A 72,089-nucleotide genomic window follows, 5' to 3' on the forward strand; every position below is an offset into this window, starting at 1 on the left:
AAGAGAATTGGGTTTGGATTCCAGCTTACCACTGGCTGTGTGGACTTGAATGTGTCCCCTAACTTTACTGAGTCTGTTTCTTTATAAAATGGGGATGATAACCCTAGCTGGTTTGGCTCAGTGGATAGAGCATTGGCCTGTGGACTAAAGGGTCCCAGGCTCCATTCTGGCCAAGGGCACATGCCCAGGTTGCGGGCTCGATTCCCCCTCAGTAGGGGACGTGCAGGAGGCAACCAATCAATGGTTCTCTCTCATCATTATGCCTCTATCTCTCTCCCTTCCTCTCTGAAATCAATAAAAAAATAAAATGGGGATGATAATGTTTAATTCACATAATTGTCATCAAGGTCAAATGAAGTAATGGATATAAAAAATACTTGGAGCCCTGGTCGGTATGGCTCAGTTGGTTGAACTTTGTCCAGTGCACCAAAAGGTCACCGGTTTGATTCCTAGTCAGGGCATATGCCAGGTTGCAGGTTTGATCCTTGGTTAGGGCATGTGCAGTAGGCAATGCATTGATGCTTCTCTCACCCTCTCTCTCTAAAATCAATAAAGTCATATTTTAGAAAATAATAAATAAAAAAATTTTAAAAAGAGTAATACTTGATATGTTATAGAAAATCAATAAACGTTAGTTTACTTTGAAAGCTTGGAATATCCTTAAAGATAACAGGCGGGGGTTGGTTATCTATGTGTATATACTAAATAAGAAATTTATGTTATCATACTACATAATGAGAATTATAGTTAACACTGAGTGCTTACTATGTTACAAGAATTATTGTAAGCATGTTACATGGATTAGCACATTTCTTTCTCACACTTACCTACAAGATAAGTATTGTTAATATCCCATCTAATTCATAACAAAAATGGGGTGTAAAGAGACTGCCCATGGTCAAATAATAAGTGGTACAGTTGGGATCATAACCAAGATAGTTTGACATCAGAGCCCATGTACCAAATCACTCAATTATAATTTAAAATTATCCTGTTAGAAGTCATCATCTTAGGTCTTTCCTAGAGAAATATCACTATAGAAAGTGACAATAACAACAAAAACAGAGCATAAAGTATAAGTATAACCAAGTTTGAAAAGAGTGAACAAGGTTTAAAAAAATCACACCAATATTAATGTTAATTAGAGGTTGCTTTACATTATCTAAAGTTAATATCCAACATTTCAATATTAAGGATCATTTATTATTTTAATATCTTCTGTCTCAAAAAACTATTCACTTAAAGGAAAATGACTGCTTATTATTGATTAGAGACAAAGAAAGGCATCTAAACAGAATGTTTAAAATTTTGAGGACTGTTTTTTTCAAACTGTAGACAGCACAGCAGTAAAATTTTTTTGAGGGATTGATTGATCACAACAAATATAATCAACATGACATAGTTGAACAGTGCCCAGAAAGTAATGATTTTGGTTATCTAGAAAACATAAATAAAATCCCAATGACAAAGAGGTAAATATATGATTAAGAACAACTTGTGTTATGCCAAATGATTTAGTCTTTTACCATAAGTAAAATCTATAAAGACTAATAATATACCAGCTTGATTATATTATGTAGAGAAAAAGTCATGACTATTTACAGATGCTAAATGATAACCAATTATTCCAGGCTTATAAATAATAGTTCCCATGATATTGTGCTGAGCTATAACTAGTTGTGTATTAAACTAGATAATGTGATCAAGTAGAATAGTATTTTAATACCCTATCCTATTTCATATATCTTTCTATTACTCTCTTCTTTAAACACAAAGATGGCAGTAAGGTAAGAAATGTAATTTTTTGTGGAATAATAGAGAAAAGAGTATAAAATTTCTGCTGTGTATATTTCAGATTGGCAAAACCAAAACAACTGCATATACACATAGATAAAAATCGAATCACAAATCTTTAAAAAATTATTTTGTTTTATTTTATTGGTTTTAGAGAGAGGAAGGGAAGGGGTGGAAGTGGAAGAAGGTATAGGGTGGATTTATTTTATTGGTTTGAGAGAGAGGAAGGGTGAGAGAGGGAGAGAGAAACATCAATCAGTTGCCTCCCAGGACTGAATCCTATGAATCAAACCCACCACCTTTTGTTGTATGGGACAATACCCAACCAACTCAGCAACACCAGCCAGGGCCCTAATCACAAAACTTTGACATGGTAGAATCTAACGGTGATATTAGGCAGACACATGAATATGCCATAAAACACATGTAACAAATTGAATACAAAAAAGAGAGAAATTAAGTTATAAAGACTAGGAGCATATGTAACTATTGTAAAAGTACGAGGACGGTTGACAAAAGTGGGAAGTTTTTTTTTTTTTTTTTTTTTTTATCAAGAGGAAAGTTAATAAAATGGAGGATATCATTAAAAAAACAGTTAAGAAAATCACTGGTTTTCAGCCCTATATAGGTACTGAAATCTCCTTAATTCTTTGCTCTGTTACCTAGCAGCATGGTGAAGATGGTACATCTATGGTATCTCCTCCAAGAAGATAACCAGATACTACTTTTAACTAACAGAAAATACCACTTAGATCAATTATAATTACTTGGGATAGTTTTAAGTAACTATAATAGTGAGTAGTTATTAGTTACAGATAGTCTCGGTAAGTTGAAGTCCATTTATTGGTTAATTTTTTAGAATTCCATCTACTTCACACCTACTAGAGCTAAGCAGACTAGGTAAAAGCTTTCAGCAATCACATCTGACAATCCAGGTAAATCAAAACATGAACAGGCAATGGTTTTTGAGTTCTTATACAGCCTCAATTATGAGTTAGTCAACTCAAGCAACCATTATGTACTCAATAATAGGTATGACACAGCTCTGGACATCAGTAACACTGCAGCCAGGCAGGCACAGGCCGCCTGCTTATACTGATTTTTGGTGTTAACATTCCTAAGACGCATGGAGAACATTAATAATATGTCTTTCTCATTAGAACATTATAGTGGTGCGCTACGAGATTTCCCCTTTTCAGACTGTGTAGAAGAACACTGTCTTGAAGGAAATATAGGATGCCAGCTTGGGGATAAATTCCTAATTGCCAGTGATTGTTGTGAATATAACCATATTTTCCTGGAGATTAAAGCCTCTACTGAGGGTAGCTACAGTTATAAAGAAAAAAAATTGTCTTTTAAAATTTATTTTATTTTTTTCTGTCACCATTTATCCACCCTATACCCTCTTCCACTTCCACCCCTCTCCTTGCCCAAGAAAAAAAATTGCCTTGAAACATTAAAATTGCACTGGCTTAAAATGATCAGGAAACAAAGTAAACAAAAGAAAACTTTAAAGCATTGTTTAAAAAAAGAAACACACAGCAGGAAGTAGCTGATCCTTAGGAAGGCACGAGGTTGCTAATTATGAAGCATTTACAGAGTCTGATGCATGTTCAAAGCCGGTTTACAGTCATTACCACTGCACACCCTTGTGAGGTAAGTGCATTATCAGCTGTGGTTCATAAATGAAAAAGCCGAGGCTCCGAGTGACTAAGTCACTCGCCGGAGGAGAATGAGTCAACGCGCAGTCACAGTTGACCCGGCCTAACGACTCCCCGCGACCAGTCCAGGGCTGAGTCAGCGGGGCCCGGCGTGGCTTCCCTGGCTGGCACCTGGACTTAGGCTATTTCCGTTCACATTGTAAACCAGAATAGTGGAACCGAGCGGGCAGGACTTCCAAATTATTTTTACTTCCGCGCCAGGACTTAGCCCTGAGGTCTTAATCTCAGGATCTGGGACAGGAAAAGCTGTCGGGTGCACTCCCCCGCCCCCCAGCCTGTGGCAAGTGGGTCCTGTGGGCGGTTCCGCCAGCCCCTCTCGCAGTGATGGCGAGTGACCACCCGCGTTAGCGGAGCCCGGGGACCTGGGAGGGTCGATTGCTGAAACAACGACGACGCCCGATCGCCGCCGCCGCCTCTTTCTGAAACTAAGAGAAAATGGTGGGAAGTCAAAAGAAAACTAAATAAGCACACAGGCAACTTGTACTAGGACCTCAGCTAAACCAATGAAGCTTCCTTGTGCGTGCTGAGCCTGCAGTTCCCAGCCTTCCGGGGAAGATGGGCGGACAGGGCAACAAAGGGCTCAGCAGGCATGCCTGGCAGTGAGTGCGACGGCAGCGACCCGGGCGCCAGGCCAGAGGACTGAAACCACCCACCGGCACGCGGCTGCGCGCCGCGCGGAGAACCGCGCACCTTACCCATCGACCACGTGACCAGCCCTTTTTGTTAAAAAAAAAAAAATCTCTTTGCCCTTAAAAAAAAAAGACAGCGCGAAAGAGAGCGAGAGACTACATTTCCCAGAAGCCTCTCGCTCCCCACGCTGCCGCAGTCTTGCGCAGGCGCCGCCAAGGCCAAACGGACACGTCCGTCACGTGGATATTAATCAGCCAACCCGGTTTGAATCTCATTTTTTTCCTCTCGCCCCCCCCTTCAGGAGCGGTTGTGCGATCAGATCGATCTAAGATGGCGACTGTGGAACCGGTGAGTGTTGCCTTTGGCCCCCACCCCCACCGGGCCCCGCGCTCCGTCTCCCTTCCGACTGCGGGACTCCGCGGGACGGCGTTCCCGGCGCGCACACCATCCCTTGCCGCCCCCTCCCCCTCTTCGTGGGCCCGACCTCCCCTCGGGCAACTGGGGGCGCCCCGGAGGCTGGCCGCGGCGGCGTGGAGCGCACACGTTCTGGCGGGGGCCGAGGGCTGGGGGGCAGGGTGGGGGAGGGGCGGCGTGGCGCCTCCTGCGGAGCCTCGAGGGGGCCCCCACGGGTGGAGGGTGGTCCGGACCCTGCGATAAGTGTGTGGGGATCGTCTTCGGGATAGAAGGGCGCGGGGCTGGCTCCGAGCGGCCGCCGGGAGCCGCGGAGAGGGTGGGCGGCGTGCCGGCCTGGAATGAGATGGAGGAGGGAGCCCGGGCTGCTTTTCCCTCCTCCCTCCCTCCCTCCAGCTCAGGGCGCGGGCGCGGGGCGCGCGCGGGGCGTCGCTAGACCGGTGGGCCGAGAGCCGGTGGGCGCGCGTTGCGGGAGGGCGGGTTGGGCGGGAGTGGAGCCGCGGCACGCGCGGGGAAGCTCCGACCTCGCCGAAGGGGAGTCGAGCGGGGCGAGCGCATGTTACTCCAGCGCGCCCGAGAGTTGGCGGGTTTGGCGGCAGGGGAGGCGAGAAAGGTTTGGGGTGGGGAGGAGAACCCCGTGTCTCGCGGGAAAGCTCTCCGAGTGGGGTGAAGGGTGGTGGTGGGGAGGAGGGGGATCACTTTGTTCTCGCCCCTTCACGCTGGAGCCTGGGCTGTCATGGAGGAGGGAAGGGGGAGGAGCGAGGCCCGCCGCTCGCCGCCGCGGGTCTGGTTGCCGGCCGGACCTCCTGCCTCTCACACACGCCTGTCTCCCATTCATTCATCCTTTCCGCGCAGGGCGCACGCCGCGGAGAATGCGAATGAGTCTGGATCCCGTTCTTAAGAGTGTTGACGGCCCCAAACATTTTTTTTTTAACACTTTACTGGAAATAGGAACTTAACTTTGAAAATTAATTTTCCATTTGTTTTTTTCTTTATCCGTTTTCCTCTCCAGATAGGCACCGTTTTAAACTTAGTTGAAGCAAGCAGATCCCAGAACAGAAAGTTTGGTGTTACCCCCCCAAAGGAGCGGGTATCTTGGTCATAGTTTGGGTTTGCCAGCACTGGCTCCCTGAAACTTCTAGGCCTGCCTGTGTGGCTGTTTTAGGAATGTCACGTCTAAGTGACATTGTTTTAGAGGTATAATGGAGTTTATTAGCAACCAGAAGTCCTTTGACACTCTGGAACCAGTTCTAGACCAGGGTTGCCAGGTATTTTTGTATATCTAATGCTCGTTTGTGATTTTGGTAATGGTCTACCAATTTGTTTAAGCTATTTTCAAAAACTAGCCATGGAAAAGCGATAAATATATATATTTTGAGGCTTCCCCCCCATTACATTGATGTAAAGTATTCTTACCTTGTTGCCAGCATTTAAGGGAATTTGTCTGCTTGATTACTTGTTCTTTTATTGGTATCAGTTTTCATTTATGTTCCTAGAAATTAGATTGACTGCAAAACTGTCTCTTAGGTTTCTGATACAATTAGCTGACTATGGGATATTAATGTTACATAGGTAAAGACTTAGGAGAAATCTGTAAAATTTTAGCTTAAATTCCTTTTAATGGGTTCTGATATTCACTTTTGACCATATCTGCTTGTCCTACACACTTTACCAGTGTCATTAAAAAACAATTACAGCTGGTAATGGTGGCAAGGCTAAAACTTCTAAACAGTAATGTATTCCGTGAAATTCCAGTAACATTTAGGTTCTTTAGATTTTGCAAAATGATGCAGTTTTGTTTCAACAGCACAGAACTACAGTGTTGAAGGACTATTTTGAGTCAGTAAATATTTATAGACCCTGATTTTAGAACATTGTACCAACGAAGTTATACAAGATGTGAATCTATACCTTGTTTAATGTAAATGCTTAGTGAGCTTAATTCTCAATCAGTGATACAGTATAGTGATTGTTGTAGTGCTGTCCCAGGATGATTTGGATTCTACATTTAAATTTGGGGAGCAGTGAACCTAAAAACCTAAAGTGTATGAATGTGGAAAGCCAGATTGAAACTATAGTAGTACTGAAAATCTGCATTTTTGGTGAAAATGCAGATTTTCAGTACTTTTAACGCATCCTTGTCCATAAATTATAATTTTTTGGACAACTTTAAATAGTGGTTTTTGTTTTTTTTAAAGCAGCTGATTAGTATTGGTTGCAATTGAGGTATCCCTGCTGAAGCCTACAAAGTGTGTGTGTTCATTGCTATTTCAGCTAGCTTCTAACTTTTCTTACTACTTTTTTGCTGGGCACTTAAAGAACTTTTTTCCCCCCCCCTGCTTGTCCCACCTTTCATAGGGAACTTTTTATCTATGTTCATGAAATATCACCCATTTCTATTTGATATTGTGTGTTTTTTCTCAAGTGTGTGTGTATAAGTTCAGTTATAAATTTGTTGAGAAACTTGATAGGGTAAATTAAAGGAAGCATTTTCCCTCTTTACAGCGAATATGGCAATATTTTGAACATTGGGGTAAACAATACTCTTCTGTCCTTTTGGCATTTGAAATGTGGCTGGATCAAATTAGACTTATTATTAATTGGTGAAGATGGCAAGGCCGTTTCCCCAGGCCATCTTGTCTCCAGCAGGACATGTTTCTTTAGCTTTATCTTCATTCTGTATTCTTTATTATTGAGCTTTTTTTTTTAACTTGTTCTTTTTTTTCTTTTAAATTTATCTTTATTGTTGAAAATATTATAGATGCCCCCTTTGTTGTTTTTTCTTTTTCCCATTGACCCCCTCCACCCTGTACTTGTAGTTCTTTTTAAGGTAAGAGAATAAATTTTGTTTTTTAGTTAAACTGAAGGTATATAATTTTACTTGTTTTTACACTGTCTCTTCAGTATGTAAAGTTGTACATTAGTTTAAAAAGTGGAATCAACTTGGATGGTCAGCTGATCTGTTTCTTTTTTTATCCTTTAGAAACATGCTTTGTATTGCAGAGTTTATTTATTAAAAGTAAATAAGGTTTAAGTACATATTGACAAATATGTCATATAATTCAGTGCTTTTTTATTAACCAAAGACTGATTGACAAGCAGATCTTCCAAATTAATATGCATGTTCTTGCTTTAATGAAAGAACTCAGTATATAAAAATTCATTCATAAAGCAACTAAATGAATCTAGTATTTATATTCCAAATTTCACTTCATTTTATACTTTGAATTACTAGTATGTATAATTGTTTGACATGGAGAAATTCAATTTAAGAGATACATAGTTCACACACTAAAGATGTAAAATCAATTATGTAAACTTACCCAATTTGGAAAGAAATTTTTAAGCAAAACATTTTAATAAAATATTCTGTTTAATTTACATATGGTTAAAAATATAGAAATGCCAACAGTCTTGGACATAACAAGGAACCTGTGAAATAGTTGTTCTAGCAATGGTAATTTCTACTTTTCCTTCCTTGCTACTACTGGAAAATTTCTGGTTCTTCTGGTACCTGTGACTTGTTCTGTCTTTGTCATAGAGACTCTTTTGAGCAGTGGAAATAAATATGGGTTATAGTCTAATTTAAATATCTATATGACCTTGAAGACTGAACATTCTAAATCTAGCTAAAAAATGTAAATAAGATACTTACAGTGATTTTGTTATTTTTTTCTTTTATTTTGTTTAAAGTATTACATATAGTAGTATATATATGTAATATATATACATATAGTAGTATAGTATATATATATATATCCCCTTTTACTTACAGTGATTTTAATGTTTTAATGCAGTGTTCTGAGATGGCAGTTTGTCATTTATGAAGAACTAAATGACGTTTATAGTACTCCATGAATACGTTGCATGCCGGTGTATCCATGTATACATAGTGTATGCACCTTTTCCTCTTTTTGCTAGGAAATTCACATAGCTGCCTTTTGATTTTCAGTCCTTGGCCATCGGCAAGAAATGCAAAGCTTATTTATGATCCACAATCCTCAGATACTCTTCCCACTCCTATCTCTACCATAAAAATCATTAGTGTTTCTTCAAAAGTTCCTAATTGTGTCAGAAAAAAAGAATCACATTTGTCTCTTACGTGCTGAATATGTCACTTCCAGGACCCGAGAATGTAATCAGAAAAGTAAGATTTTTTTGCCCAGTTGGAACTTAAAATTATTATTTTTTTATTGATTTCAGAGAGGAAGGGAAAAGGGAGAGAGAGAGAGAATCTTTAATGATGAGAGAGAATCATTGATCAGCTGCCTTCTGCACGCCACCCACTGGGGATCGAGCCCACAACCCGCCAGTTGGAACTTTTGATACATTATTCCACAGAAACAGTGGGAAGCTGTACTTTAGTCACACTTTGTTCAGTAAGTTTCTGTGGAATTATGACAAATCAAACCAGCATTGGATTTCCAGCAAATGACTTAATAAAAATGGCCTTTTACTAAACACAGTCTGTTACATCTATTTTTAATATAGGCAGATCTTTATTTCTTAGTAATAGCTAAAATAAAGCACTTGCAGTATATACTGTCAGGCACCACACTAAATGCTTTATATATATATGTATATTAATCCTTACAAGCAGCCCTGTGAGGTAGGTAATATTCTTATTTCACAGATGAGGAAATCAAGGCACAAAGAGATTAAGTAACTTTGTGTGACTAACTTGTTCAAGATCACACAGCTAGTAAGTAAGTGGTGGGGTGGAGTTCAAACTAAAGCAGCCAAGTTCCAGATATGTGTTCTTAACCATGACATTCTTTCCAATAGGCATGCAATGTGCTTTCCTTATGCAGCTTGGGAAGATTAATTTGATAAACACTTCACTAGATATTTTGCTACAGCTATAAGAGAAAATGTGTGGATATTTGTTTTTAGGCTACCACAATGTTTGGTAACTGAAATACAGAATTATGTGAAAATAAATAGCAACTTGGTATCTCCATCTGAGGACTAAACGAGTAGATACTGGTCATATTTTAGTAATTGGTCCAGAACTTGATGAGTAGATTTCTCAAAGTAATTGTCAGTTCCTGTCTCCATTTTCTCATTTAATTTCTGGACCTTGTCAATTCAAATGATTTGCCAGTTAAAATATTTTGCTAGTGAAAACAGTAGTACATTTAAAAAATTTTGAGATTATGAAATTTATTCTCCACTACCTTTGTTATTTCAGTAATTTTGGTGAGAGATTTGGCAAAGAGTTAAATAGTTGTTTTGAAAAAGTTTTCAGCTATAATATGTTTCTAGTCTTAAAAGCAAAATTGTTTGGGGAAGGTAGTAATGAGACCAAAAGATTTATCTGAAACTAATGGCTTTACAGTAATTTTAAAGCTAAAATATACTATAAGCATGTTTTTTGTTGTATATTTTAAACTTGTTACTCTAAAATGCTATACAGAAATTAATTATAATCTTTATAAGTATTAACTAAGGCAAGAGAATTTGATATTTTAATTGGAAACTTAACACATAGTTTTTTTCCTAATACTCTTAACATCTTAGGATAAATACTTTTTATAGGGTTCTGGCCTCAAGCTTTATTACTATTTTTTTCAAAAAAGAAACAAATTCAACCCAAACTAAAAAGTGCAATTCTTTATCTTCAGTAAAACTCCTCCTACCTTAAGAATAAAGTCAGTGTGTAGGTCATCATCATACACAAATAAATTAAATATAAAATCAAAACTAAAAGGATGTACCAGATGATTTATGGGTAGTGTGGTGTAGTGGGGTGAGAAGTGATATATATGTATATATATATATTTTTTTTCAATTGAATTTATAAACTTAATTTAAAAAAATAATGCTTAGGATTGTGAAATATCTTGGATTTTGGTTTATAGTATGTAAGTTTTAATTATTTATTTTTTAATCACTGATATGTGCGCATGGCCTAAAATTTAAATAGACCTTTTTAGCAATTGGTTACACCTATGGTCCTGTTTTCAGAATAATGTTTTAAAATATTTCAAATAAAATAGTTAGAATTATAAAAGAATTCAATTATATTTATGTGTACAGTAAGAATTGAGTTAACATGAAACATTAAGGATGCTACATGGCACAGGCTAGCCACATATGGCTATTGAGTACTTGAAATGTGACTAGTCCAACTCAGGAAATTAATCGTAAACTCTAATTTAAATATAATTTTAAGTACTTGAAATTTAATTTCATATGTAGCTAGTGGCTACCAAATTGGATAACATAACTCTAGAATCTACACATATTCTGGTGTATATAAACATATGCATCCATAGTGTATTTGCCTTAATTTTGTACAACGAATATGACCAATTTGGTTGGATAAGTTATTGTTTAATTCTATCCTAGGAAAACTTCTATTTCTATTTTAAAGTTTCAAAGATAATTGTTTGGTCTTGTATGGAATTAAAATTGTCCTATGGCTTTTTTTTTTTTTTTTTTTTGCTATTTAAAAACTGTGTGAATAGGCAGTACTTTACATTGTTCAAAACTCAAATTTTGTGCAAAAGAGTATATTGCAAAGTCTCCTTAACTGATCCCATCCAGGTGAATTACCGAGTCTAGAGGTAACTAACATTGTCATTTTTTATCTTTCTGTAGAGGTTTGTATATATACAAGCAAATATGTATATTCTTTTTTTTAAATCCTAACCCAAGGATATATTTATTGATTTTAGAGAGAGGGAGGGAGGGAGGAAGAAAAAGCAAGAGAGAGACATCAATGTGAAAGAGAAACATCAATTGGTTGCCTTCCTTACTAGTATATGTCCGACCAGGGATTGAACCCGCAACCTAGGTTATGTACCCTGACTGGGAATTGAACCCTCAGTCTTTTGCTGTATGGGATGACGTTCCAACCAATTGAACCACCCGGCCAGGGCTGCATATTCTTTAAAGAAAAAATGGTAGCCAACTGTTATGTACACTGTTCTGGCATATTATGATTTTCACCTAATATGTCTTTTAGAGCATTGCATATCAACACATAAAGCTTTCTTTTCTGATGATAGGTATTACATGGTTTGGTCTTTTTTTTCCATTTCAGCATCTTGCGATTATTATTTAAATGTTGTTCCTAGACACATATGTGGCATAGCATATGTCCTCATTATTACATAGTACCACATACTTGATGCCCAGCGAGAATCTTCACGTGTACATGATTTGGTCTTGATCATAGTTATTTCTACTAGTATATTGGTCAATGTTTAGATTATTTCTAATCATTTCCCATTTCAGTGCTCTGATCAATAACCTTTTTCTCTATATATCTTTCCATACTTGAGGTAGTATATCTGTAAGGTAAATGTTTTTGCAACAATGTTAAAAATTAAAAACTCAAATGGTCAAGTAAAAACACTTCTTGTCTTAGCCAATTTGGCTCAGTGGAAAGAATGTCAGCCTGCGGACTGAAGGGTCCCGGGTTCAATTGCAGTCAAGGTTTGATCCCTGGCCCTGGTCAGGACATGTGTGAAGGCAACCAGTCGATGTGTCTCTCTCACATCAATGTTTCTCTCTCTCTCTCTTCCATTTTCTCTAAAAATCAATGGAAAAATATCCTCAGGTGAGGATTAACAAAACACAAAACAAAAAAAACAAACTCCCTTCTATGACTATAGTTGGCTATCAGACTACTTTTTTTTAAAGCTCCTCCCCTTTCCAATTGTGAAATGTTTATATGTAGAAAGAATATAAAATACATGTGCATAAGTGTTAGAGTAATATACTGAAGAACCATGTATCCATGATCACATTCATATTTCCCCCCATCCTGACTTACGTTAATCCTTCCCTTGAATTTTTAAATGGTATAATTACAGTTTAATCCAGTGTTATATGTTCCTTTTAGCAATGTGTTTTAGTTTGAAAAACTAAAAACTTAGGTATGTAAGAAAAGGTTAATACTGCTATTGTTAGATGAAGTTCCCAAGAGAAGATAAGCTGAACACCTTTTCTGGGTTATTGTTTGGCTTTCACTTCCTGGAATTTCTACTAGAGCCCCTCTTGGGGAAACCAGTGGGCAAGATCATGAACGTGTTCTGAGAAACAAGACTCTACAGTTAGTTATCTGATGGGGCTGTGGTGTGGGCCAGCTAAGTAAACTTCATTTAGGAGAGTTGTCTGTGGGAGTGAGCTGCTCTATATATTTTAAGAGTTAGGTTAAAGCTGAACTCTTCAGATGTGAAATTCTTAGCTGTTCCAGGGAACAGGGCATGGAGGAAAGAAAGTTTCATGAACACTGGTTAAGTATAGATAAAAGTTCTGGCCAGGAAATAGGTGTGTGTGTTTTTTTTTTTAAGGGTAGAATAATAGGCATCTTTGTAGAATAATAGGCATCTTTGTCATAGCAGCCTTATCAAATAAAGGTAGCTTGAATCACATTGCTCTAATCTGTACCACTGTTCTCTATATCTGGTGCATGCCTGTCTGTCTTGAATCTCCTTTTATTTTTTTCCTGATTCTCTCATCTGACTTCTTTGTTGCATCTCTTCGTTTTCTATGTTCCTTTTCTTCCTTTTATTTGGTTTCTTGTTCAGTTGGGTGGGTCACATCTCCAGTAGTTTTTGAAAATAGTTACCAATGAGAGATAAAGATTTTTGAGACCTTACATGTTAATGCTATCTATCTATCTATCTATCTATCTATCTATCTATCTATCTATCTATCTGTAGTTTGGTTGGGTGTAGCATTCTTTTTAAAAATATATATATTTTTATTGACTTAAGAGAGGAAGGGAGGAGAGAGAGATAGAAACATCTGTGATGAGAAAGAAACATTGATCGGCTGCCTCCTGCATGTCCCCCACTGGGGATTCATACGGCAACCTGGGCATGTACCCTTGACCAGAATCAAACCCGTGATCCTTCAGTCCATAGGCCGATGCTCTACCCACTGAACCAAACCAGCTAGGGCTGGGTGTAGAATTCTTTTCTTCAGAATTTGAAGTCATTGCTTCATGGCCAATTTCTGTTGTGGCTGTTGATTTCTGATGGCTGTTTTTGTTTTTAATGCAACCAGTTCTCTTCCTCCCCAGAAATTTGTAGGCTCTTTCCTTGTTCCTATTTCACAATGACATGTTTTAGTATCAGTATTTTAAATGTTTTTATTGATTTTAGAGAGAGAGAGGAAGGAAGAGGGAGAGAGAAACATTAATCGGCTGCCTCCTATATCTGGGACCAGAACCAACCCACAACCTGGGCATGGGACCTGACTGGGAATCTAACTGGCCACCTTTCAGTGCATGGGATGACGCCCAACCGAGTCACACTCACCAGCGCTAGTATGAATATTTTTATTGGTTGTGCTGAGTACTTATTAGACTTTTTCAATATGACATATTTGCAACTCATATTCATCACTTCTGACATTTATTACCACTTTTGACATTATTATTTTCCTCTCTTTTTTTCTCTTGGAAACAGTTATTCATATAGTATATCTACTGGATTGGTTCCCTGACATTTATTTATTTATTTATTTATTTATTTATATTGATTAAGGTATTACAAATGTGTGGTTATCCCCCCATTGGCACCCCCCCTCCCCCACCCCCAGTTACCTGACTTTAAAAAAAATTAAATCTTGCTCTCAAATTCCTTCTCTTTTTGCTTTATTTTTTGGGAAATTTCATTTATTTTCCAACCTTTTCTGCCTGATACTTTAAATTTTCAGATGTACACTCTTTCTCTCTCTCTCTCTCTCTCTCTCTCTCTCTCTCTCTCTCTCTCGCTGGTCTTCTGAATTTTCACTTGTATGGTTTCTTAGAATTGTTATGGTTTCTTATTTTTGTATGCATACAAAATCTTAACATTCCTTTGAAGGATACAGGTACATACTTTATTTTTTAGATTTTTTTAGATACATACTTTAAAAGGCATTTTCTTTTTTGCTGTTGCCTCCAAGTTGCTTATTTTCTTTTTATTTTTCAACCCATATGGCAACAATCCTAGTGACTTGGAGTATAGGGGGAGGGGAATCTAGTTATTTCGCAAAAAACTCTCATAGAATTCTCTTTAATTATGCCCTTCACTACCCCTTTCTAAAGGTGCTGTCAGCTGCTCGACTTGAAGGATCTAACTGCGCACATTGATCAGTTACCACTTACCCTCCATTTACATTCCAGCTCTTTCTTTTACCCTGCTCTCCCCACAGTTGTGGTCTTAAATATATCTTTACTATAGTTTCAGTGGAATTTTGAGAGGGAACAAAGTTAGAGTCACTCATTTATTCAAACATTTGAGTGCCTGTCATATGCCAGTCACTCTTAAGTGCTTAACCCAGCTCTCTGTGGACCTTACAGTTACTGCATTACTGAATAGAAAAGAAATAAAAAACAGTTACCATGACATTTTAGAAGTAATTTCTTTTAAAAAAAATACATTTTATTGATTTTTTTACAGAGAGGAAGAGAGAGGGATAGAGAGTTAGAAACATCGATGAGAGAGAAACATCGATCAGCTGCCTCTTGCACACCCCCTACTGGGGATGTGCCCACAACCAAGGTACATGCCCTTGACCGGAATCGAACCTGGGGCCCTTGAGTCCGCAGGCCGACGCTCTATCCACTGAGCCAAACCGGTTTCGGCTAGAAGTAATTTCTTGTTGCATTCTGATTATAGAATACAGTGTTATACTTTTTCTATAACTAGGCAAAAAGTACCAGGAATAGTAAATCTAGCAAGCAATTTGCCTCATTCATGTAGCCAAGTGCCAGTGCCTTCAAGTGGACAGGAATTAAATATCTACCAATTTGCAGTATCCTATTCCTGTATAATAAAAGGGTAATATACAGATTGACCCTAATGGTGGAATGACCGGTTGCTATGACACCACTGACCACGGCGGGCAGGCACTCAGTGGTGGTCAGTGTGCTTCCACAGGGGGAGTACGGTTCAGCCAGAAGCTGCCTCATGGCTGGCCAGCCCAGCTGTGTTGGTGGGAGCTTCTCCTGCCTCCGCGGCAGCACTAAGGATGTTCGACTAACAGCTGGAAGGTGGACATCCCCCAAAGGGGTCCTGGACTGCCAGAGGGCACAGGCTGCACTGAGAGACTCCCCCCCCAGTGCACAAATTTTCATGCACCAGGCCTCTAGTTCATAAATAAAAGCTATACAACTCTACTGAGGAATACAGTGGAGAACTTTAATAAAGGAAGAATCACAATTTACTTTTGAAAAAGATTTATTATTGGGAAGATGTTAATTTTTCTTGAATACCTAAATTCAGTAAAACTGAATCAAGAAGCCAAAATCTTTGCAGGTATGTAGGGAACTACACTTTATGCTGGATTCCACAAACTGACCTTTGGGCTATTTTTGTGTAGCCTGCTAGCTAAGAATAAATGATAGAAAGATCACCAGCCTAAAATATTTACTCTCTGGCCCTTTATAGAAAAGTTTGCAAGCCCTTGCTTTATAAAATGATTCTGAGGTTTATTCAAAAGAATAAATAAATGAGAATTGGTGGAAAATTTCTGAAAAGGAAAAGGGGCAGTGGGGAACTTGCTGTACAACAAAAAAAAAAGCATTACTGAACAAAGGTGACTTTTAAACATGTTATATTGATGCATGTGGGAACTGACAGATCACTGGAACAGAGTGAGCAGTCCAGAAGTATACTCGGGTATATATTTGGGATTCAGTATAATTTTGTTACACCAAATTTGAAACATTTAGATAGACATGAGGAAAATAAATAACAGTAATTTCAATAATGAGGTATCCTATGGTAATACTTTGGTGTACCTGTTTGTAGATTCTTTTTTTCTTACTATGTCCTTCGTGCCTTTTTCTTTCCCTTTTAAACAGACTTTATTTTTTTAGAGCAGGTTTAGGTTCACTACAAAATTAAGAGGAAAGTGCATAGGGTGTTTTACGGTATACCTCCTGACCCCTCCGCCCCCCATGCACAGTCTCTCCATTATAAATATCCCACACTGGTAACTCTATTCTTCATTTTTTGAGGAGCTTCCATACTATTTTCCATAGTGGCTCTACTGGTTTACGTTTCCACCAGCAGTGAATGTAGGTCCTCTTCTTTCACGTCAGTCTGTTTGGCTTTTGAGTTCTTTCCAGTTGAACTTTTCTCGTTTGTACTTGTGTCCATCCTTCTTCGAACACTGACGAAATCTTTCTTGAAAACAGTTGATAGCAACTTAGCATGCTTTCTAATGGAGCTGCCAGTTTCTTTAACCTCATCAATGTTCTTTTGATGCTTATGAATAGTTAAAGAATTGTACAACACTATCCCTCATTGCAATTGTTTGAAGATGCCACTTTTTTTGTCTTTGATGTCTGCCTTGACTCTGCACATCATTCCCCATTCCTGCTTCTTATTAAGCTGTTTTCTTTTTTCTAGTCTCTTCTGCTTTAACTTTTCTTTTTCCTTTTCTAGCTCTTTGTTTTTGACCCAGAACAGTGGGTTTACTTTTAGGAGTTTTTGTTGTTGTTTGTTTTTTGTTAATCCTCACCCCAGGATATTTTTTTTCTATTGATTTTTTAGGGAGAATGGGAGGGAGAGAGAGGAGGGGAGAAAGAGACAGAGAGAGACACATCATTTGGTTTCCTCCTGCATGTACCCCGACCAGGGCCAGGGATTGAACCTGCAGCCTAGGTACATGCCCTTGGCCAGGAATTGAATGCATAACCCTTTGGTGCATGGACTGATGCTCCAACCACTGAGCAACACTGGCTAGGGCAGGAGTTTTGGTTAATGATTTTATTTTATTTTTTCTTTTAAAAATATATATTTCATTGATTTTTTTACAGAGAGGAAGGGAGAGGGATAGAGAGTTAGAAACATCAATGAGAGAGAAACATCGATCAGCCACCTCCTGCACACTCCCTACTAGGGATGTGCCCGCAACCAAGATACATGCCCTTGACCGGAATCAAACCTGGGACCCTTCAGTCTGCAGGCCGATGCTCTATCCACTGAGCCAAACTGGTCAGGGCTGATTTTAGCTATGCTATCTGCCCAGTCCACATTAGTTTCAACACTAGCTTCTACAGTATTTTCATTGTTGTAGTGTTCAACTTACCTTCATTGTCAGCTTCTTTTTCTTAATTTTCAGAAGAAAAGTGGCTCTTTTCCAATCCACACCTTTGTATAGAATCTCCAATGTCAGTAGCATCTCTCTCCTCATCTTCCAGCTCCAATGCTACAGCTCTGGCTACCATTTTATCTTATTTTTTTAGTGACTTTTTCAGCCCCCACCCTCCCCACTCATGTGAGCTCACAATGGCCAGGGTCATATTTCCACACTGAAAGCATTCCTTCCATAGTTACTTTTACATATGAGTCTTCCGGTAGCCTTTGGTTTAGCAGATTGACATTTTGTTGTTAGACTTGTTATTGTTCTAGAGCATCACATATTTATTTCTTAGATCTCTATTATCACACACTCTCTGAATTTGTAATTTTGTCCTAAGCTATATAGCTGTGCAGAGTAACTTGGTTTTTGAGATATTAGTGCTACCTTGACAATTAGTTTATTTTAAATATAATAAGATGCCTACAAGTTTTTATAGTAGTTAAAAGTTAAGGATATGTACATTCAAGTTTGATTTGTTTTGTTAATCCTCGCCCAACGATATTTTTCCATTGATTTTTCTTTTTTCTTTTTAGAGAGTGGAAGGGAAGGGAGAGATGGAGAGAGAGAGAGACACATTGATTGGTTGCCTTCCAAATGCACCCCGACCTGCACCGGGGATTGAGCCTACAACTGAGGTATGTGCCCTTGACCGGAATTGAACCCTTGATCCTTCAGTCCGAGGGCTGCTGCTCTAACTAACCACTGAGCCAGACTGGCCAGGGCTCAAGTTTAAAATGTTTGTTTTTTTTTCAAATCAGAAACTCAAGTGTGGATTGTAGGGATTTTTTTATATGCTAGTGAAATGTGGTTAAGTATAGCTTGCTGTCTATCTAGAAATGTCAATTTTTAGCTATAGTGCAACAAATTTAAGCAACTATGTTCACACAAGTCTAGTGTTAGTTATTACTACTTAGTTGGTTAGTGTTACCTAGTAGATTAAACATCTACATATTAGATTTTTATTTTTAATTATATATTTTAAAAAATATTGTTAAAAGTATTACATATGTCCCTCCTTTTTGCCCATTGACCTCCTCTCCAGCCCCCCTCCAGCCTGCCTTGGCCTCTCCTCCCCCCAGGCCTTTACCACCCTATTGTCTGTGTCCATGGGTTATGCATAGTATATGCATACATGGTCTTTGGTTGATTACCTCCCACCCACTCTCCCCTGCCTCTCCCCTGAGATTCCACATTGTGTTCCATGTTTCCATGTCTCTGGATCCACTCCATTAATCAGTTTATTTTGTTACTTAGATTCCACATATGAGTGACATCATGTGATACTTATCTTTTTCTGACTGACTTACTTCACTTATTAGCATGATACTCTCCAGGTCCCTGCATGCTGTCTCAAAGAGTAAGAGATTCTTCTTTTTTTTACTACCACAGCTTTTTTTTTTTTTTTTTTTAAACCAAGGCAAGCCCTGCTAGCTTATTTTCTAAGAAAGGCACTTCTTTCTCTTGGAAGAACAATTCTTGAAATTAGGAGACAATCCACAAAGGAGTTTGGTGAATGCTCATAATGCCACCAAGGCCATTGAGTCATCTGCCTCTCCTCTTCTATTAAAGCTGTAGACATAGTCCTTGTTAGTGCCTTTTTGTTTTATGAACCTGTCACATTGTGGTTCAGACCAGCAATGCAAAGGGTGAAAGCAATTTATTGAACTACTAGAGGCCCAGTGCACAAAATTCGTGCATGGGGGTGTGTGTGTCCCTTAGCCCAGCCTGCACCCTCTCCAATCTGGGATCCCTCTCACAATCCATGACTGCTGGCTCCCAACTGCTCGCCTGCCTGCCTTCCTGATTGCCCCTAACCGCTTCTGCCTGCCAGCCTGATCACCCCCTAACCACTCCCCTGCCAGCCTGTTTGCCCCTAACTGCCCTCCCCTGCAGGCCTGGTCGCCCCCAACTTTCCTCCTCTACTGGATTCCCCCCAACTGCCTTCCCTTGCAGGCCTGGTCCCTCCCAACTGCCCTCCCTTGCTGGCCATCTTGTGGCGGCCATCTTGTGTCCACATGGGGGCAGGATCTTTGACCACATGGGGTCAGCCATCTTGTGTGTTGGAGTTATGGTCAATTTGCATATTACTCTTTTATTAGATAGGATAGAGGCCTGGTGCACGGGTGGGGGCTGGCTGGTTTGCCCTGAAGGGTGTCCCGGATCAGGGTGGGGGTTCCCTTGGGGAGTGGGGTGGCCTGGGTGAGGGGCCTGTGGTGGTTTGCAGGCCGGCCACGCCCCCTGGCGACCCAAGAGGAGACCCTGGTATCTGGGATTTATTTATCTTCTATAATTGAAACTTTGCAGCCTTGAGCAGAGGCTAGGGCAGGCGGAAAGCTTGGCTTCCTTCATCGCTGGGGAAACCCAAGCCTCTTGCTCACTCCGTGGCTGCAGCCATTTTTGTTGGGATTTATTTATCTTTTATAATTGAAACTTTATAGCCTTGAGTGGAGTCCACAGCTGGCCAGGGTGTGCGGGAAGCTTGGCTTCCTCCATTGCCAGGGAAACCCAAGCCTCCTGCTCGCTCCGTGGCCACAGCCATCTTGGTTGGGTTAATTTGCATACTTGCTCCTGATTGGCTGGTGGGCGTGGCTTGTGGGTGTAGCAGAGGTATGGTCAATTTGCATATTACTCTTTTATTAGATAGGATACGAGCAAGTGATTCCTCAGGGATTGACCCTGATCTTTTCAAGGACAACATTTCCATAACTAAATTGGGACTTTGTGGGTTTTTTGCCCCCCCCCCCCCAAGAAAAACGATCTTAAATATAATAATGTTATATGCAATAAGCACCAATTATTCAAGAAAAAATCTTACATATAGTAATATTACATGCAGTAAACATTTATTTTAAGAATAAAAGGATTTTAAGTATAATATTACCAAAACTGTACTAACATAGTATGATATCACAAAAGTTGTAGGAAATATTAAAAATCTGCAAATAACAGATTACTTCTATTATATTCTAGTATATTTTTCCCCCTCTGGCTCTATTTTTGTTCATCAGTTAATGTTGTTCGTTATATTCCACAAATGAGTGAGACCATATGATGTTTATCTTTCTCTGACTGGGTTATTTCACTTAGCATGATGCTTTTAAAGTCTATTTTGTCAGATATGAGTATTGCTACTCCAGCTTTTTTTTTCCCATTTGCATGGAAAAATTTTTTCCATTCCTTCACTTTCATCCTGTGTGTGTCTTTTGTTTTGAGGTGGGTTTCTTGTAGACAGTATATAATTGGGTCGTGTTTTTGTATCCGTTCAGCTACCCTACACCTTTGATTGGAGCATTTAATCCATTTACATTTAGGGTTATTATTGAGAGGTACTTAAAGCCATTTAATTCTGTATGGCTAGGTTTCTCTCTGTTTCTTCTCAGCATCCCCATTAGCATTTCTTGTAATGCTGGCTTGGTGGTGATGAACTCCTTTAGCCTTTTTTTGTCTGGGAAGCTCTTTATTTGACTGTCAATTTTGAATGATAGCCTTGCTGGATATAGTAATCAAGGTCTCAGATCCTTGCTTTCCATTACCTTGAGCACTTCATGCCATTCCCTCTGGCCTGTAGAGTTTCTGATGAGAAATCAGGTGTCAGCCTTATGGGAACTCCTTTGTAGGTAACAGTTTTCTCTTGCTGCCTTTAAGATTCTTTCTTTGTTTTTAATTTTTGGCATTTTAATTATGATAAGTCTTGGCATGGGTCTGTTTGGGTTTTTCTTGTTTGGAGTTCTCTGTGCCTCCTGATCTTGTGTGACTTTCCTTTACCAGGTTAGGGAAGTTTTCTACCATTATTTCTTCAAACACCTTCTCTATTCCTTTCTCCCTTTCTACCTCTTCTTGCACACCTGCTATTGTAATATTGTTATGTGTCACATAGTCACACAGCACCCTTTAGCTGTCCTCCTGTTTTTTAATTGTTTTCCTTTTGGTTCTCTAATTGAGTGATAATTTCAACTCTGTCTTCTAATTCACTGATTCAGTCTTCAGCTTCTCCTAATCTGCTGTGTATTCCTTCCAATGTGTCCTTTATATGTGCTATGTCATTCTTTATCTCAGACTGTTCTTTTTTTATGGTTACTATAACTTTTTTCATACTGTTGAGCATTTTTACCATCATTATTCTGAACTCTGTATCAGATAAATTTCTTATCTCTGCTTCATTTATCTCTTCTTCTGGAGAATTCTCTAGTTCTTTCATTTGAGGGTTGTTTTCTTTGTCTTCTCATTTTGGCCACCTGTTTGGGTTTGTGACTATGTATTAGGTAGATCCCCTATACCTCTCAATCTCTACTGAAGGACAGTGTCAAATGCTGTTTCTGACTAATTAGATGAGGCAAAGCCTTCAGAGACTGCCTCTAATCAGATTCCAACTTGAATTGCCCCCAGGCAATCATCCTCAGGTGTGGTGAGAGCTTTTCCAACAGGATGGGCCATTGCTTCTGCCTGGAGGCTAATCGTTATTCTCATTCTCCTAATGGTCCTCAGAAACTCCACACTGTGGGGCAAAGTGTTTTCCAATACGGAGGTCAGCTGTCTTCCCTCGAGGCAAAACTGCCTGGATAGCAAGTGTTAGTCTCTATGCAGTCTCCACTTTCTGTCCTTGGTTATCAGGGTTCTCCTCAGCTAGTCTTCAGTTGATTATTCAGGATGTTGTTCTGTATTTTAATTGTAATTCCAGTTTGATCATGGGAGTGTGTCTGTGTAGCATCCACATACTCTACCACCAATTTTCCAATAATTTTAGACACAACCCAATTTGTAAAAATCGTCAAATCTCCTCCCCTCGATACCTCAGCTTTTAGCATTTTTTGTTCAGATAATATTTTACATTAGTTGGAAAGAATATTAAAGAGTACTGTCTTTAGAATCAAAATTGATACATAGGGTCTCACAATCCTAAGCAAGTAAAAAATTTCCTCATATGAGCAGCAGTTTAAATTTAAAAGGCTTGGCCCTGGCCAGTGTGGCTCAGTTTGTTGAGCCTTGTCCCTTGCACCAAAGAGTCTCTAGTTCATTTCCTGGTCAGGGCACATACCTAGGTTGCAGGTTCCATCTCCTGTTGAGTCATGTGCTGGAGGCAACTGAGCGATCTTTCTCTCACATTGATGTTTCTCTCTCCCTCTACCTCTCCCTTCCTCTCTCTAAAATCAATTTTTTTAAAAAACAAAAGGTTTGTATTTAGCTAAATCTCCATGTGCTGTTTTTCTTCTTCAACTTTTTAATTTATGGCACAACGGTTACTATTTTAATCCTTTGTTACAGACTAGGAAGAAGACCTGCAAAGTCCACAGGCACACGTTCCTGATGAGTGATGTTAGATTAGCTGGTATTTCTTTACTGTAGACATATTTGAAAATTAAGAACCAAAACAATTGATGAATTGGGGTAATATTCAGTGTTTACAGCAATTTTTCATTCCTTAGAAGGCAGGTGGTGAGACTCTGTCTACTTGTTCTTGTGTAGTACTTAATTATACTAATTTAATATTGGAGGTGCTGGTTGTGGGGAGAAATCCGTCCTTTGGTAAAAAAAGAAACCTGGAGACTGAATGCTTGGAAATTGGAAGAGTAAATTATTATGAAGTTTGTTTACATATCTTGTATTAAATAATTTTTTTCTCTGTCTATAACAGAGGCTTTTATTTTACACTTACATGTATTTCTCAGACATTGGTTCACAGACATTTAGTACGCTGTCTTGCATAATAATATAAATTCACTGTAATTAATGTTTGGCACTTACTTTTTTTCTACCAGTGGAATTTGTGCATGTGTTTGGGCGGGAGGGTGAGGTATATCATTTGTGCTTTTTTAGATTATTGGCAGTGACATGTACTTGCCCTATAGTGAAGGTGTTGAGCTTCAGGTTGTGGTGCAAAGCATAATATGTGCTGTATGTTGGTAACTGTATAATTTGCTATGCATCTCTTGGTACTTTTGCGAGTGAAGGAGGGTTCTAGTAGTAGTAGTAGTAGTAGTCACAATAATAATAATAATAATAATAATAATGATAATGCTGAAGCAACAAACAGGTAAACAGGGGAGCATATGGTGATTCTTGCCTTGAACACTGACAGTCCTGGATTTAAATGTAGCTCACAGCTAGGACATGTTAACTTCCTAGGCCTTAGATTTAAAGAGGGGAGAGAATAGAATTGTGAAGACTGAATATTCCATATAATAAAAGCCTAATATGCTAAGTGTCCGGTTGTCCATTCAACCAATTAAAGCATAATAATGCTAATAATATGCTAAGGCCATTCAACCGCTTGCTATGACGTGCACTGACTACCAGGGGGCAGACAGTTGACCGGTTGACCAGTCGCTATGACGTGCACTGACCACCAGGGGGCACACACTCTGATCGTTAGGTTAGCTTGCTGCTGGTGTCTGGCCAGTTGGGACTGAGCAAGATGGGCTGGACACGCCCTGGAGCCCTCACATGGTCCCTCCCTGGCTGGCCAACCTCTCAGGTCCCTCCCCAGCCCCGATTGTGCACTGGTGGGGTCCCTTGGCCTGGCCTGCACCCTCTCGCAATCCGGGACCCCCTTGGGGGAGGTCAGAGAGGCAGTTTCAGCCCAATCCCGCAGGCCAGGTCGAGGGATCCCACTGGTACATGAATTCGTGCACTGGGCCTCTAGTGTTAAGATAATATATAATACTAGAGGCCTGGTGCACGAAATTCGTGCACGGAGCAGGTATCCCCTCAGCCCAGCCTGCACTCTCTCACAATCCTGGCTCCTAATTGCTCACCTACCTGCCTGCCTGCCAGCCTGGTCACCCCACACAGCCTGCTGTTTAATCGTTTGGTCATCCCTCACTAACCCCCCTGCTGGCCTGGTTGCCCCATGCAGCCTGCTTTTTTCAGTTGTTTGGTTGTCCCTCACTAACCCCCCTGCCGGCCTATATGCAAATTGACCCTCACGCCCTCAGAAGATGGCTGAGGGTCAAAAAAAGTAAGTGCCAATGATTGTAGGCAGCCATCTTCTGAGGGCGTGAGGGTCAATTTGCATATTACCTCTATTATATAGGATGTTAAAATGTATATACTAGTAAAAATATGTAGCACCTTCATTGATAGTTTGCTGCTTAGTAAATGTTGCCTATCAAGTAAAAACTCATAGTATGGGTGAAGTGTGAGAATTGGTGTTACCACTTTAAAAATCATAAAGGCATCATCCTTTTCGATTCTTTCTTTTGTTTACCCTTCTGCTCGTTATTTTATATCTTTAATGTATAGTGCCTTCAGTTTACTGAAATGTTGGGTTTGTAACTGCAGCTGTCATTTTGCAACATGGACATTTCTATTAATACCCCAGTGGTCTTTCCAACCAACCAAAAGAATAGTGATGCAAGGAAGGAGGAATATAAGAAAGTGCTACTGGAAATGGGTACCATTAGTATTGTTATACATTATTTGGTGCTGTGATGTTGAACTTGCTCAAAATTGTACAACTGTGAATGACAGAGCTGGGATTCCAACTTGGGTACTAAAGAGTATGTGATCTAATCCAGTGCTTCTTACAGTCTGAGTATGTGATCTAAACCAGTGTTTCTTATACTCTGGTAGTAAACTAGTTTATTTTTAAACTATTTCCAATCTAATGTTTCTGTAAAATAGGATAGAGATGAAAAGATGCATGTATAGTATAAAGCTGAATTTGGTATTATTGGTTTCTATAGACATAAAGGTACTGTCGAATGACTAGAAAAGTTTCTAGATGTTTACTTCCTACTTCTATACTTAACTTGGCTATCTTATATAATAAAGAGGTAATATGCAAATTGACCCTCACGCCCTCACACAAGATGGCGCCCCCATGTGGTCAAAAATGGCTGGCACAAGATGGCTGGCAGGGGATGGTAGTTGTGGGCGATCAGGCCATCAGGGGAGGGCAGTTAGGGGTGACTGGGCCTGCAGGGAGGGCAGTTGGGGGTGACCGGGCCAGCAGGGGAGGGCAGTTGTTAGGGGTGACTGGGTCAGCAGGGTAGGGCAGTTAGGGGCCACTGGGTCGGCAGGGGAGAGCAGTTAGGGGCGACCAGGCCGGCAGGGGAGGGCAGTTGCGGGTGACCGGGCAGGCAGGGGAGGGCATTTGGGGGCAATCGGGCTGTCAGGGGAGCAGTTAGGCGTCGATCAGGCTGGCAGGGAAGTGGTTAGGGGGTGATCAGGCTGGCAGGCAGGTGAGCAGTTGGGAGCCAGCAGTCCTGGATTGTGAGGGGGATGTCCCAGATTGGAGAGGGTGCAGGCTGGGCTGAGGGTCACCCACCCCAACCCCCAGTGCATGAATTTAGTGCATCGGGCCTCTAGTCTATATATATCTATAAAAAAGCCTAAATGACCGTTACAACTGAACAAGCAGTTGACCAGTCGTTATGATGCGCACTGACCACTAGGGGGCAGACTCTCAATGCAGGAGCTGCCTCCTGGTGGCCAGTGCGCTCCCACAGCCAACCTCCCGTGACCCCTCCCCCTAGCCGAGCTCCCCCCATTGGCCCCAATTGGTGGGGGATGGCCAGCAAGGGGGAGGGACTGCAGGAGGTTGGCCTGCTGGCCCTCCTGATGGCCCTGATTGGGGGGGCCGGCTGACCAACCTCCCCGGGTCCCTCCTCCTGGCCATCTGACCCCCAGATAGGCTTCGATCACCGGCCAGGCTGAGGGACCTCACCTGTGCACGGCCTCTAGTAGAATATAACCACCAGAAGACTGTGGACCACACTTTGAGCTACTGCTTCAAACCTTTATTATTGTCAGGAGAACAGCTTATTTTTGCATACTTCAAATTAAGGCTTATGTGATGTTCTAACCTCTGGAAAAAGTCCTGAAAGTTCTTAGTAAACATATTTGTTTAGTGAAGTAATAGAGGACACAAATTTGGTGTCCTGAGGGGAAGTTTCATTATTTCTGGAAGAGGTAAGTGTTTGGGTTGAGGGTGGCAGAGAAATTGAATGTTCATAACCATAGAAAAACAGCACACCATAGTTTTGGAATTTAAGCCGTGTGAATTTCAACATGGTGAGAAGAATCTAAACTTTAGTCTGATGTTTAAAAAAACAACAAGAAAACCTATAGAAATTATTCTAGATTTGGGAGCTGTTTAGCTTTTATGCTATTAGGATTGTTCCACAAGGTTAATATGCCTGGTACATGTGTTGATTTTTTGCAGAATGTAAAAAGCTACCTGAGATTCTTTGCAACTGATTTTTAAACTTGTCCTACCCTTGCTCAACATTTTTCTTCCTCTTTAGCTATCTTCTGTTGCTATGACAGCTACTGAACTCCAAGACCACTGAATTATAATACTGTACAATTTTTATTTGAATCCCATAAACTCAGCCAATCCAAAACCAGGTTTAACATTTTGCATTCAAACTGGTGGTCTTTTTCTTTGTCATCTGTATTTAACCACTTTGACTTGTCAATTATTGGCTTCTGTTGCTCACAAGATGGAAGGTACACTTTTAGCCTGACCTTTGAGGCCTTTTACAATCTCACTCTAGCCTGCCATTCTAGCATTGTCTGATTTCAAGAACCCTTTCTTTCAGTCTTACTGATGCTTTACCATCTGGATAAACACACTGCACCATCTCATGACTTTACCCTTCTGAAATGTGTTATACAATGGTGTTTCAAGTGCAGATTCTCTTTTGAGTCAAAAATGTATTTGGCCCAGCCGGTGTGGTTCAGTGGTTGAGTGTTGACCTATGAACCAGGAGGTCATGGTTCAATTCCTGTTCAGGGTACATGCCCAGGTTGTGGGCTAGAGGGAGGTGTGCAAGAGGCAGTAAGTCAATGATTCACCCTCATCATTGATGTTTCTTTTTCTCTCCCTTCCTCTCTGAAACCAATAAGAATATTAAAAAACAAAATAATGGGTTGTTAAAATAACTAGATCTAGTCATTACAAAATATGACCTAAAAGAAATTTTGTGCTGAGAAATTATGCCCTTTTATATGGTTTTTAATATTAATATTTTCATAAGCAATTTCTGTCATGATTTCTAAATCTTATTAGATTTGGTGTGTGCCATGTGAAGGAGTATTTTCAGAGAGTACTTTAGTATTTTGCATCCTATCTTGGAAACAATCGGCTATTAGAACGTTTTTGCTTTAGTAAGAGGGTTTGAGAAATTTGTATAAGTCTAAATGTTTGAACATGAGACTATTAAAGTGTAGATAGTAATGTAAAATGCTTATTAACGAGGAACATCAATACTAACATTTTTAGGTTTCAGATGATGAAAAGATAATTGTCAATAGTTAATAAACATTTTTAGAGTGTTTTAGAGTATTCAATTTAAAATGTAGCATTCTCCTATATAATAAAAGCCTAATATGCAAATTGTACCCTCCACTGGGAGTTTGAGTACTCACTATGACGTGCAGAATATGGCAGGCGGGGCGACATGGCACTGGCAGAGGGAGGCAGTGGAGGTGCTGCCGGCCCCAATGGGCCCCGACAAGAGCAGGACCGTGGTGGGATGGTGGAGCAGGTGAGTGGGTGGTGCCAGGCCAAGGCGGGTGTGAGTAGGGCCCGATTGCCCTGCCGATGTGACCATCCTCCATTACAGAGAAAGGGCAAATAGCAATATTAAAATATTTCTTACTATTTTCCTTACAATGTTCATGAATCTGTGCACTGGGCCACTAGTGTTTATATATTAAAAGTGAAAATTGAAAGATTTTAATTTGGTATACTTAATTGATGCATACATTCACATATTAAAGATGAGTACCTATTTTTATTTTAGCAATAGGAAAAATTCAAAATTACATATTCTTATTTAAAAAAAACCCACTTTTAAAATTCTAGAAACTCATATTTTCCTCCCAAGTTTATTATTTGCTTTTAGTTCCTATGTGTCCATTGACTTTTGATATTATCTTAGTCTTCTTCCATCATTCTCCTAATGGTGAAAAGTTGAATAACAGAAGAGTGACATTTTGGGCCCCATTAAACTTGGATTTATTCATGCTGTAATTAATTCATTGTTTTTATGTGCCTCTGATGTAAAAAAAAAGATTTAAGTGAATGTTGTGACATTATGGCTTCTAATGAGGATTTTGAATTTATGATTAAATTTTTCCTTATCATTTGTCTTTTTTTTTTTTAAATATATTTTATTGATTTTTCACAGAGAGGAAGGGAGATGGATAGAGAGCTAGAAACATCGATGAGAGAGAGACATCGACCAGCTGCCTCCTGCACACCCCCCACCGGGGGATGTGCCCGCAACCAATGTACATGCCCTTGACCGGAATCGAACCTGGGACCTTCCAGTCCGCAGACCGACGCTCTATCCACTGAGCCAAACCGGTTTCGGCATCATTTGTCTTTTAATAAGAGACAATTCTTAACTTTAGCTTTTACTCCCACACCTAATGTTGCAAATCTGTAAATGTCCAACAGTTTGGCAGGTCCATCATTATTTTAACCTCCACAAAACATTGTTAATAGTCTTTTACATTTTCCACAAAACACTGTTAATAGTCTTTTACATTTTTACCCTTTCCAGTGTTTTCATTCTTTTGTACTTACATGCTCCCATCTGGAATTTTTTCCCTTAGCATGATCCTAACCCCAAACCTTTGGTGGTTCTCTTTCTTTGGACCTCCTTGTTGTGTGGGGTGTGTCAGGATCTGTTGGTGTGAATCTGTATTTCTTTGTTTTTGAAGGAATACACTAGTGAGTTCATGCACATTAAAAGGGCATTAATTAGAGGAAATATTTTAATATTGCTATTTGCCCTTTCTCTATAATAGAAGTGTCAGAGATGAAAGAAAATTAGTAAAATGTATATGAAAATCTTCCTCCTGTCAGAGTCTGGGGCGCACCATGAGACCCAGACCCGGCTGCCCCCCCCACCCCCCCCCCATTGGGCAAGATCCAGACCTGGCTGGTCCCACCCTTGTCAAGCCCCACCGGGTGGGGGGGCGCAGACTCAGGTCCGCCGGGGCGGGGGCTGCAGCTTGAGGTCCCCCAGCCTGGGCCCGGGCCAGGGGCACGCCTTGAGGTACCCTGTCAAGCCCCGCCAGTTGGGGGACGTGGCCTGAGATCCCCTGTCAAGCCCAGTTGGGCGGGGGACGTGGCCCGAGGTCCCCCGTCAAGCCCTGCCGGGCTGGGGGCGCAGCCAAATGTCCTCCAACCTGGCGCTGGGGCAGGGGGCGCAGCCTGAGGTCCCCCATCAAGCCCCACTGGGAGCAGGGTGCAGCCTCAGGTCCCCTGTCAAGCCCCGCCGGGCAGGAGGTGGGGCACAGCCTCAGGTCCTTGCTGATTGCTTGTTAAGGCTCGTTACCGGAACTCGGCCTCCACTGTGGGTGCAGCCATCTTGTGTTACGGAAACCCCCACCTCTGCTGTGGGCACCACCATCTTTGTGGCAGAGTGGCAGTCAATTTGCATATTCCATCTATTCTATAGCGTATATTTTTAAAAATACATTTTTATTGATGATTTCAGAGAGGAAGGGAGAGGGAGAGAGAGATAGAAATATCAATGATGACAGAGACTCATTGATTGGCTCCCTCCTGCACGTACCCTACTGGGGATCTAGCCTGCAACCCAGGCATGTACCCTTGACTGGAATAGAACCTGGGACCCTTCAATCTGCAGACTGACGCTCTATCCACTGAGATAAACCAGCTAGAGCTGAAGGATTTTTTTTTCTTTTTTAATTATTATTATTTCTTAAATTTCTTTATTGATTAAGGTGTTACATATGTGTCTTTATTCCCCCATTACCCTCCCTCCCCCAATCCCTCCCACTCATGCCCTCATCCCCCTCTTGTCTGTGTCCATTGGTTAGGTTTATATGCATGCAAACAAGTCCTTTGGTTGATCTGAAGGATATTTTTTACTAGGCAACAAATTCTAGGTTGACAGTTTTTTTCTTAAAGCACTAAGATATCATTCAGTTACTTTAGGATTTCATAGTTTCTATTTGAGAAGTTAGCTGCTATTCTTAATTGTTCCTGTGAAAGTAATGTGTATGTGTTCTTTTTTTTCTCCCTCCTGACTACTTTTAATATTAGCTTTTCATCTTTAGTTTTCAATGGTTTTGAGTTTGGTGTGCCCAGGTGAAGTTTTGTTTGTATTTATACAACTTCGAGTTCCCTTAGCTTTTTGAATCTGTGACGACTTTCTGATGCGATTTGGTAAATTCTGTATTGTTTCTGTCCTATTCTCTTGCCCCTTGTCCTTGAACATACTAACCATCCTCTAGCTGTTTCTTTCATCTTTTCTTTTTTTAAATAATGTTCTTACTGATTTGAGAGAGAGAGGAAGGGAGAGAGGTAGAGAGGGAGAGAAACATTGATGTGAGAGAGAAACATTGATTGGCTGCCTCCAGCACACATCCCAACTAGACATGCAAAACATTTTTTTAAAGTTTGTGTGGTTCAGTGGTTGAGCATCAACCCATGCACCAGAGGTCGAAGGTTTGATTCCCTCCCAGACAGCACATGCCCAGGTCATGGGCTCGATCCTCTGTAGGAGGCTAGCATGAGGCAGCTGATTGATGTTTCTTCTCCCATCCATGTTTCTATCTCTCCCTCTCCTTTCTCTCTAAACTCACTAAAAATGTATTTTAACAAAACAATAAAGTAATTAATGATCAAGACATTAAATTGTCAATAGAAAGACAGGCATAATTCAGATAATGGAGTTGGCAGACAAAGACTTAATAACTATGATTACTATGATAAAATAGATGTGGGAAAGGGGTTAAAAGAAGTGTTTTAAAAGGGACTTGAAATCTATTAAAAACAAAATTTAAATGGAGCTTGTCTGGGTGGCTCAATTGGAGCAATGTCCTGCACACCAAAAAGGTTGCAGGTTCAATTCCTTATCCGGGCACATACTTAAGTTGCAAGTTCAATCCCCAGTTGGGGGTGCGTAGGGGAGACAACCTCACATTGATGTTTCTCTCCCTCTCTAAAATCAAATAAACATATTGTTAGGTGGGGATTTTAAAAAGTCTACTCTTCATCAAAAAAATAGACATGGAACTGCTAACTATAATGTCTGAAATTAAGAGCTCATTGAATAAGTAACAACAGACTGAACTCAGCAGAATGTAGAATTGGTGAAGTCAAAGATAAGCCAAAAGAAAAGATTCAAACAAACACCTAGAGAGGGAGGGGGAAAGAATAGATGATAAGAAACAGATGGGCCCGACTGGTGTGGCTCAGTTAGTTGAGCAATGTCCCCTGTACTGAAGGGTCACGGGTTTGATTTCTGGTCTGGACACATACCCAGGTTGTCGGTTTGGTCCCTGGTCAGTGCGTGTATGGGAGGCAACCAATCGTTTTTCTCTCTCTCTCCCTCTCTCTCTCCCCCTTTCTCTCTCTAGAATCAATGAAGGAACATATCCTCAGGTGAGGATTAAAAAAAGAATTTACTCGGTTAAGTTAATCAAGTTCTTGGGTGTAGCACTGTGATCATTGGCATTACAATTGTGAGCAAAATGAAGACGTAGTCCCAGCTATGAAGTGTCTTTAGGCTAGTTCCTGGGCAGGTCATTTTGTTAAGAAAAATGTATTTTGTAAAATATGTACTTATTGCCTATCTGCACAGATCTTTTAGATGACGCATCTCTGATTTACATAATCTTTTGCCACTGAACCTATATTGTTTTGCTACTTCAGTTTAAATCTGATACCGAACGCTTGTTGTACTGTGCCCCCTTACTCCCCTTTTGTATCAGCTTCCAGTGACTTTCCTTGGCTCTGTGTTTTGTTGACACAAATTTATAATAGGATGAAGTGTTACATAGAGCAATGTGGAGAACACCTGTTATCTCCAGGCTCCTTTTTCTCTGATATTAGATGACAGTGTTAATTATGTCTAACATAGAAAATGATGTAAGTACAAGCCAATGTCCAGCTTTTTTTGCATAGGGCCAATTGGAAGTGACAGAAGTTGTAGAACTTTTAAGTTTGCATATCATAACAATATGACGTGTAGTATTGCTTGATAATTTTTTGAAAAATTTTCTTTGCTATTGTAATATAGTTTATATTCTCCACACTTTAGTTGTATTTTCCTTCCTCCCCACTTTCATTTACAGTAGTTTAATGTAATGTAATGTTATGTTAAGAAAGTTAGTTGATTTGTTGTATGGTCTCTAACAGTCTTTCTGATAGTAAACTGTGTAAGTGGAAGATAACCATATATAGTATTATTGTTACTATATTTTTTAATTTGAGAAACCATTTTCTGTTAATGAAGATATGCTAGAATGGAGGGTTTTGAGCTTTTTCCTTAGAGGTTGGTCTGTGGTCTGTTTCATGAAGTGTTTCTGTAATATTTTCCTTAAAAGATAATATTGGCACTATTGGTTCAAGTTTATTTAGAGTACTGCTGTCTTAGATGTGTTAAGAAATTTTAAATACTGTTTTATTATTTTCCACTAGGAAACCACCCCTACTCCTAATCCCCCGCCTACAGAAGAAGAGAAAACAGAATCTAACCAGGAGGTTGCTAACCCAGAACACTATATTAAACATCCTTTACAGAACAGGTAAGCTTTCTGACACAGTTTTCTGACTTAGGCAGCAAGGTAAGTAAATGGTGAATAGGATAGGTTTGGAGGAAAAGGTTAGATGAGACACTAGTTTTAGATATGACAGTTGAGGATTCCACACTTGGATGACCCATGTCTCATAAGCATTTTTAGTATGAGTCTTGAATTCAGAAAGCAGAGCTGATTGAGAGATTGGTTTGAAATTCATCAGTAATTGATGGTGGTAATTGAGACCACAATAGTAAATAAGTTATTTTTTAAGAAGTGAACTTGTCTTGGGACAGAGACTTTGCTATCAGCATATATGGGATTTTTTTGTGTGTGTGCGTGGAGAGTGTCATGAAGGGCATAGACATAGAAACTATAAATTATACAGATATAAAAATGTCTCAAAATGACCATTGGATTGAATGATAAAAAAAAAAGCCCTTGCTGTCCTGGCTGGTGTGGCTTTTAAAGATGTAACTAATTTCTGTCTAGAAGACACACCAATTCAAAAAGTGATGGTTTTATTGTCCGATAGGACATTAGCCAGATTGTATCTAATTTAGCAGTTTTACTTTAGGCTGCAGGCTCCTCCCTGGCCGGGGCCCAGGTCAGGGCTCATGTAGGAGGCAACCAATCAAAGTGTCCCTCTCACATTGATGTTTCTCTCTGTCTTTCCCCCTCTCTTCCATGCTCTCTAAAAATCAATGGAAAAATATCCTCAGGTGAGGATAAAAAAAAAAAAAGAAATAAAGAAATGTCATATCCTATGAAAGAGACATCTTGAAAATGCCTAAAGAAAGTAGTCATTTTTTCATGGTGAAGGGACTGGAGTCCGTGTTGGTGAAAACACCTTGGCAGCTGCAGTGACCAGCAGTGGCAGCAGCAGCGGGGTGATAGGGGCGGCGCCTTCCCCTGATCAGCCAGATTGCCTCCTGCAGAGGTAGGCCTACTGATGGCTTAGGCCCACAGGGAGTGGGCCTAAGCCATCAGTAGGACTGTGAGAGGGGGCAGGGTGGGCTGAGGGACCCCCCCACCCCCCCAGTGCACGAATTTCGTGCACTGGGCCTCTAGTATATATATTAGAGGCCCGGTGCATGAATTCGTGCATGGGTGGGGTCCGGCCAGCCTGGCCATGGGGAGGGACATGGGCGGTTGGCCTGCCTGCCTGCTGGTCGAATTCCTGGTCCTGGTTGAGGGGACAATTGGCATATTACCCTTTTATTATATAGGATTATTATATAGGATATACACTGAGTGGCCAGATTTTTATGTGTTCAGAGATCATAATCTGGCCACTCAGTGTATATTTCTGAGAGGAAGGGAGAAGGAGGGACAGTAACATCAATGAGAATCATTGATTGCCTGCCTCCTGCACGCCCCCTACTGGGGATTGAGCCCATAACCTGAGCATGTGCCCTGACCAGGAATTGAACCATGACCTCCTGGTTCATGAGTCACCGGGGCAAGTTGTGTGTGTGTGTGTGTGTGTGTGTGTGTGTGTGTGTGTGTGTGTATGTGTATGTATAAGGGTATCGTTTTCTTTATCCATCGATGGACATTAGGTTGTTTGCATATGTTCTCTATTGTAAATAATGCTGCAGTAAACATGGGGGTGCAGATATCTTTTTGAGTTAGTATTTTCTTTTTGGATAAATATCCAGAAATACAATTGCTGGATCATATGGTAGTTCTATTTTTAATTTTTTCTTTTCTTTTTTTAATATATTTTTATTGATTTCAGAGAGGAAGGGAGAGGGAGAGAGAGATAGAAACATCAATGATGACAGAAAATCATTGATAGGCTACCTCCTGGCACGTCCCCACACGGGATTGATCCCGCAACCCGGGCATGTGCCCTTACTGGAATTGAACCCTGAACTCCTTGATTCATAGGTCGACGCTCAACCACTGAGCCACGCTGGCCCGGCTGTTTTTAAATTGTAAGGAAAGACTAAATTAATTTTAGAAATCCAGAGTACAGTACTTGAACTTGTATGTGTGTTTAATATATTTTCTGCCTTTGCTTTTGGTGTTTTTGTTAGTGTGTTGGCAAATACAAACTATCAAGTAGATCATAACATGTATCTTTTATGTTTGAGATTATCAAGCATTAGTCAGAGTTGATGAAATATGTCCATTTGGAAACCCTGTCTTCAGACAACATTTTTATCAGTGAGAAAATAAAGTTTCTCTGAGTTACCTTTGGTATAGCAATTTGTTGTATATAATTCTAAAGATGAAGATGATAACATTTAAGTCTAACTTTGTTGTGACATGAGTCTATCTTCAAAGTATTAGAGTAAATCCTTTTAAGGAAAGTATAAACATATATAGAAGTTGATATACATTATTGCAGAACATATCTATGTTAGCATTACTCAATAAGTCCCTTATGTTGTTATTTTCCCATTCGTGTGTTTGAGTAAACAGAATCACATTTAATAACTTTTCCTTTTCCTAGCACTCCCTTTTCTTCCTCTTAGTTTATATTCTTGTTTCTTTGAAAACTCCACTTTCTGTTCCCTGCTTTCCTTTCAAGTTAAATGCTTCTGCTCTGTTTTTCTTAAATAACGATGCTTTATTATCGGAGCACTTAGCATACTGTAATACTTTACTAAATTTCTGTGAATTAACCTCAGATGAGCCTCAGTGAGTCTCTGTATAGAATGTGGTATGTATTAGGCACAAAATACATAACCTTTTAAATGAAAAAAAAGAGAGAGAAAGCTACTCATTTGTCACTGTAATAATTACCCTTTAAATTTATTTATTAATAATTTTGTAAAATACACATAACATAAAACTTACCATCTTTTAAATGTACTGTTCAGTAGTATTAAGTGCATCCACATTGTTGTGCAACTAGTCTCAGGAACATTTTTTCATCTTGCAGAACTAAAACTTTACACTGTTAAACAACAATCCCCCCTTTCTTTCCTTAGCCCCTTTCAACCTCCATTCTTTCTGTCTCAGAGTTTGACTACTCTAGGTACCTCATACAAATGGAATCATATAGTATTTGTGATTTTTTTACTATCTTATTTCATTTAACATAATGTCCTCATGATTCATCCATGTTGTAACAAGTGTCAGAATTTCTTTTCTTTTTAAGGCTGATTAATACTGCATTGTATGCTTGTACCACATTTTGTTTATTATTCATATATCAGTGGACACTTGTGATGCTTCCCTTTTTTGGCTATTGTGAATAATGCTGCAGTGAACAAGGAGGTAAAACTGCCATTTTTTGACACTGACTTTTTATTTTTAGATGGGCACTCTGGTTTTTTAAAAATGATAAAAGCAAAACTTGGCAAGCAAACCTTCGGCTGATCTCTGAGTTTGATACTGTTGAAGACTTTTGGGCGTAAGTAACCCATTCATTTTAGGATGTTTGTTGTTTTATTAGTATGTAATTTTAAGTCACATTTATAAAATGAAGGTTAAAGTGAAAAGTTAATAAATTCATCTATACAACTACCTTTTTGTTTGTCTATCTCCTCACAACTGTTTGAATTGGTGATTATTCCTTATCAGTTTTAGATCGCTTCAATCTTGTCATCTTTTAGCCTTCCATATTCTTTATTCCTTGTTTTGAGAGATCCTTTGCTTTACTACCCCTAGACTTTCTGACAACTTGTTGGAATATGTCCCCTTTCTTGGATGCCTGGATACATTTGTCCCATACTTGGGGTATTCCAGAGCTTTGTTATTAGATCTTCATTCCTGTAAATTATTTCAGTGTAACATCTGGGATTTCTTGTTATAAGAATTATGAGGCCCTGGCTGGGTAGCTCAGTTGGTTAGAATGTCATCTCCATATGCCAAGGTTGCAAGTTCAATCCTAGTCAGGGCACATACAAGAAGCAACCAATGAGTGCATAAATAAATGGAACAAGCCCTAGCCGGTTTGGCTCAGTGGATAGAGCATCAGCCTGCAGGCCAAAGGGTCCCGCGTTCGATTCCGGTCAAGGGCACACCCCCCTCCCCCTTCAAAAAAAAAAATGGAACAACAAATCTCCCCTCCCCTCCCCTCTAAAAAATCAATAAATAAAAAGAATTCTTAGATTTCAAAGGCTGAAGAGCTAAATACTCAGGATTTGTCAAAGAATGACAGTATCTGTGAAGATTATTTATAAATGTGCTCACCTCCAAAAATAGTTGAACATTTTTTTGAGATTTTGTTTTAGATTTAGCAAAAGTTAAGATTGAGGGTCATAAACCTGTGCATTACTTCAAAATAAAATACAGAGGAACCTAGTTTCTAGAATGTCTCTCATCTTGAACAATTTTCTTCTCAACCTGACAACCCTTTTATGCTGATACTTGTATAATCAGTCACGCATCTCTCAGGTGACAAAGGAAAGAATGCACGAATCTGAATCGGTTTACCACTGTTAAAATCTCAGAATATTGTGCTGTAAATATTTCTATGTGTTTTTTTTCCTTTTGTTGATGTTTATAATTGTTAAATTTTCATTTACATTTCATGTCCTTTTAAAAAGTGTTTATAGAGTAAACTACAATATACATGTACTATATATAAGAAAGGTTAAAACTGAATTATTTGAGGGTCTGGAACGATTAATGCAAACAACCTATCAGAGAAAGAATTCAGAGAAATGGTCATAAGGTGGCTGAAAAGGATGGAAGACAAATTCGACAGTATGAGTAAGAACCAAGAAGAAATGAAGAAGAACCAAGAAGAAATGAAAAATGACATAGCTGCTGTAAAGAACTCAATAGAAAGCATCAAGAGTAGACTAGAAGAAGCAGAGGACCGCATAAGTGAGCTAGAAGACAAGATGGAAAAAAATACCCAATTACAACAGCTTCTAGAAACAAAAATTAGAAAGCATGAGGAGAGCCTAAGGGAACTTTGGGACAACACAAAACAAAACATCAGGATAATAGGGGTACCAGAAGGAAAGGAAACTGAGCAAGGAATAGAAAACCTGTTTGAAGAAATAATAACAGAAAACTTCCCTGATATAGGGAAGAAAAAACCCACACAAATCCAAGAAGCTCACAGAGTTCCAAGCAAAATGAACCCCAAAAGACCGACGCCAAGGCACATTATAATTAAGTTGGCAAACACCAACGACAAAGTAAGAATCTTAAAAGCGGCCAGAGAGACAGACCGTTACATACAAAGGAACCCCCATCAGACTAGCAACTGATTTCTCAACAGAAACTCATCAGGCCAGAAGGGAATGGAATGAAATATACAAAGTCATGCAAAGGAAGGGTCTAAATCCAAGAATACTGTACCCAGCAAGGCTATCAATCAAAATTGAAGGTGAAATCAGAAGCTTCACAGACAAAAAAGGACTAAGGGAGTTTATCACCACCAAACCAGCAATAAAAGAAATGCTAAAGGGTCTGCTGTAAAAAAAAAAAGAAAGAAAGAAAGAAAGAAAGAAAGAAATAGGAAGCAAAGAAGGAACACAGGGGTATAGAATAAAAATGGCGACAAATAAGTACCTATCAATAATAACTTTAAATGTAAATGGATTGAATGCCCCAATCAAAAGACACAGGGTAACAGATTGGATAAGAAAACAAAACCCATATATCTGCTGTCTACAGGAAACCCACCTCAAAAAAAAGGACGCATACAGACTGAGAGTAAAGGGATGGAAAAAGGTAATTCAATGTACACTTTCTAATGGGAAAAAATGATTCGGTTTTTGAACAGCCTTCTGGAACGAATTAAGTTCGAGAAGCGAGGTTCCACTGTATAAAGTTGTAGTTGTTTTCAAGAAGGTTTGGAATATTGATTCTGTAAGAACTAAGTTGATTTAGTATGCCATGCTTGAGAAAATGTATAAGAAAATATTTGAGAACATGAAAATTAAAGATTGTTAAAAACATTTTTAAGAGCTGTAAATTACCACCAAACCAGCAATGAAAGAAATGCTAAAGGGTCTGCTGTAAAAAAAAAAAAAAAAAAAAGCATATATCTAAAATATTCTAATATTTTAGCATATATCTAAAATATTCTTATTTTGTGTATCTAGTTTATTTTTGGTTCATATATATACTGAATAATTGCTTCTTTTGTGTTTTAATGTAACCTCCTGAAAGTATTCTCCCCACGCAATAGAATAGATTGTGGTCAGCAAATTCATCATGTATACTTCCTCCAGGGCAGAAACAATATTCTTTTGTATATTTTAGTGCTTTGCCCATCGTAGGCATTTAGTATGCATTTTAATCACTGAAAACGAAACATTGAATAATTAGAGAAAACTATAAATTGTCAGCTAGCCACTTTGCTCACTTTTTGTTGAAAAAAATTAAAAAAATAGATATATTTTATTGATTTTATACCGAGAGGAAGCGAGAGGGATGGAGAGTTAGAAACATTGATGAGGGAGAGACATATATCTAGTTGTTCAGTTTAACTGGGATTATTCTGTTTTGCCCTTCATCAAAACATCGTGTTTTCCTTCTCTAATGGTTATTTATTTAAGAGTACTGCAGTCTATGGAGGAAGAGGAGCAAGAGTCTTGAACCATTTTTCCCACTGAATCAGATTTGCATTTATCTAGTTTGTTTGGCTTTTACCAGTGTATAATAACTGAACATATAAAGTGGCCCCACACTTTAGTTATGTGTAAGTGATGTCATTGCATAGTAGACTTAAAAAAAAAAAAAAAGCTCACTCCCTCATCAGAGGATATGCTTTTTATTGATGAGAGGAATAGTGAAAGAGCGAGAAAATGGGAGGAAGAAAGAGAGGGAAAATAAAACATTGATTGGTTGCCTCCTGTACCTGACCCCAATTGAGGATCAAACCTGCAACCTGGGTAAGTTCCCTGACTGGGAATTAACCTTTTGCATTCGGATGTCGAGTGTGATGGTTATTGAATGTATCAATAATTTGAAATATAAAAAAATCCAAATAAATAAGTTTATATGAAAAGAAACTTCAGTTTTTTATTCTACTGCCACGCTTTGTAAAATCTGGGGTATTTAGAAAATTAAATCTCGAGTAGAATAAAGGAATCGAGAAAAAAGCAAGCGAGTGCAAAGGGTTAAACCCAGCACCTTTCGTTTCATGGGATGATGCTCTAACCAACTGAGCCACACTGGCCAAGGCTGCAGAGTAGATTTTTAAACCATAATTTAGAGATATGAAGGAATCCTTCAGCTTTCTATAATATCTAAATCACTTCTTAATTTGTCTTTTTTTCTAGCAAATTGAGTGGTAAACAACCATTGAATCCTTTTGGATTTGTCTAATCTGTCTGTAGTGTTAGGAGTCTTTTAAATGTGCCATTACAAATTCTCATTATAAGTTTGTTACTATGGGACTTTAGGGCGCCATGAAGAAGAAAAGAGACCTTTTCTACCTTAAGTGCCATTAGAAGGTCACTTCCACATTATCCATTAATTTTATAAAAATGGTGGTGGCTAATTTTATAGTAAACTATTCATTTTGTTATCTAGTAAAAGCTATCAGTGATAATGTAGATTGTGAAGATTGATCATTAGGCTCAACAACTCAAGAAACCTTATTACTTGGTCTTACATTGTTTCACCCAAATTGGGTTTGCATGTTATCCTGTGGAATGTGATCCAAAGGATGCCAGACTTCCTCAAAACTGTTTAAAATACTCCTAAACTGGGTTAAAATACACAAGAGAATCTGACTATGGGTCGGTTATATCATCCATGGTCTATCATGATTTCTACATTTTTACTCTGTTTCCAATTTTATAACAGTTTTCCTCTTTAGCCTTTAGAAATATAGGTCCCAGGTTTCTCACCCATCATTAAGAGGTTAAAATCCCAAGGAATAGGGCCTGGAACTGGTGTCTTGTTTGTTTGTGTTTTAAAGCTCTCCAAATGATTATGTGCTGACTGACTAGTAACAGTCTGTGGTGCTTGGGAGCCATTGGTCCGTCCTACTCTTGGATTCCTTCAAGAATGATAATGGTGGCTTATTTCAGTCATACAATGCTGATGGTCAAGAAGTTCATCTTGCTTTCTCTTGATTTGTATATTTAAAATTGCTCATTTGCCTCAAATTTTTTCATTTACTTAAAGGCACCTCATACCTCTATTCTCAGTTTGCTATATATACACATACGTATGCATCAAAATATATTGTCAGAATAAAATTAAAAATATTTTCTTAAATAATCATATATTGAGTCTTGAACTGACCATTATTAAGATCTGTTTGGTCCTTTTCAGAAATTGAATCTATAGAAAAACAGGTGAACACAAACTTTTGACTTTTTTTTAAAATCATATTTTCTAAATGTTACATAAGCATCTACACTCTACATTACTATTCTATGTTTATAACTGTCCTTTTCTTTTACCTAGTCTGTACAACCATATCCAGTTATCTAGTAATTTAATGCCTGGCTGTGACTACTCACTCTTCAAGGTATGATGCTTCATTGATGATTTCATTTATATGTATATTACAAAACTGGACCATTCAGGTATTCATTAAGAAATCTTGCCACAAACTTAGGAATAGGAAATGCTCTGATGCTAGGAGAAAAATTAAATAGCTTTACTAGGCTTAGCATAAATATATTGTGCCCTATTTTAATATAAATAATTGAAATTAAGTGAAACTCCTACTCTGTGGGCACATACTGTGATCGATTTCAAAGAGAGCTTTGATCATCCAATCCAATCTTTTTATATATTGAGTAGATTGAGGTCCAGAGTTTGTCAGGAATTCTTTTTATTTTTATTTTTTTTTCAATTATAGTTTACATTCAATATTATTTAGTATTAATTTCAGGTCTACCCACCTGGCATTGTACATAGTTATTACAATATTATTGACTAGATTTCCTATGGTGTACTTTAAATCCCTGTATGTCAGGAATTCTTAACATGGGGTATGTGGGTCCTGATATATTTACAAATGGATTTTGTCAGATGGTAGGAGATGGGGCATTCATTAATTCTCTGATATTGCATAAGTTGTGCATAAATTTTGCATATATCTTCTAGATATAGAAGTGTATGTACCTTTGAGAAGGTACAATACTCAGAATGTTTAAAACCCTCCATATTAAATGAAACCCAAGATTTAATAGCTAATAAGTCCCTAAGTCAAGATTCTTAATTCTGCAATCCCATGCCTCTGGCATTAAGTTCTGTATGCTTTTATTCCACTACATCATTTGTGGGGAATCAAGTGAAATGTTGACAGGATATTGCTTGCTGTTTCTAGAAATGATCTCTTAAAAGTAACAATATTGTCTAATATTGTTGTCTTCTAACATTGTAGGATGGTATTAAACCTATGTGGGAAGATGAGAAAAACAAACGAGGAGGACGATGGCTAATTACGTTGAACAAACAGCAGAGGCGAAGTGACCTCGATCGCTTTTGGCTAGAGACAGTAAGGTTTTAAAATTATAAAACAGTTTGGAATACTAAGTCTAATTTACATTAGTTACTTAATCGAAGAGAATATAAGAATGCCCACTCTAGAAAATCTAAGCCAGCAATTAATTTTGTTCTATCATGTGAGTTTGTATGTTTTACATACTAGTACAGTGAAACCCTCTACCACATTACAAATCAGATACAAAGTGATTGGCAATTGATCTGACCTTCCTCAAAAAACTCATTCTGATCATTACATCAACTTCAAAATCATAGGACCTCACATTTTGTATAATGTCTTTATAACCCTCTCAGAGTATTGTTTTGTATACTAAACTTTGTAGATCAATGAAGCAAACAATAAGATTGTAGTTTCATCATTCAGTTTGTTGTGATATAACCTGTAACTATTGGCTTCATTCATATTCATATATACATATATGGCCTATATAATAAAAAGGTTAATATGCAAATTGACTGAAGGGCCCAACACAGGAGCTGCCCCCTGGTGGTTAGTGCACTCCCACAGGGGGAGCGCCGCTCAGCCAGAAGCTGGGCTCACAGCTGGCAAGTGCAGCGGTGATGGCGGGAGCCTCCTCCACCTCCGCGCAGCGCTAAGGACTGATGGCTTAGGCCTGAGGCTTCAGTTGCCGCCACCCTCTGCAGGGCAATCGATGGTGGGGGGGAGCAGCTCGGCGATCGATTGCCCCGCAGAGGGTGGCGGCAGCTGGGGCTGCGAGGGCTGAGCCCCTTTCATGAATTTCGTGCATCAGACCTCTAGTATATATATGAAATACTAGAGACCCGGTGCAAAAATTTATGCACTCAGTGGGGTTCCCTCAGCCCAGCCTGTGCCCTCTTGCAGTCCGGGAACCCTCAGGGGATGTCCAATGGTAGAGAGGCTTCTGGCTAAGTGGTGCTCCCCCTGTGGGAGTGCACTGACCACGAGGGGACAGTTCCTGCATTGAGCGTCTGCCCCCTGGTGGTCAGTGCGTGTCATAGCCACTGGTCATTTTGCCATTCGGTTGATTTGCATATTAGCCTTTTATTATATAGGATGAGATAATAGGCATTTTCTATAGTGAGAGGTTCTAAACCCCACGTTTTTAGGAGAAGGAATCATAGTCTTTCTTGTATCTCTAGCCCTTGACACATTGTGTGGTTTATAGTTAGCACTTAAGTGAAGCAATCTATAATAATAAAAGCATAATATGCTAATTAGGTCGGACAGCCAATGACCTTCCAGATGAAGCTGGGACGGCAGGGGCGAGGCAGAGGCGGTTAGCGGCAATCAAGTAGGCAGGCAGGCGAGTCATTAGGAGCCAGCGGTCCTGGTCCTCGAGTTAATACATATTTGAGTGACTGATTTTTTTCTTTTGTTGTTAATCCTCAACTGAGGATTTTTTTCATTAGTTTTTAAAGAGAGTGGAGGAGAGGGGTAGAGACATAAAGAAACATTGATGTGAAAGAGACACATTGATTGGTTGCCTCCGCATGCGCCCCAACCAGGGGCAGGATGGGGATGGAGCCTGCAACTGAGGTATGGGGTCCCCCATACCCCCTTTCAGTTCATGGGCCCATCCTCTGACCAGTTAGCCAAACCAGTGAGGGAATTTTTTCTTTTGTTTTATTTGTCTTTTTTTTTTTAAAGAAGGGACTTAATTTTGCTTTTGGGAGAGATTATCAGTAAATACCATTTTATATTTCAACATTGAAAAGTTGTTTTAGCCGAAACCGGTTTGGCTCAGTGGATAGAGCGTCAGCCTGCAGACTGAAGGGTCCCAGGTTCGATTCCGGTCAAGGGCATGTACCTTGGTAGCGGGCACATCCCCGATAGGGGGTGTGCAGGAGGCAGCTGGTCGATGTTTCTCTCTCATCGATGTTTCTAGCTCTCTATCCCTCTCTCTTCCTCTCTGTAAAAAATCAATAAAATATATTTTTAAAAAGTTGTTTTAGTTTTTCAAGATGATAAAAGTTCTAGAAATAGATGGTGGTAATGGTTGCACCTGTTGTGAATATACCTAATGTCACTGAACTGTACACTTCAAAATGGCTGAAATGGTAAATTTTTAATGTTATGTGTATTTACTACAATTAAACATTAGAAAGTGTTCATGAAAAACAATAAGCAGCAGCACAGTAAATTAATATTAATAAAATAACTCAACTTTTATAGGGGTCCTGATATCATTTGCCCAATTTGCTGAGAAATATTTTTTCATTTTTATTTTTTTGATATACTTTTATTGATTTCAGAGAGGATGGAAGAGGGAGAGAGAGATAGAAACACCAATGATGAGAGAGAATCATTGATCGGCTGCCTCCCGCACACCCCCTACTGGGGATCAAGTCTGCGACCCAGGCATGTGCCCTTGACTGGAATTGAACCCGGGACCCTCCAGTCCGCAGACCGACACTCTATCCACTGAGCCAAACCAGCTAGGGCTGCTGAGAAATTTAAAGTGACTGTTAATGTTCTTGATATTAACCAAGGAAACAAAGAAGCAAATGAAAACATTAAAACATAAATATAATGTAGACATTCAAAAAGTCAACTCGATTTAAACCTATTTTTTTGTATATATACAAATAATGAGACATTTGCAGTAGAATAAGCTGTTTTTAATCAATTGGATGTAATTGGGATTGGCTTTTGTTTTTAAGCTGCTGTGCCTTATTGGAGAATCTTTTGATGACTACAGTGATGATGTATGTGGAGCCGTTGTTAATGTTAGAGCTAAGGGTGATAAGATAGCAATATGGACTACTGAATGTGAAAACAGAGATGCTGTTACACATATAGGGTAAGTTTTGCTCTTTGTGTATTTCTTTTAAAATATTAAGATAATCAAAAGCAGGGTAGTTTTATTTGTAGCTTTAGAAATTCTTGTATTTGTAGATCATTATTTTCCTTGTATTGTTTTCATGAAAACTTTTGTCTACTTTGGCATGTAGCATATTAATTTATCAATGAGAATATAAGTTTTTCTACTTTAAAATGGTACTACTAAGTGTATAATCCTCATAATAATGCAGTGAGAATTGGTGAATATTATACTTATATTTTGTGCTTGTGTGTACATTGTACATAGAGTTTTTATTGAAATTTAAGTGACACTATTTTGGTTTTGCCCATATTTAAAACCCACATGTCTAAGCTTTAATCTTTTTTTTGGGTGGAAAGCGCCTAATATTCTTTGTAAAAATTGCCTGTCTTTTGTTTTTTTCTTTCAAACATCAGTCAGTTAACTAGGATTTTCTTCTTACTACAGTTAAATTAGTAAGATTTGATTTTAAACTTTGTGTTAAAATTAGGTATTGGCCATAGGTCATAAAATGTTTGGTTTGCCTTTTGTGATTTTTCAAACATTAATTCTCTGAATCCTTCTGAATTAAAAGATATGAGCATGCTCCAGGTTTTCTGTAGGTTTCTGTAAGAGAAAGGAGATGATTGTTGATTTGTCATATTTCTCATTTTCCTGTCAGCATCAAAACTTAATTGTGGGAGTTTTATATATCTTTGAAAACAAGTTAAAGAAATTAAATGTGATTTTCTTTCCTCAGAAAATTTTGTATTTGTGTCAGAGTTTTGAAATGTTTATAATTTGACTTCTCCATGGATAGAATTTTTCTTCTTGTTTTTTTTTTAATTTATTTTTTTTAACCTGTCCAAGTTGTGTGGCTCAGTGCTCTTGTTTTCTGGCATTTTTAATGATTTAGTATAATTGAAAGGGTTATATTGTGTCATAATGTAAATCTGATGATAATGGTTATGATTTTAGTTATCATAAAATTATTATCAGATACCTTCATCAAGGGAAGGTATTGAAATCTTCTGGAGGGTGGAGTATAAAATAAAACTGTCTTAGTGTCATATTGGAGTATTTAATTTAATTTTGGTGCTTATTTTTGAAATTTTGATTTTTTTTCTCAGGTTAAAGATCCATTTTCCTTGTCACCTTTATCTCTCATACTTTTGCTTTTAGTTGTAGCCACAGCCTTATTTTTGTTCCTCAGTCTTCAAAATGCACTTCATTCTCTTGGCATTATACTTTTGACCTCATAACTTTTAACCCTTTGCACTCGCTTGCTTTTTTCTTCTATTCGGGATTTAATGCTAACCGTGTCGAGTCATACTCGACATCCGAGTGCAAAAGGTTATTAAAGGGGACATTTCTGTAATTTCACAGGTGAGATTAGCACCTAATATAGTAACACAGCCCCTATACTTAACCCTCTTTGGCACTTAACACATTTTGTTCTTAAAATAGTGGCACGTCTTATTGAGAGTTAGGTTGTAGAGTTAGTATAAAAGGCAGAAATCATGGGTGTTCTAGATTGTCCAGAAGATAACATAAATTGCCTTCAATTTTTGTCTGTGCAATCATGTAGTAGGTATAGTAAATGTAATTGTGCAGTAATATATAGTATTTACTAGGGTTTATATGTAAAATTGTAGCACTTTAGACCAGGGAATGTAAAAACATGTTCACGTAATTTTATTTTTTATTTTAATTACACTGTGTTAGCTCCATCATGTGTATTTGTGATTGTTTGTAAATAATCAAATACTATAAATACCATGCCCAGGGACTGTTCCTGCTGTGCTTATTATTGATTTATTAATAATTATCACAGTACCCTGATACATAGTAATCTCAAATATTGGTTAATTAGATTAACCAAGATTATTGTGAAAATGAATAAATTTTGCTAAAAGGAAAAGGGTATGCAATTTCCTTTTTCACTCTCTAGCCTAGGTATTTTTCTTTTAGAATAAAGAATAATAATACTGAATTTGATGTGTGCATGAATAAAAATTAATGGCCACTTTTCTTTTTCTTCTAGGAGGGTATACAAGGAAAGGTTAGGACTTCCTCCAAAGATAGTGATTGGTTATCAGTCCCATGCAGACACAGCTACTAAGAGCGGCTCCACCACTAAAAATAGGTTTGTTGTTTAAGAAGACACCTTCTGAGTATTCTCATAGGAGACTGCGTCAAGCAATCGAGATTTGGGAGCTGAACCAAAGCCTCTTCAAAAGCAGAGTGGACTGCATTTAAATTTGATTTCCATCTAAATGTTGCAAAGATATAAGAGAAGTCTCATTCACCTTTGTCTTGTACTTCTGTGTTCATCTTTTTTTTTTTTTTTTTTTTGGCTAGAATGTCCACTTTACCCAATCAAAGAATTACAGTACACATCATCCCCAGAATCCATTAATGTGTTTCTGGCCCACTCTGTAATAGCTTAGAAGAATTATTATTACAAACATATTACCCATCCACAATGTTAAAAAAGAACTTGCATTTCTACACCTTACAGGAAAAGAATTCTGTTTATGTTCCATTGTATGCAGGAGCATATTTTGCTGGTTTGAAAGAGTATGATGCATACAGTTTTCTAGCAATTTTCTTTGTTTCTTTTTACAGCATTGTCTTTGCTGTACTCTTGCTGGTGGCTGCTAGATTTTAATTTATTTGTTTCCCTACTTGATGACATTAGTGATTCTGATTTCACTTTTTCATTTGTTTTGCTTTTGTTTTTCCCCCTCATGTAATATTGGTGAAGGATCCAGGAATATGACACAAAGGTGGAATAAACATTAATTTTGGGCATTCTTTGGTAATTTTTTGTTTTTTTGTAACTACAAAGCTTTGCTACAAATTTATGCATTTCATTCAAATCAGTGATCTATGTTTGTGTGATTTCCTAAACATAATTGTGGATTATAAAAAATGTAACATCATAATTACATTCCTAATTAGAATTAGTATGTCTGTTTTTGTATCTTTATGCTGTATTTTAACAATTTGTATTACTTAGGTTATTTTGCTTTGGTTAAAAAATGGCTCAAGTAGAAAAGCGGTCCCATTCATATTAAGACAGTGTACAAAACTGTAAATAAAATGTGTACAGTGAATTGTCTTTTAGACAACTAGATTTGTCCTTTTATTTCTCCATCTCTGTAGAAGGAATTTGTAATTCTTATTGCAAGCCAGTCTCTATTGTGTCTTCTGTAGTGTCTTTCACGTGAACAGAATAAGTTTGGAGCACTAGTTGATTATGTTTATTACGATTTTTAATAAATTGAATAGGTAGCATCATATATATTAAATTAAATCAATGTGGCTATCTCTGTGTTTTATGAAAAAGGCACAGTTCCTCCATCTTAGGTAAATCATGTACTCTTAACATGTTATAACTCTTGAGAATTGTGATCTTGGTGCATCACCATTTGTTTGGTAGGATAGTAGTTGTAAAACTTGATTGCTGAATTGAGATGTTCTTTTGTAAGTAGCATAGGGAAGGAGTACAGGTGGTGGGGGCATATGTATGAAGAATTTTGTTAGTGCTACTGTTTCGATAGAATGGAATAAGATATATATTGGTAAATTGGTATAGTATGGTTTTATGTAAACTTGAGAATTTGATCTACTCTTTGTAGGCATCATTTGAAAGCAAATTTGAAAACATGTTGCCTATAATATATAATTAATAGATTTCATATTCCATGAAATGAAATATGGCTATAATAGACAACTTAAGCCAAACTAGGTAGAATGAAAATCATTAGTTGAGAAGAAAATTTATTTTTAACTGAAAATGGAAAAGCTTGACAAAAATCCTATATAAAATAAACATGAAATTAATAGTATTGATTTCATTGAAGACTTTTAAAACAGTTTTAAGGGAACCACAGGCTACCTAATCTGAGTCCTCTCACTATTACAACTCTTACTCACTGTTCTAGAAATACTGTCTTGTGTTTATAATCTCAATTTATTGTTCCTAATATCTGCTGCTTAATCTTGAGTGGTTAAGGTGATTTATTGTTGTTAATCATGTGTAGCTGGTTGTGATCACTTCAAGAGCTTGCGTAAAAGTGGTGGTGGTGGTGGTGTCAATTGGTGGGATTGGAGTTAGCATATCTATTAAATATGAATGCTCTTCTAAGATGCAGTCCATTTTAAGAAGCATCTGCTTTCAGGATTGGAGGAAGAATAATTAAACGTACACAATTCCAAATTTTTAAAAGCTCTGACTTGCTATTTAGAATCAATCTATTTTAATTATTTTTTTAAATATATTTTATTGTTTTTTCACAGATAGGAAGAGAGAGGGATAGAGAGTCAGAAGCATCGATGATAGAGAAACATCGATCAGCTGCCTCCTGCACAACCCCCACTGGGGATGTGCCCGCAACCAAGGTACATGCCCTCGACCGGAATCGAACCTGGGACCTTTCAGTCCGCAGGCCGACGCTCTATCCACTGAGCCAAACCGGTTTCGCCTATTTTAATTATTTTTTTTCCCATTGGGGAAGAATGGTAAACTATCTGAGTCACTTTTGCAAATGCCACTGAAAATATTACAGCAATGTGCAACTTTTCATAACTTCATTAGCATCTTTTTTAAATATAAGATTAGACTACATGATTTTTTAACTTTTTCCTCCCTATCCAACATAATATTATAAATGAATATATTTTCATAATAGAATTAAAATAATCTTTAACATGAATATTAATTCATTTTAGGGATGTGATATATTAATATAATTGCTAATCCAAATTCTACCAAAGGATTTGAGGCATAGTATGTAAGAATTAAATAATTATAATGCTTATATAGTACTATCTGCCAGGCAGTGTTCTAAGCACTTTACATGCACTTTAACCTAAATAATAATTAACTGCTGTTATCCCCATTTTTCAGATGAATATGGGATTTAAGTTATTCTATAGCTTGTAAATTGCAAAGTGTGGGTTTGAGTCTGGAAATTTGGTTCCAGACACCCTGTAAATTAATTACATTATACTCGCAATAGTGTAGATCCTATCTGATAGGCTATAGTAAATTGTACCCGATTATAGTCAGTTTATAGGCCAGGTGTATGAACATTTCATCTTCCTTTGGTAATTAAATTTACAATGGATTGAGAATCTCCCTGGCTCACGCTGTTAGCAATCAACTAATCACTTGGGGGAATTTTGAGAAATGGAGACAGGTACAGGGGTTTGTAGATTAAGTGAAAATTTTCATACAGTTTTTGTGTCTATATCCTATTCTAAGATAAGTGACAAAATAAAGCAAAATTTTCAGGTTGATAGCAATTGAGATTCCTAAATGCTAACATTTACATTTACATTTAAAAGAATTTTAATTTACTTAAAACATTTATGTTTTATGTTTCAAAATTAAAACAAATTAATAATGACAAGTCTCTGCTACTTTATCTCTAATTGTCTGGGTTGTCTTCATTTTTGTGTAGACAAAACTGAATTTTTTCAGATTCAGACTATACAAATGCAAGATTTTTAGGTCAGATTGACATTAAAACAACAAAACTGTAGGTCAGTGCTATCCAGTGTCTCTGAACTAATACAGAAAATTAAAGTGTCTAGAAACTTCTATAATAATTCGATATTGCTGTGATATTGAAGTATTGGATAATTTTTCTAGTGATTTTTTTAAAAACGGTATTTTACAAAAGTATGATTTTGACAATGTAATTTGTTTGAGAAATTCTACTCTTAGGTTGGTTTCCTCAGTAGTCTAAGCCAGCTCATTTGGCCATTAATCCCTAAGGCAACTGTGTTATCTCTCCATTCCTCATTTTCTCATAACTAATCGACTTGGTGTCAAAACTTCAGTCCTAATCTGTAGCATTTTTCAATAATATTCTCTGGTATCCTGCTTACTATGAATTGCAAAGTAGATGTTGGGCTGCCTTCCTAGTACCATAGTAGTTTTAGATGTTCAATTCTGTAACTGTTCCTTCCATTGCTGGAAGTAAAAATGAAATTGTGGGTATACAGTCACGTGACTGTTTTTTCCAACCCAGAGGAACCAATTTTCACATCTTAATTTTGTCTCTTTTACTTTAGAACTTATAATTCCTCATAGTTTTGCATTCACATGCAATTTATGTTTCTACTTTTCCTCCAAAAAAATTGTATTGAGTACCTCTATTTACTGAGCTCTAGGTGCTGAGCAGAAAACAGAATGGACTGGCCTCTGCTCTAAGCTTTTAAAGCAGACATATATTCAAAATAAATAAATCTCTTTATAAGGTTCTACAAATAGTTTTGTAATGAAAGTAGAAGTTTTAGAGTTTGTATTACTGCAGATTAGTAGTCTAGGGGTAAATATAAAACCAGTTTGTTGGCTCTGAAGACCCAGCTCTGGCATTGAGTCTAAACAGATCGTCACATTACGGAGGATTCAGCCAAATACTCACATGCAAATTATAGCTTTTGTGAGACTTAATTTCTCCTTTACATTACTGAACGCCATATGGTTTTCCAAGTAAAGTTATGTGGCTCTTTTTTGGTTATGTGGTTGCACTTTTTAAAAATATCACCATTTCATTTAACATACTCTAAGCATGATGAAACATTTTAAATGGGTTTGTTATCTGCATTGGTGTGGTTTTATAGATAGCAGTCCTTTCTCTAGCCATCTTCCCAAAATACTGTGGGTTTTTTTCTTTAACATTGGACTAAACATAATCTATGCTTATTTTCACTACAGAAGAGTAGGTGAAAATTTCCTGTCTCCTTCAATCCTAATTTTCAAGGTACCACTCAGATTTCTTGTAAATTTTTTGTGCATTCACCCAGTTACATGTGTGTACATGTGTAACTTTTTCTTTGGGCACAGTTTTGCTAGCACTGTTTTCTCATTTAATAATCTTGGATATTTTTACACGTCACATTGTAGCACACATAGAACATTATTTTTAATTGTCTAGTGATTTATTATATGAATGTATGCCTTGTTGGATGACTATCTTCCTCCCTCCCTGCCTCTCACGTTCCCTTCCTTCCTTGTCATTTTGTTTTTACAGTCCCCCAGTGTAAGTTGTAGTCTTATCTTTGTGCACTGTACTTTTTTGGTGTGTATAAAGTAAACAGTTTTTCTCTAGCAGTACTAAGTGGCACTTATTTTCTACCCCTTCCACACCCAAATCATTTTAATTCACATACATGAATCATCATCCATTTTATAATTGTGTTCTTCAGTACTAATTTGCAAGTTTTGCAATTTTGGTCCTTGTGGTATTTTTTAATTGCGTTTTAGTTGCTTTTTTTCCTTTTAATGAGCCAACATTGTTATAAATATGAGTAAAATAGTTTATTTGCTAAATTGTGCTTTTCCTGAAGACAAGAATAAGTTAGTAATTAATTCTATTTTAGGTTTTTAAACATTGAAAAAGCTTGAATCAAGTACAATGATATTGGAGCTAGTTTGTTTATAAGCCTTGTAATGAATTTAACTTCACAATTTTTGAAAGGAGTACACTTCCCAAGTATATCTTTATATTGTAACCAGTTTACCTTGTTTTTAAAGCTATTATTATTTTGCTTTAGTTTTGTCTTCAGCCTTTGGGCTCAATTTTGGATGAATTGTCTGCCATTTTGTTTTGGTATAGGGTACTCTGTAGGTGCAGCATAAAGTTAGTCCTAGCTTGACCCTGCTTTGCCTTGTCTTGTTATGTCAGAGTGTTAACCTATTACATACACATTTGGGGCTTTAAGTATTGAAGTGTCCTGCACTTCTCCAAGTATAAAGGATTTATAATTGGGCCAGAATGATATTTAAGGAAATTGTAAGCTCTTATTTCACATACCTTTTCTCCTTTCAGGAAATAGCTCATTATTTACCTCATGTGTTTTTGTGCTGCTATTTATAAGGGTCTGTCTTTATTTTTCCATTTTTTTATTAAGGTATTATATGTGTACATATCTTACCATTGCCCCCCCCCCCCCCCCCCATAAGGGTCTGTCTTTAAATGTTCAGTCTCTCATCTTTACTATTTTTAGATTATCCTGTCACTTTGTTGTGTGACAGTGACTTCAAATCTCTGTCCTTAGCTTTGACCTTCCTCTTGTGCTTCAGATCCATGTTTTCCCCTGCCTATTGGACCTCTATGTCAGGGGTCAGCAAACTAGCCCGTAGGCTTTATTTGGCCTGCATTCTGATAATTTTATAAGTAAAGTTTAGTTAAAATATGGCCTCATGCTTTGGCCAGTGTGACTCAGTTGGTTGGAGCGTCATCCTGTGCACCAGAAGGTCCTGAGTTCGATTTCCAGTCAGAGCGCATACCCAGGTTGCGGGTTTAATCCCAGGTCGGGGCACATATGGGAGGCAACCAATTGATGTTTCTCTGTCATGTTGCTTTAAAAAAAAAAAAAATATATATATATATATATATATATATATATCTCCTTACCCGTTTGTTTACATATGTATCTGGCTGTTCTTATACTGCAGTAGCAGAGTTGGCTAATTGTAACAGACTGGCCTGCAAAGCTTAAGATATTTATTACCTGGTCTTTTATAGAAAAAGTTTGCTGACCCTTACTCAGTGTTTTGTGGTGATGGTATTGACAAAAACCAAGGATCTTATCCATTTCCTTTTCACTTCCAGCAAACCCCATTTCCACCTGGTGGCTGCAGTTGACTAAGTGATTTGCGTTGTTACTTCCTCTCACCATCCACATAGGCAATGTCTCTTAATCCACTGCAGTTTCTTCTGATTGTCCCTGTTACTGTCTGGGTTCTTATGTCAAAAGACATCCCAACTGACCTCCCTAGTTTTTGCCCAGGTTCTCAAATGGTCAGTGTTTATCTGTGAGTTATCTTTTACTGCTCTTTAGAAAGCAGCCAAGATAATCAGGGTTCTCTCAAACTGGGATATACTGGATCTTATGTATTTGTTATCAAAGTAAGTGACAGTGTTTTGAATTATGAAAATAATTGCAAAGTGATTTCTGAATTATCCAACAAAGCTTGTTCTCATTCTATAGGACCGTCTTATTAATTTCTTTCCTGTGGTACCCAATTTGCATGTGGTATGTATTTGTTCCTTGCTTTATTACAGAAAGTAAAATTATGAAGAGGGGAAATGTGAGAAAAGATTAAGCCAAAAGTAAGGTAGTATGCAGAATGCATTCCATAAAGCTCATTCTAGTGACCAAATTGCCAATCATGCTTGGGCAACTGCCGTTTGTGGGACATAATTTTTGGTATAAGTTACCTAAAGGCCAAAAGAAGACACAATCCAGTAGATAGTCTACAGTAAGATTAGAGGAAAAGAACAATAGCCACCTGCTTCAGAAAAGCACACACATGCTTTGGAGATGAGCTGAGTTCAGATGCTAATTCTGCCATCTATTGGGTATGTAAACTTAGTCTCAAATTAAAGTTGTCATTGTACACTGATGAAATAATGCAAATTACAGTTCTGTAAATGTAATTGGGCTTGGTGCCCCACCACTCAGATCCAAGTTTATAATCCAGCCTAATATATACAATCTCAAGGTAATGTAATGGTTCTTAATCTTACAGTTTTTGTGTGGAATAAAGTTGTGTTATCTCCCCAGGTGGCTATGTATATCAAATTGTATGTACTTTTGGGGAATACCGTTGCTCTGAAGCTATTCCATGGATTCCTTGGGCTGAGTGTCCTTGTGTTCCCAAAATAAGGGCCTCTAATCTGGGGGTGGTGGTGCATAAATCCTTAAATCTGTGGTTCTTAAATCTGTCAGACACAGCACCTCCTCCCCCCCCAATGTTTCATTGTACATGCTTATCCTGAAGTGTAATTCATTGATAATTTAACTTATCCACTTAAAAAAAATAAATTTTCTAACTAGAGAATAATAGAGATGATAATAGGATAAGTGAGGGGAAATTAAGGAAGTAGTTTTTAGTAAAATTACTGGAGCCCAAGTGTAACTGCATAGTGAAGTATAATAATTGAATGTACACCTAGTATCACAGTGTGAGTGTAACAACTATTAAAATGAAACCATTTACTCTAAAATAAAAGCTATTAAGTTACTCTGAAATGTTGAACAATACTTAGTAAAGTTCTGGACAAAGAGTATCTTCTCAGTTTTCATGTGATATTTCTGAAAAAATTCAGAGGATACTACATTTTTGCAAAAGATTACTTGGTGTTAGATAATGTTAAATAATACAGTTAGACTTAAAATGTTAACATTATAAATAGATTTTTAAAAATGTACATGTCAGGATATTTGAATGTCATTTGGGATGCTGGCAGGTGTGTAGATCTGTGTGTTGCTCAGCCCTAAAAATGCTAGTGGTGTTGTGCCCGTTGAGAACCAGTCTTTTAGGTTGGTTTTACTTTTGTATCTAATCATATTTGTTAGGAGCAGAGTGTAGAGGAAGATTGCCAAGTCTGCAGAGATGGGTCTAGGTTCTGAATGAGATCTAAAGCACAAAAGCATTTTCCAAAAATAATCTGATGACAACCTACAATAAGAAATACTCTTAAATTGTGGCTCAGTGTATGTATACATCACAAGTTTCATGAAGGTGTACTCTACGAAACGGAATGCATTCTGCGATTTTCCTATGCTAGTCCTTTTTTTAAAAAAAAATTCTGGTGACTGATCACAATCAGCATTTTGAAAAAATACCTTAAAAAAGTATCCCTGGTAATGTGAGCCTATTAAAATTACGAAGCAGTTTATACCAATTGGCCATGAAGTCTTAAAGCCTCCATTGCTTGTTTATTCTTAGTTATTTTAACTTTCAATAACCTAACATAAATATAAAATATATTCCTAGGTAACAGAGTGAGTTATCTTGCCACATGGCACTGTTAACTCTTAACCAGTTAAATATTTAAGACATTGCTAAAAGTAGTAATGCTGGCTTTAGATAGATGCTCTGAAATATGTTTTGTGGGGAGGGGCAATAATTACGTTGCAAGACTAATTGCCTATTTAAGGCCACACAATTCAAAACAGTAAACGTATATCCTCTGTAATAACATGAATGCTTATCTTTATAGTAAATGAACCCATGTTCATCTTATCCCAGTGTGGTGTTATCTTACTAAGTGACAAGTTAAAAAGATAGAGGGATTATGTATATTAAAATTTTCATCCCACTGGAATTCTGCTGTATTAAATATTTCTTAATCATCTCCCACAAGTATTAAAGAGCAGATTCATAATTAGTCTTCCAACTAATATTTATTGAGCACCTATTATGTGCTAGTCATTGCTAAGTGTTGAATAGACTGGAGAAAATAAAGTCATAGTTCTACTGTCATGAAGAATTATAATCTGTAAGTTTACATCATGTAAATGTGAAAATATGTTTATTAAATGATTACTATATGCCAGGCTGGTTAACACTAATGACAAAAATCTCACCTAATGAAACTTTTGTTCTAATACAGTGTGGATATATCCATCTTCTCCCTTGTATTTCTAGCAGTTTTTGCCTTAAATGATAGTTATGGTAAAAGGTGACCATTTTTATAGTTAGTTGCATGCTTTATCCTACAGATAAATTGCTTACATTTTTCTTTGCAGTAGACATCACTGATATTATCTGTCCTGAATCCCTTCCCTCCAGGAATATTGCTTTCCTTTCCCTGAAGTACATACGGCTTTATTGTAGGTTAGAATCTTAAACAGGTAGGATTCACTTCAGACCAGTAAATAGTTACTTTGTGTGAATTCTGGATAAGTGATTTTTTAACTTTTTGCTTTGACTCAATTTCAAAGTTATAGAAAAGTTGTAAGAATAATACAAGACTTTCTATATACTCTTCACCCAATATTGTACCATAGTTATTCTGTCAAAATTATTTTTCTGAACCTTTTGAGAATAAGTATCCTTTGCCTTAAATATTTCAGTGTGTGTTTCCTAAAATATTTAATTACGTTTCTTAAAAGCAAGGATATTCTCATACATAACTAATACAATGATCAAAATCAGGAAGTTAGCATGAGTACAGTAGTATAATTTATAGATCTTACTCAGATTTTATCAACTGTCCCAATAATTCCCTTGATAGCAGATGGAAACCAGTTTATGTGTCATATTCAGTTGCTATATCCCGTTGGTCTCCTTAATCTGGAACAGGTCCTCAGTCCTTTTGTTTAATCAAGAACAGGTCCACATTCTTCGATGTGATTTACTTTAGGGCACAAAAGTCCCAGGCATGTCTTGACATCTTGATCTTGCTCTACATCAGCCCTGAAATTTGTGATTTCTCCATGGAGCACTGATTTCTTTAGTGGAGAATGGAATTTAGTAACCACTATCGGGACAGTTGGTATACTCCTTGCTACCAAGGTGTCAATGCTTTTACGTTCTCACAGTAGACAGCTAGGAAATAGATGCACGTGTATACACACAAACACACACACCTACCTACCTACCTACCCCTACCCCTCATAATTTTTAAAGGTTTATAGGTTATTTTTTTCTATAATTCTTTATACATATACATCTTAAATCCATGAGTTAACACTGATATCTCTAATACCAACAAAATATCAGAAGGGTCTTTATGTTCTCTTTCCATGTGTAATGCTTTTGTGTGTACAGTATGAAAGCAGGATATCCCCAACATATTTACTTGATTGTTCAATCCTAGAATAAACAAAAATAGTTTGATAATTGCTAGCCTGTGCCTTTGTAAATTAGAAGCCTAGGAATTCAAGATATGTTTATAGGGTTCATTTTATCTTTAGATTTAGGGCATTTGATTCAGATACTCTATTCAAAACTTAAGTTCTCCATTCCACTCATCTCTTCCTTCAGTGTAGCTGTTATCACTTGAAATACCATTTCATTTGTTTCTTTTTATATTCCAACTGGAGGCCCAGTGCACAAATTCATGTACTGGTGGAGTCCCTCAGCCTGGCCATCGATCAGGGCTGGCTGGGCCAGGGGGAGTGACCACGGGAGTTTGGCTGGCTGCAGGAGTTGGGCTGTGGAAGCGCACTGACCACCTGGGGCAGCTCCTGCGTTGAGTATCTGCCCCCTGGTGGTCAGTGTTATAGTGACCAGTCATTCAGTCACTTAGGCTTTTACATATATAGTTAGATCCCCTGCCCCATAATTTTGTTTCCTCCCTTTCCCCTTTTTCTTTTTTCCTCTTTTCCTTTCCCACCTTGTCTCCCCTCCCCTTCCCAGGCTCTTCTCTTTTCCTTCTCTCCCCCCTTTTCCCCCTTTCCCTTCTCTTTCCTGCTCCCACTTCCCTTTATTCTTCCTTGCATTTGTAAAACATTAACATGGTTCCAAAAGTCAGTATGGTTTATAAAGTTATATAAAGAAAAATAACATTCTCCCCTCCCCCCTAATTCCTTCTGTCCTTTCTACCCCATTCCTACCCACTTCCTGTAACCAAACTCATGCATCTTATGGTTTATCCTTTATTTCTTTTTGCTCAAAGGAGTAGATAACATGTATATTTTATTTCCTCTTACACAGAGGGTAACATACTACAGATATCTGTGGCACTTTATTTCACCTGACAATGTACCCTGGAAATTGTTCCATATCAATTCAGAGAGATCTTAAGATCTTACAGCTATAGTATACTCCATTGTGTGTCCCATGATTTGTTTAACCCCTCTCCTATGTATGACCATATGCATTGCAACATATGCAGTTACAAAACTGCTGCCATGAATAATCTCACAGTTAAATTTTCATGTATCTTCAGGTTAAACAACTAGAATGGGATCCTTTAGTTAAAAGGTAAGTGTACATAGTTTTGCATCAATTGCATTATCACATACAATGTATGAGTGCCTGCTTCCCTATGGCCTCAACAGATTATGTTAATACTTTGTCAATGGGAGAGGAAAAATGCTCTTTTATAATATAGTTTTAGTGGTTTTTTATTTATTTTGAGTTGTGTTGAATGTATTTTGAGAACTAGGTGTGTCCGGGTGCATGCACACACACGTGTGTTTAAAATTAAGTCTTTTACCCATTTATTGTAAAGTTTCATTCTGGTATTTTTGACAGTTCCACAGTCACCAAGTAATCAAATGTGCAGCAGGGATTGAAAATTGCTGCTCTGTTTATATCAAACCTCCACTTTGGCCACATTTATAGCCCCTTCCCAAGGTGTGTGTGTGTGTGTGTGAGTGTGAGAGAGAGAGAGAGAGAGAGAGAGAGAGAGAGAGAGAGAGAGAGAGAGAGAGAGAGAGAAACCTGGAATTTTTTGGTTTCCTTAAGCCCATTTTCCTTCCTACTTTTCATTAATGATTTTTGCTTTCTGTGAACAAATAAATCCCCCCCCTTTTTTTTTTAACTTAATTGGTTTTCAGTGGCTCCCAGAATAGCCTGAAGAAAATAACCACTTTATTGTTTTACTATAATTTTTGTATTCTCTGAAGGAGCAGTCTTCATTTGTTGGTCAATTTTGCTGTGTTTTTTTATTTTACTTTATTTCTGATAGTATCTTTGTTGTGCCCATTTAAAAAGGTTACTTAATGACTTGAAATGTATGTATTTTCCTGGCATTTCTCACATTTTCTGTTGCTGGGCCTGCTGGATACCATTGAGCTCCCTTTTGCCTGTGGCAGTGCTGGTTATAAAGAAGGTCTGCATTTTAGGGTGCAGCTGTATTTGGCTAGTGCTCTCTCAGATCTGCCACCACTGGGTGGTCTCTATTGATTTCTTCAGTACAGTCTTGGGGGCAGAACTTACCTATGTTTTGGTGTCTAAAGATTATACTTTGTTTCAATGAGAAAGGTCACAAGGTTTACCTCCCTACATTGTTTTTGTCCAGTTTCTAGGAGAAAGGGAAAGATGCTGATTTGGTCAGCTATTTCACTTCAGAAGCTCTTATTCCTCTTCATTGTTATTTCATTATGATTATGGAAAGAAAGGGAGGTAAATTTATCTTGTCTATTAGTGTCAGTTGGAAACAAATTTTGGTCATTTTAAATGCTTTCTGAGATCATCTGTCTTTAACACAGAAGATTAATTTATTGTAGTTTATATCTTTGTTAAGTCATCTTTTAGTGTGTGTTTTTTTAATGCTTGCTACTTTTCTTAGTGTTTTTCTCTATTTGCTTTTGTCTTTCTAGAATGTGTATTTTATTTTTAAGTATGTTTTTTTTTGTTTGTTTGTTTGTTTGTTTGTTTTTTTACTTAAGAGAAAGAGAGAAAGAGGAAGGGGGAGAGAGAAACATTGATGGGCTGCCTCCTACACACCTCCTGGGGGAGATCAAGCCTGAAACCTGGGCATGTACCCTGACTGGGAATCGAACCAGTCACCTCCTGGTGCAACCAACTGACCCACACCAGCCAGGAGAGAATGTGTATTTTATTTTTGATTCATGTAGTGGGTATCTTAAGTTTTCAAATATTCTTAAGCTTGTATTCTTTGTTCTTTGTCAATGTTGACCATTCCATGATGTGTAATATTTTAGCCCCTCTTGTTTAAGAAAATGCTTCAACTCTTACAATGCTTAGTCTTTGCTCGATTATTTTTCATTTTTATTTATTAAATAGTGAGTAGAAAATTTGACAATTTGTAGTTTTATTTTTAATAATTCTTTATTGTTGAAAGTATTACATATTACATGTCCCCCCTTTTCCTCCATTGATCCCCTCCTGCCCATCCCACCCCCCATCCCAGGCCTTCACCACCCTATTGTCTGTGTCAATGGGCCATGCATACCTGTTATATGCATACAATGTCTTTGGTTGATTACCTCCCACCCACCTACCCTCCCCCGCCTTCCCTCTATGATTTTGCAGTGTTTCTTACTTCCATGTCTCTGGATCCACTCCGTTCATCAGTTTATTTTGTTAGATTCCACGTATGAGTGAGATCATGTGATACTTGTCTGTCTCTGACTGACTTATTTCTCACTTTGCATGATACTTTCCAGGTCCCTCCATGCTGTCTCAAAGGGTAAGAGATTCTTCCTTTTTTACTGCTGCATAGTATTCCATGGTATACTATTAAATGTACCACAGCTTTTTTCTACTGATGGGCACTTGGATTGTTTCCAGATCTTCAGTTTGCACTGTTTTATAATCACATTTACAGCATTTAAATTTATCTCTTTTGTCTATTTACTGCCTGACCCTGAAGTTATTTTTAAATATAATGATATCAGCTATATTATTTTTATCTGACTATATAAGTGATATTTGGTTATTAAAACTTTAAACAATGTATAAAAATATGAGGACTACTGTTAATACTTTGATGGTCAGCTTTTCATATATTCCGAATATCCACATAAACATAGGCTAGTCAATATATTGGGCTGCAGTGGACCCAAATGCTTGACTAAAAGTAATGTCAATAGTAGAGGTTTATTAGTTAAGTATATAACATGTAACAAGGCTGGGTGCTGCCAAATTATAGCATCTTAGCAAAGTCGGGGCTTTGGTCGGGCTTCTCATGGTTTCCTTGACCTTCCTATTAAGAGTTATAAGATGGCTCTCATAGCTCCAGCTGTAACGTCCTCAGATAACTATGTTCAAAAGCAGGAGCCAGGAAAAAGCTGGTACTCCTTGTGTCTCTCTTCATGGAGAAGAGATCTTTCCTAGGAGGCCCTAGCAAATGTTTACATTGGTCAGGTTACATGGTCAGGTCTCAACTGCAGGGTAAGCTGGGAAAGAGTGTTTCTGGCATTTGTGGCGTCTGTTGAGAGGTAGACTTTGATAGCAAGAAAGACTGACAAGGAATGTCTGTTAGACAACCTACAGTCTTTGTCACACGTATGATGGTATATGAGTGGGACATATCTTCTGTGTGTTTTAATGTGGACATTTTGAAAAGTATTTTTTCCTAACCATACCCACACCCCACATAACCATTACAGTATTAAAATTGGTTATTCACCATTCACTCCACTTACATATGCATGCATGTACAGAGTGGAGGTTTAGTATTGTTTTAGGAAATGGGCTCACATTATTTACATTTATCTGAATTTTGCCTTTCTTGCTTTCTACATAGTACACATCCTCCTAAGTCCACAGGCACGGATCTTATTTCAGTTACTTTAAAGCCTGCACAGTTTGTGATGTGTATGCACCACATTTTATTCAAATATGTTCTTATTGATGAGCCTTCATTCTTGTTTCTAGTTTTTCCCCTCTTCTAGTATTGCCATGATAGACATCCTTCTTAAGAAAATGCCCTTATATTTTTGGAACTTTATTTAGTAGACTATGGGGCTGGTGACTCATTGCTGTGTTAAAGAGGATGTTGTCATACACATGCATAATTTTACATAATTTAAACCTGCTATTATAAATTTACGTATCTCACAAGGGTAGAAGAGCTCTGTTTTATTAGTACCGTTACTAGTGGTAGGTTTTGCTCATTGTATGTTCAATCAGTCAATAAATATTTATTGAGTGTCTCTGCCATGTGTCTTATTTCATGTACTAGAATGAAAAAGTTTCTGCCCTCTTGGAGTTTAGAATCTACTAAGGGAGACAGGCAATGAACAAATACGATGCAATAAAACTAATACAATGTAATAAAGTAAACATTGTACAAATATATAAAACAATCCATTACACTAGGTAACTGATGGTGGTGTAAAGGAAAACAAAGTAGTTTAAGCAGATTGGAGGGGATTCCATAATAGACTGGGTGATCAGGGCAAATTTCTGAGCAGCTGACTTTTGGGCAAAGCCCTGATTTGAGTGAAAGAGCAGCCATGGTAATATCCAAGGAGAGAATGTTTCAGGCACAGAGGACTGTTTTTGTGTTTGAAAATAACTAGCTGGACAGTGTGATTTGAGTGGAGTGATAGGGATGAGGGGAAAGAAATAAGGTCAGGCCCTGGCTGGTGTGGCTCATTTGGTTGGAGTGTCCTGTACACCAAAAGGTTGCTGGTTCAATTTCAGGTTGGGGCGCATATGGAAGGTAATGGGTCTCTCTCTCTCTCTCTCTCTCTCTCTCTCTCTCTCTCTCTCTCATTCCCCCCCCCCCCCCCCCGCTCTTTCAAAAAGTCAATAAAATAAAGATATTCAGAAAAAAGAAAGGAAGAAATGAGGTCAAAAGGGGTAGTCCATAGTAAGGACTTTGGTAAAGTTTGATAAGGTGTTAATTGAGCCTCTTAACCCATTGCATTCGCTTTTTTCTCGATTCCTTTATTCTAATGCTAACCGTGTGGAGTCACACTCGACATCTGAGTGCAAAAGGTTAATTCTTAATCTGATGGATATAAAGTGATATGTCATTTGTTACTTAATATTTCTCTGTATAGAATTGTTTTAAAATATTTTCATATTTGTATTTGGATTTACTCTGCTGCTTATTAATATTTACTCCTCTGCATGTTTATAGTCCTAATCCATTTTTCTGTCAAGTTGCCTTTTACTCTTGTTTTCTAAGAGCTATAACTATTTGTTTTACATTATAAATACTTTTATGAGTATATCATTTAATGATTTGAATTATGGTATTTTTTTCTGATCCACAAATGTTTTTGAAATCAAATCTATGTATATATATTGTTAGTGCTTACAGATTTATGGCATATCTTCATGAATTGTTTTTTATATAATGTCTCTTCTGCTTATGGCTTTTAAAGTTGTATTGCACATTAGCTGATATTAGAGAAAGAAAAGGTTTTGCCACTAACCAGCTTGTGACTTTGGGCAAGTTTTTAAACCTCTGTATGTCCACTTCTCACCTGTAAAATAGGGATTATGAACAGCATCTACCTCATAGGGTTGTTAAGATGAATAAAAGAGTTAATACTTCCAAAATACTTAGAATAGTGCCTGCCACACTACATACTATACAAGTGTACATTTCCCAGCCAAGATATCCTTTACTTGCTCAGTGAAAAAATATATTCCCAGATAGGGAAATATTCGGGGACTATTGAGATATGAAAAGGAATACCATCTTAGCAACAAAGGTCACAAATGTAATTTAAAAAGAAGCTACTGATTATGTATTGTTAGAGATTTTCAAAACATTCAATACTGATCTTTTGGGAGAGTGGGGTGGGGCGATGATTCCTAGACTCTTTCTTCCTCTTTTTTCCTTTCATTCTAGAAGCTTATATGATTTTATTGTTGACAGAGTTTTGTGAAGCTAATCTAGTTGTGCTATTTTCTCAATCCGATGGGGCAACCTCTTCAATCTATAGAACTAAATTTTATTTGTTTAATTATCATCTTTCCTTCATCTATATTTCATGGCACTCCTGTGATTTTTAAAAAAAATTTTTCTTTATTGATTAAGGTATTGCATATGTGTCCTTATGCCCCCATTGCCCCCACCCCCACCCATGCCCTCACCCCTCTGTTGTCTGTGTCCATTGGTTCGGCTTATATGCATGCATACAAGTCCTTTGGTTGATCTCTCCCCCTTACCCCCGCCCTCCCCTACCTTCCCTCAGGTTTGACGGTCTGATCGATGCTTCTCTGTCTCTGGATCTGTTTTTGTTCATCTGTTTATATTCTTCATTATGTTCCACAAATGAATGAGCTCATGTGATATTTATATTTCTCTGACTGGCTTATTTTGCTTAGCATAATGCTCTCCAGTTCCATCCATGCTGTTGCAAATGGTAAGAATTCCCTTTTTTACAGCAGCATAGTATTCCATTGTGTAGATGTACCACAATTTTCTAATCCACTCGTCTGCTGATGGGCACTTAGACTGTTTCCAAATCTTAGCTATTGTAAATTGTGCTGCTATGAATATAGGGGTGCATATATCCTTTCTGATTGGTGTTTCTAGTTTTTTGGGATATATTCCTAGAAGTGGGATCACTGGGTCAAATGGGTGTTCCATTTTTAGTTTTTTGAGGAAACTCCATACTGTTTTCTACAGTGGCTGCACCAGTCTGCATTCCCACCAGCAGTGCAGGAGGGTTCCTTTTTCTCTGCATCCTCGCTAGCACTTGTCATTTGTTGATGATAGCCATTCTGACAGGTGTGAGATGGTCCTGTGATTTTTTTATGAGATGCTGTGGATCTGCCCAGGTAAGTTGTCATCTGTTCCCTTGAGTTCCATTTTTCTGCATGCTTGCCCAATGTTTTGAAATAGGCCTCTGAGTTGACTTTTAATTAATGGAGGTCAACATAGTGACTGTTCTTTGCTTGGATTTATCTACTTAAATTTAAAATAATTTAAATCCTTGGGTTGTGATTTGTAATCAGATATCCTTAAGCACGTTTGCCTTATATGTTTAAGGTGGCTTCTTTGCCCCTGATTAGTTCCAGAAGGTCATCTCAGTTCTGGCTGTTGTGTTTGTCCTTCCTCACTCTGGCTGCTAGTTGAGGGGCCTTGTTTTCCTTTCTTTGCCTCCACTGGGATCCACCCTTGTGCGAGGTTCAAGTCCTGCTGCTGCACCTGCAGTGTAACTCCCTATTTCTGAGGCACTGGCTTTTTCTGTCTTGGAGCCTGCTGAGAACCTCTCCCTGACTCCTCAGGTTCTGGGGCAGGAAGGAATGAGCCATATTGTCAGTTCCCACTCATCCCCAGAGCCAGGGATGTGAAAAGTAATAGTCCTAGCATCTGGCACAGTCATATCTCAGTGACTCCAATCCTCATCCCAGGGCACTTGCTCTTTCCGTAGGACCCCAAGGTTTCAGATGGCCTTGAAGGGCAAGTCCTGAGTTCACACTCTCTGAAGAGATCTAAGCATTATTGAGGTTTAGTGCCGCAGTCTTTTCCCAGAAGGGGTTCAGGAATCTGGAGAAGGGGCTTCGACATAAATGGATACGCTAGACAAGAAATATAAATTTAGAAAGCACTGGGGAGCCAGACAAATACCTACTGTCTAGTGGAGTGTTTCCCTGAATGTCCAGACCCACGGCTTTTTGTTTACACATTTTGCCCTTTAGCAAAGCAAACACATCAATGGTGAGGTTTGGTAAACAATAAAGGATTAATTATCAGGTTAGGGGAATTGTCTTCAGCTGTTCAGCCAGCAGGAGGTAATATGCAGATTTTCAGCCCTCTTGAATATCAAAGTCCATCAGCCTTTTGAGGACTTCTTGCATTATGCTAACTACAGTTGGTCTTTGCCTCCAGTATTTTTCTATCTTGGAGCCTGCTGAGAACCTGCTCCCTGACTCCTCAGGTTCTGTAGTGCTTAGAGTGGAATTGAGAGAGCTGAGCCATAGGAATGCATTCATACTGCCATCTTCCCAGAAACCTCCCAATCTTGAGCTCTTTATTGTGGGTCAGTTGGTAGACATCTTTATATAACTTTTACAAGAAGGATTATTAGATGGCTAATTGACTCAACCTTTTGCATAGCTAAAATGCTCTTTCTGTTTCTTTTTACATGTAAAGGACACTTGAATAGATATGAATTGTTTAACATTCTAGTGTTATAGGGTTTTCTCTTTGAAAACTTTATAGATAGTATTTAATTATTTTTGAGATTTAAAATAGTAGTCAGGCCCACCCCTAATGTTTATAGGGCCCAAGGCAAGAGTTCAAATGGAGACCCACATACAATATGTCTAAATATTTGAAATGTTTGAATAAAGCTAACAAACTTAAAATATACTCCATGGTCTTGGCAAATTTTCTTTACAATGAAGTAGAAAAAAATGGGTAGCATTATGATTTTAATATGACAAAATGCAAAATATTAGAGATAACTGGATTTAATTATTGAAGACTAGAGGCCCAGTGCACAAAATTCGTGCACTTTGGGTAGGGGGGCGAAGGTCCCTCAGCCTGGCCTGCACACTCTCCCAGTTTGGGAGCTCTTAGGGGATGTCCAACTGATGGCTTAATCCTGCTCCCCACAGCAGTTGGACATCCTTAGCACTGCTGCAGAGGCAGGAGAGGCTACCGCCACCGCCACTGCGCTCGCCATCCGTGAGCCCGGCTTCTGACTGAGTGGCACTCCCCCTGTGGAAGCACACTGACCACCAGGGGGCAGCTCCTGCATTGGGTGGGATCAGGCCGAAACCGGCTCTCTGACGTCCCCTGAGGGGTCTAGGATTGTGAGAGGGTGCAGGCCAGGCCGAGGGCCCTCACCGATGCATAATCAGGTCTGGGGAGGGACACGGGAAGTTGGCCAGCTGGGGAGGGACCGCGAGAGGGCTCCAGGGCATGTCTGGCCTGTCTCGCTCAGTCCCAATTAGCTGGACCCCAGCAGCAAGCTAACCTACCAGTCAGAGTGTGTACCCCTGATGGTCACTGCATGTCATAGCAACTGGTTGGCGGTCGACTGTCTGCCCCCTGGTGGTCAGTACATGTCATAGTGAGCAGTTGAGCAGCCTTAGCATATCATTAGTATACTGGAGGCCCAGTGCACGAAATTCATGCAAGAGTAGGCCTTCCTTCCCCCAGCTGCCGGCACAGACTTCCCTCTGGCACCTGGGACCCAGGCTTCCCTCCGGCTGCCCGCAGGCACCGGAACGTGGGCTGGCTTCCCTCCAGCCGCCTGCTTCCCTCCAGGCACCTGGGACCCAGGCTGGCTTTTCTCCGGCTGCCTATAGGCACCGGGGACCCAAGCTGGCTTCCCTCCTGCTGTCTGAAGGCACTGGGGACCCGGGCTGGCTTCCCTCTGGCCCTGGCTTTGTCCGGAAGGAGGTCTGATCTAATTAGCATATTACCCTTTTATTATTATAGATTACACTTTGGTTGAACAGACGACTGGACACTTAGCATATTAGGCTTTTATTATATAGGATATCTGGGTGTTGAACAGCAGAGTTTGGGTGAGTGATAAAGACATCTGTGTCTGTTACTAATGCTTCTCTTTTGTTCAGGTCTCTCCATCAGGAACACTGCTTGTTTTTATTATATTCTGTATATATTTAGCTACTCTTCCTTTGTGTTTATCTTTTCTTGCCTTTTCAAATTCTTATTTGAGGAAACTTTCTCATTTGTCTTGCCTTCATTCTAGCAAAATCATTATATTCTTATAATAAGAATTTTCTCATAATTTCTGCTGGCAGTAATATGAATTATAAAAATGTATTCCAGATGTATATTTAAATATATTTAATAAAAATGAAAATTAAAAATTTAACTTATTTTTGTTTTCAAAATAGTTATCTTAAATAATCAAACTTATTAAAGGCAAAATACAAATATAATTAATGCTAATTTTAAATAAAAATTTTCTAATTTTTTGAAACTTTAATTCAATGTTATTAAATGATTTATATAAGTAAAACTCTTTACAGTTCTAGTGTTCAATGTTCACCTTGTTGCCAATGTAAAGAACTAGTTATCCCAGCCAATGTGGTTGGAGCATCATCCCATACACCAAAAAGTAGCAGGTTTGATTCCCAGTTAGGGCACATACTTAGGTTGTGGGTTCAATGCCTGGTCGGGGCACATATGGGAGGCAACCGATTGATGTTTCTCTCACTCTCTCTCATGCTCTTCCTTCCTCTCTCTCTAAAATCAGTAAAACAATTCCATGGGTAAGGATTAAATAAAAAAGAATTAGTAACATATTTCATATATGTCATTTCTACTTTTTATACACAGATGTATGAATAATAATGAGTTGCTTAATATCGCAAAGTGTTGCACTTTTTGTGCCTGGTGTGAATATCTTACTATTTGTGAGCCAGTCTTTTTATCTTTTGAAAAAAAATTTTTTTTTATTGACTTCAGAGAGGGAGGGGGAGGAAGAGAGAGATAGAAACATCTATGATGAGAGAGAATCATTGATTGGCTGCCTCCTGCACACTCCCCACTGGAGATCAAGTTCACAAAGCAACCATGTGCCCTGACTGGAATCGAATGGTGACCTCCTGGTTCTTAAGTTGATGCTCAACCAGACGAGTCAATATGTCTTTTTAAAATCTAGTCTCATTTAGTTTCTTTTTACCTAGAAGAGCTCTGCCACTTTCCCCCCTTGACATTGCCAATTAGAAGAAACTAGATCAGTTGTCTTGTCTGATGGCTTACACTCTGGATTTGTCTGATGGTTTAATTTGTTCTTTTATCTCCAATATTCCCATTAACTAAGGTTTGGCTAGAATCAACTTTTTTAGCAAGAGTGCTTCATGGTTAATGCTGTGTATTTCATATTGCCATCCCATCAGTGAACACATAATGTCAAGTTTGAGCACTTTCCAGATCTCTCGGTTGTAAAATATATTTTCCTTTTGCAATAAGCAATCTGTGGGATGATACTTTGGTTTTATGCCAATATCATCATCTTCAACAACTTCTTGCCTAGTGGTTTTAATATCCTTGTCTGAATTATTTAACTAAGATTTGCAGAAAGATTTTTCTAAGTAAATTTCTTTTAAATAATTTCAAATTAAATAATTACATTTATTAGCCAACATTTTTCTTTTGTATAGAAGCATTTTCCCTCATCAACAGGAAATAAATTATAGTTCTTCCCCAAAGGTAAGGTTAAATATTTAATTCTTGCCTTTACAGAGTAAGAAATGGTTACCTAGAAGGGATGAAGAGGGCTTGGGGAGAGGAAGCATGGAAGCAAGCTTCTCTGAGTATAACCCCTTATATAGTTTTGAGTTTCTTTTACCAATGTGTTTTGTATATTAAAAAAATTTAGGAGGCATGTAAAATGTAAACATCCAAACTTAACCTTTTGCACATGGATGTCGAGTGTGACTTGACACAGTTAGCATCGGTAGCCCATCCCTTCCCTCCCTCCATCCCTCCTCCTTTATTTGGGCTTTTCTTACATTAAATAAATAAGTTTGTATGAAAAGAAACTCCAGTTTTTTATTCTACTGCCGTGCTTTGTAAAATCTGGGGTATTTAAAAAACTAAATCCCGAGTAGAATAAAGGAATCGAGAAAAAAGCAAGCAAGTGCAAAGGGTTAACTCCCACAATTAAAAGGCCCATTTTTAATTTCATATTGGTAGTATCCATACAGAGAAAATAATTATTACAAGTGAATGTTGAATATAATCCATCTGTATACCTTTAACAGGATCTATTGTAAAGAACAAAAATTACTACAAAGAAATCTTAAAGCTTCACTAGGTAATTTTATTGCTGATAGCAATACTAGTATTAGAATTCATCAGGATCCAAGATTTTCACTGTCAGAAAAAATAGATACAAATATAATACCAAAAGTTCAGAAAGATCCCTTTAATAGTAAATATAAATTATAAAAATATGAACTCATTAAAGATATTTAAGAATATTTCCTAGTTTTGACTATGGAAAGAGGCTAGTGTTGACCTAGCCCCGTGGTCGGCAAACTGCAGCTCGCGAGCCACATGCGGCTCTTTGGCCCCTTGAGTGGGGCTCTTGCACAAAATACCATGGTCTGGGTGAGTCTATTTTGAAGAAGTGGCATTAGAAGTTTAAGTTTAAAATATTTGGCTCTCAAAAGAAATTTCAGTTGTTGTACTGTTGACATTTGGTTCTGTTGACTAATGAGTTTGCCAACCACTGACCTAGCCGGTTTGGCTCAGTGGATAGAGCGTTCGCCTGCGGACTGAAGGGATTCCAGGTTCGATTTCTGTCAAGGGCACATGCCTGGGTTGCAGGCTCAATCCCCAGTAGGGGGTGTGCAGGAGGCAGCTAATCAATGATTCTCATCATTGATGTTTCTATCTCTCCCTCCCTCTCTGAAATCAATAAAAATATATTGGAAAAAAAAAAAAAAAGAAAGAGGCTAGTGTTAATTATATTCCAACTGGTAAAAAAAAAAAAAAGTGATTTCATAAAATTTACACTTACTCTATGGCAATGCTGCAAAGCTGGTTAAATCGGTGCTTGCACCTGTGTGGCTGGACGCCACTGGAGAAAAACACAACCACACTAACTACATTCACCCCCCTAATTTGAGCGGTCCACAATTGCTACCTTACCTTCCTGTTGTGAGATCCTTGGTCCATTCACTGTGCCACTTTCTTGATTATTTCACCTCTCTTTACGTTTCTACGTTACTTTCTCTATCCTGATTGACGGTTTTATTCCTAATTCTATACAGTTACATATATTCTGGCTTCTTATCTGATACTACAGGGCGTCCCTTTCCTCCATGTAGGCAGAACATCTCATCCCCTCCCACCCTGATCAGGGACATCACTCCATTCTCTCCATCATCAGTTGTCCCTTGCTACTTAACTATTCCTATTAGCATATAAATGTTATTTTCCCATCCTCTAGGAAACTTCCACCCTCACTTTCTCTGCCCCCTACTGCCCTGATTCTCTGCTTTGCAGCAAAACTCAGTAGAATTCTCTATAGGGCCCATGAAAACATCCATATACATTTATAGAACACTAGAGGCCCGGTGCACGAAATTCGTGCATGGGCGGGGGGTTTGTCCCTCAGCCCAGCCTGCACCTTCTCCAATCTGGGACCCCTCGAGGGATGTCCAACTGCCCGTTTAGGCCCGATCCTACTGGATCGGGCCTAAACGGGCAGTCGCATATCCCTCTCACAATCCAGGACTGCTGGCTCCCAACTGCGCGCCTGCCTGCCTTCCTAATTGCCCCTAACCGCTTCTGCCTGCCAGCCTGATCACTCCCTAACCACTCCCTTCAAGCTTGATTGATGCCTAACTGCTCCCCTGCCAGCCTGATTGCCCTTAACTGCCCTCCCCTGCAGGCCTGGTCACCCCCAACTGCCCTCTCCTGCAGGCCTGGGTCCCCCTCCCCCCACTGCCCTTTCCTGCAGGCCCGGTTGCTCCCAACATCCCTCCTTTGCCGGCCTGGTCACCCCCAACTGCCCTCCCTTGCAGACTTGGTCCCCCCCAACTGTCCTCCCCTGCTGGCCTGATTGCCCACAACTGCCCTCCTTTGCAGGCCTGGTCCCTCCCAACTGCCCTTCCCTGCTGGCC

General features: G+C 38.4%; 1 protein-coding gene and 1 pseudogene across 2 annotated transcripts; one reads left to right on the forward strand and one right to left on the reverse strand.

Moving 5' to 3' along the window:
* Nucleotides 1-3,602: 3,602 nt before the first annotated feature.
* On the forward strand, nucleotides 3,603-48,145 carry EIF4E (eukaryotic translation initiation factor 4E). Of its 2 annotated transcripts, XM_054727238.1 has the most exons (8): nucleotides 3,603-4,493; nucleotides 18,185-18,286; nucleotides 33,061-33,167; nucleotides 36,430-36,525; nucleotides 41,499-41,562; nucleotides 42,427-42,540; nucleotides 45,192-45,331; nucleotides 47,376-48,145. In XM_054727238.1, the coding sequence occupies exons 1-8, from the start codon at nucleotides 4,476-4,478 to the stop codon at nucleotides 47,488-47,490; spliced, it is 756 nt and encodes a 251-aa protein (XP_054583213.1). In that variant the 5' UTR covers nucleotides 3,603-4,475; the 3' UTR covers nucleotides 47,491-48,145. The 2 variants fall into 2 exon arrangements, with proteins under 2 accessions (XP_054583213.1, XP_008141743.1); XM_008143521.3 differs by lacking the exon at nucleotides 18,185-18,286 and having other exon boundaries at nucleotides 3,621-4,493.
* LOC129150990 (RRP15-like protein) lies at nucleotides 16,559-17,811 on the reverse strand (annotated as a pseudogene).
* Nucleotides 48,146-72,089: the final 23,944 nt, after the last annotated feature.

This window comes from Eptesicus fuscus, chromosome 2 (genome assembly GCF_027574615.1).
Source record: "Eptesicus fuscus isolate TK198812 chromosome 2, DD_ASM_mEF_20220401, whole genome shotgun sequence".
NCBI lineage: Eukaryota > Metazoa > Chordata > Mammalia > Chiroptera > Vespertilionidae > Eptesicus > Eptesicus fuscus.

What these genes read in the sequence shown, in the direction of transcription:
- EIF4E (XM_054727238.1), top strand. An exon ending in GGATTGAGCCTACAACTGAG is followed by an intron (nt 18,287 to 33,060) that starts GTATGTGCCCTT and finishes ATTTTCCACTAG; the next exon opens with GAAACCACCCCTACTCCTAA. An exon ending in GATGCTGTTACACATATAGG is followed by an intron (nt 45,332 to 47,375) that starts GTAAGTTTTGCT and finishes TTTTTCTTCTAG; the next exon opens with GAGGGTATACAAGGAAAGGT.